Source organism: Vigna umbellata, chromosome 9 (genome assembly GCF_029865625.1).
Source record: "Vigna umbellata cultivar VRB3 chromosome 9, Vumbellata_1.0, whole genome shotgun sequence".
NCBI lineage: Eukaryota > Viridiplantae > Streptophyta > Magnoliopsida > Fabales > Fabaceae > Vigna > Vigna umbellata.
The window spans coordinates 46933523-47005418 of NC_142173.1; the positions used below are offsets into that span (position 1 = coordinate 46933523).

Below are 71896 nucleotides of genomic sequence, written 5' to 3' on the forward strand. Positions count from 1 at the left end.
TAATATATCTTATATTAAATATATTTATCACAATTTTAGAAAAATACTTAAATATCCGTTGACGTAACCAATATTATAGTAGGGAAAACATAATTATTCTATTATCCTCTAATTAATTATTTGGTGCGTATAATGTGCTGTTACTTCAGTGTAGAAAAGAGATCTAAATTAGAAAATAATATGATAAGATAACTAACCTTCCTCATAAAAGAAATATATAGTTTAATAAAAAAAATTGCATAGTGTGTAAAAAAATAAAAATCATTTTCAAAATAACAATATTAATTAAAAATTAAAACCATAACTTGATAAAAAAAAAACCACTTTCAATTAAAAAAAATACATTCGAAGTCCTGTAATTTCACATATTTTATATTAATAAGAATGTAAAGTACAAATCATTATATACAAAAACGAAATAAAAGTTTTAGATAAAGACATAAGTTTAAGTCTTATATAAATTTTGAAATGTTTAATTGAGTGTTGTTAATTTTTTTAAAATTTAATAATTAAAATTTTATATTTTTAAATTGAGTCTTGTGGTTCAACTTTTTCATTTAACTGAAAATTGAAATTAATCGATTTTTGAAACTTTGATCTAGTTTTCTAATTTTATAAATACATAAAATTTGTCATTTTAAATAAATTTTATTAAGTTTAATTAAAATTTTAAAATATCAAATAAATATAATAAATTTTGATTAAAATGGCTAAATCTACAAATTTATAAGATGAGAGAACTAAATTGATTCAAAATAATAAAAAAAAATACTAATTCTAATTTCAAATATTTTTTTAATAAAATAATGTGGTAATTATTTTGTAACTTTACTTGTGAGGTTTAATAATTAATATAAGATAATATTAAAGTAACAATCATTTGAATTTGATTTTAACTATAATTATTTTATAAAAAATTATATCACTTAATTTAGAAAACTAAAGTAATAAAATCTTAATTGAATAATATAAAAATTTTAAGTACTTAATAAAAATAATAATAATAAATATTCAATTAAAATGATTTAAATTTATGAAAATTTAAAAAGACTTAAAAAAAATAAAGAAAGATACGCATATAAATGCATCTTCTTTTTTTAATTGGGACTAAAGTTTAGTCACTCCTAAAGTAGAATATCGGAACACCACTTTTTTTTTGAATTTGTACTGAACACTACTTATATATATGAGTTATTTTAAAAAAAAAATTATCCATATTTTGTAAAAGATAATGAAAATTTATTTTTTAAGAAATTCCCAATTTGGATATACAAAAGCTTTTAATTGGCTACGGGAGCTCTTTTGCATTTCTAGTATGAAAAAAATTTCACATAGGATTGAGTAGCTTTCTATACATTAATTTCTAATTTAACAAACGTGTATTTTGATTGAGCAGCTTTCATGTCCATGAGGAATATTTAAATAAAATGAAAAGGAAAGAGTAAAATAGAAATAAATTTATATTTTTTTTACCATAATACAATGGTTATTTATAATCCAAGCAAAAAATAATCTTCATGTGTTTGATATTAGGAGTATTAAAAATTAGTCTATAAAAACTAAAAAGTCAATAAAAAAATTAAAAACTCATCAACATTATTTTTATATTTGGCTTAATAGCTTATTTTGTCTAAGTTTTGTATTGTATCAATTAGGTCCCTCTTTTAAACAAATAACTCTCCTTTACTTTTTGTTAACACAACAGTTTTTTTTGGTCAGTGTTCACAGCATGTTTAGTTTTCATTTTAAAATATTGTAAAAACAACACTACTCTTAATTCATTTATATAAAACTATATTATCTAATATATAAACTTCGTAATCCCCACCTTCTTTATAAATATATATATATATATATATATATATAATATATATATATATAAATATATATATATAAATATATATATATAAAATATTAGAGAGGTTCTCCGTGCGCCTCACCAACATCATCCTACACTTCTCTTCTTTTTTTATTTACAACTCTACCATTCTAAGAAAGAATATTTTACTTTAAAAAAACCGACCCATTTAATGATTAAATTGAAGCAACAGCCCTACACCCCTTCTTATCTGAGTTCAGCCTATTTCAGATTATTTTGTAAACCTTACACTCCTTCTTCCCTTCCTCCTCCTTGCCTCTCCTTGTCGCATTTCATTTCAAGCTCACATTTTTTTTTCTCCTGCACTTCTCCCCACCTCCCTCATCACCAACTTCATTTGCTTTTAAGTTCTTCTAGTGCAACAATGTAGATCTTTTTCTTCTTAGAGAGTTAACTTCAAGGGAAAATTTCCTTAAGGTCATTGTATGATGCATTGAAGGTGATAAAATATGTGCTTGTTTCATTTTTATCTTTCTGATTCGTTTTTTATTTTGATGGAAAGAAATTGGAGCCTTAACCGCCGCACTTGGAATTGCGGATCAGGCGCCGCCGCACATGGAACTGCGGTCGCTGCACATGCGGTTGGGAGGGATGAGAACCGCACTTGGAGTTGCGATTGACGGGTCATTGCAATTGGACCTGCGTTTGGCGTTCGACACTTTTGCATGCAGCTGCACTTGGAACATCGGATGAGGCTAGGCGCACTTCGACCTGCAGTTTACGGTGGCCGCACTTGCCGCACTTGGAGTCGTGCCACTTGCGTTTTTAGGATTTCTTTTATTACTTTATTTTCCTTTATTATATTTAATTAAATTTGTTTAAAATTTATAAATTGTATTTCCTTATATTATTTATTATTTAGTATTTTTGATATTTATTTATAGTATTAAATTTGTTTATAAAATATTATATTAGTATATTTAATTTATTTTGGTTAATATTTTATTTAGTTTTTTGTTAATATTTTATTTAGTTTTTTGTTAATATTTTATACTTATATATTCTGTAAATTTTATTTTTATGTTATATTTTATGGTTAAATAATATTTAATATGTTTTTGGAATATCTTTTCATTTTTTGATTTGTTTGTTAGTTTATTTTAAAGTCAAAAAACAAGAAGAGGGAAGGGGGTGCATGTAGGGCAACAAAATGAGATTTAGGGTTGTTGGTGGTTACGAAATCATTAATTCGTCATTAATTTTGATTTGATTTTAATAAATGATTTAATAAATGAAGGACAAATGTGTAAAATGGAAGATGTAGAGAAGTGAGGTGTAGGGAGCATTGCTCAATATATTAACTTAATACACTGACATTAAGATCTCTACTTTTATTCGCACCACAAATATACTACTACCCTCTTTTTAATAAAAATAATTCTCAATCCAAAAGACCCAAAAATTCCTCCCCGGCCAAGACAACCATGGACCAGGATCGCCTTTACCCTTCTTCACCTTCTCTTTCCACGCCAGGCAGCCATGGAGCATCACCAACCTTCGAGCATCCTCCACCGGGCAGAAGCCATTGCATTACGTTTACACCACCTTCTTCTTCACCTTCCAAAAATGTTTAAGGCTTCTTTCTCCTTTTTTCCATTTTCTCTACTTGGATCGACAAAGGTGACACTCTATTTTCAATCATGGCCATGACCAGGGTGGCACAACATCAGTGTTGGATTTAAGAGCTTTTTCGTTGTCGATAATGGGGCCGATCTGACTCTGGACCAGTCACATTGTTTCAAAATCTTAGGGAGAATGGTTGAATATAGGATTAAAAATGAAGGCCAACGTGGAGGTGGCTCTATGTTAAGGTGGAAGAAGATGTAAAATGAGTTCTTTGTTTTGTATTATGAGGTGTGAGATTAAAGAAGAAGAGGAAGAAGAAAAAGATGACTCTTGTGTGTATTACGCTCCTCCAAACATTTTTTTAACAAAAACTTTCTCAAAATTACTTTTTTTTCTTCCATCAATTAGGCTTTGTTCACATGATGTGATTTGTGGGAGATGATTTGGGGAAGAGTGATTGAATGGATTTTAGGATAAATTTTTTGTTGTTTATTTGAGTGGATTTGGAGGTAATTGAGAGTGAATTTGGAAGTAAAGTGTGTGAGAATTAGTGTAAGATTTGATTGATGTGACAAATTTAAAAAATTTGTTTAATTGGAAAAAATTGAAGATTACCAAAATACCCCTAGTTATTAAAGTAATATAAAATGTTATTTGTTAATGTTATATTTAATTGTAAAAATGTTTATAAAGAGTAAATAAATTAAAAATAATTATTAAAAATAATTTTTAAAAAGTAAAAAAATTATAATTTAGTAAAATGAATTTATTTTTAAATGTAGTATTTGTCTGTAATATAATTTACTACCAAGTCACTTGTCTAATGGCCTTGTTACAAGATTTGAAAGTAAGAAACAAATACAGTTCACACAAAAAAAAGAGGAAAGTATTACAAGATTTGAAAGTAAGAAACAAATACAATTTACACAAAAGAAAGAGGAAAGTGGGAATGCAGCTTTGACTTCTCTCAAAGAAGGATTTACTGATTTTTGGACAAGCAAACAAGTCTCACAGCTGTTGGGAATGAGGATTTTAAACTGTTGTCAATAGTAGCTACAGTAGCAGCGTTTTGTGCACATCGACAAGGAAAAACGTGAAACTGCTACACCAAAAATCAGTTCCAGTATTCATCTTTCCTTGCTCCAATCTACTTCCTAGGATGCTACCAGTGTTGTAGGACTTCCTAGGATACTTCTGCACCAAAATAGAACTTAAACGTACCACCATCAAGTAATCAAAACATAAGAAAATCAGCCCTGCTGCTGCCAGAAAATGCTAAACCAGAATGCATCATTGGACTTTCATCAAACAGTTTAGGTGCAGGATTTCAAACAACTCAAATCAATCAATTAATCAGTTTTCAACGAAAGGTGACACTCAAAATGAAGTTAGGATAGGCTCTAGAGTAGATTTAAAAAGAAAGAAGCACATAAATGTTGCATATATAGTGAATTCGAACTTAAATTCAAAATAGGTAAAATTGCTTGTTAAAATGCCTAAGAGAGTTCTATAACTGATGGACTAGGATTAAAAATTTTGCTTGGCACTGGTTCACACAGCCTTTTACTATGTAGTTTTTTGTTAATTTTGAATTGTGCACTTCTTTTTAAACAATTGAACCAAGCTTTTGCTAGCAATTTAAGATAGAATTCGGTGCAATAATCACATCAAACAGTCAATACTAAAAATTTGCAACTTATATTAGAAAAGTTGAAAAACTAGTGGTTTGGATAGCACTTTTGCACAAATGAATTGGAACATTTAATTTTATGGTTTGAGCAACTTTTTTTTTACCAAATAGAACTTGTGTAAGCTGCCAGTAGAGGCTAATTATTTGCATATCAAAATTTCACTGTATGAGTTGCTCTTAACATCATAAATTGGTCCAATTCACCAACCAAATTTCAACAGAAGATTCAAATGGGACTGGAAACAAGTCTTATGACTTTAGGACAACAAATTAAACTTGAAAAAGACTCTATGATTGAATTTAAAGATGTTCAACAATGAATTCTAAACTGAAACAAATTTAAAACCAAAAGAACTCAAGCAAAGATTGATGCAGTTTTGTCAAGCTGTTGTAATGTATTTTTCTAGACTTTGCAGGATGGTGCAACCAAGTTTTTTGTCTTAGACAATTTACTATTCATATGGTATGCACACATCACAATTGCAGAATTCAAACACATCCAGAAATGACACTTCCATACGGTGTAGTTTCAGAAAAATAAAATTCAAATTTGAATAAATTTGGCTACTGCATTGGTACTGCACTTGATGGCAATCATGCTGCACTTTGACTTCTTTGAATCATTGCTCTTATGATGTGCAACTATTGAATTACTTCTCATGTTAAGCAAATTTACCCATTCACAAATTCAACTCAGAAATTTGACAACAATAAACCAAATGAACATGACTTTGACATGACAGTATAAGATTGCAAAATTAAAAGACTCAACACAAAAATTGACCCGATTAAAATGATGAAACTAAATCAAATAAAAGCTAGAACAATTAAATGACTCGATGGATGTAACATCCCAAATTCTCATACTTGATATTACATAAATAATATGAAAACTGTAACATTTCTACAGTCATTCATTTGAAAATATAAAATATCTCACATTAATTACATAAATTTAAACTCAGATTTCAACTTAAAGATAACCCGAGTTTTTCTTTACTATCCTTCCTCCTCCGTCTTCACTTGTATTGGATTAGACGACGCTCCTTCATCTGCTCCCGTATAACAAATACGTTATACGATCATCGCAAAAATATGATTTTTCCGGTACATGCACAAATAAATAAGGGTGAGCTACCATGCAACCAATTATTAAAATGAGGCATGATACTACTACTACGCCTAACTCATATTTATGAAAATGATTTTTTTGCTAGACTCAATTATCCGGATCTAACGTTGATGGAAGTCTCGGATGGTCGTGCACTTGTGATGACCTCCACTCCTCATACTAAAAATCATGGCCAGATACAACTTGTCAACCACAAGGTTAGTCCGTTAACACTATGTCCAAAATTGGGACATAGACAAGGACCTCCTGCCCCTCTCACCACCTAACTCATCCTTCTCTACTTGAGATTGGAGAGTTATTAGAGTATCCAGGATGACCTTCCATACAGGACCCTCAACATCAACGTGTACACAATACCATGCTACTACAAAATCTCTCCGCGAGACTCATATCATGTTCATATTTATCAACTCATACCATACCATTACAAAATCTTCTCATACTACTCATATCATGTTCAGATGCATAATTTCATATCAACATCATAAAATACATTCATCACAGAAATCATACAAGATAAATATATTACAAACAAATTAACAATAATAAAATATTACTATAAATTGTCACCGGAGAAGAATCAAATGTTTGAAGATCATTAAAATAATCTTAATAAAATTTCTTGGGGAAACAAGAAGTTGAATCTGGCAGAGCCGGTTAGACAACTTCTCATCCTTTCAGGAAGATGCAATAAAAATTAAATAGAACAATAAAAGTTCTGGGGAAACAAGAAGTTGAATCTAGCAGAGCCGGTTAGACAACTTCTCATCCTTCCAGGAATACAATGTAATTAAATAATAAGAATAATAACAGGTCTGGGGAAATAAGAAGTTGAATCTGGCAGAGCCGGTTAGACAACTTCTAATCCTTCCAAAAATAAAAACGAATAAGGAAAACAATATAAAGTATGGGGAAACAAGAAGTTGAATCTGGCAGAGCCGGTTAGACAACTTCTAATCCATCCAAAAATAAAAACGAATAAGGAAAACAATATAAAGTATGGGGAAACAAGAAGTTGAATCTGGCAGAGCCGGTTAGACAACTTCTAATCCATCCAAAAATACAACAATAAACAATTAATAGCATACATATGGCATAACATAATCAACATCACATTTTACAACTATCACACTTGGATCTAAACAAAGAAGCATGTTCTCATCCAAAATTCAAAATCATACAGAAACAAAATACTTCACATTCAAGATTTAAGATAAACTAAAAGCAACATATACAAGACTCAAAATAATATCAAACAAAATGTAACTCCCCTTACCTCTATTCCAGACTTAGGTTCCTCTTCTCAAACCGTTCTCCAGAAACTTCCAGAATTTCCCCTCTTCAACTAGAATTTCCTCCAACTCTCTCCTCTCACAATTTCCCTAGAATTTTGGTGCAAATCTTCATCCTCCCCCCCTTGGCTATTTATAGCCAAAAATTTTTACTATTCATTTTTACTATTCATTTTTACTATTCACTTTTACTATTCATTTTTACTATTCAAAAATTATTTTTTATTCACCATTCTTATCTCTGAATAATTGATTCTACGTGGAGTGTCCTCTTCCACAATTTATTTTAATATTTTTTTTAACTATTCACTATTCACTATTCACTATTTACTATTTACTATTTACTATTCATTCATTTTTTTTTTAACTTTTAAAATAAATTCTCAAATTTTTAAACTCCTTCCTTTGAAATTATTATTATTGTTACCTATCATAAATTTTAATTTATTTTTTTCTTACCATACTTTTATTAACTTTATAAAAATAAAAATAAAACAACTATTTATTAAATTTAAATATTTTTCATGGGTCTTACATTCTCCCCAACAACAAAAATTTTCGACCTCGAAAATTCAACACTTCACAAAAAAAGATGGGGATAAGAATGTTTTACATCATCTTCTAATTCCCAGGTAGAGTCACCTGTTTTCCTGTCCCAAACTACCCTGACTAAGTTGATAGTTTTCCCTCTAAGCTCTTTGGTTTTAGTGTCTCCTATACAAACAGGTTGCACTTCTAGAGATAGATCCTCTCTGATTTCAATATCTTCTACTTCTAAAATGTGAGAAGGATCATGAACATATTTTCTTAGTTGAGAAACGTGAAAAACTGGATGGAGTTTGGCTAACTGAGGAGGTAACGCCATCTCGTAAGCGACAAGCCCAATTCTTCTCAAAATTTGATATGGACCAATGAACTTAGGAGAAAGTTTCTTCGAACGAAGAGCCCTTCCTACTCCTGTAGTTGAAGTCACCCGCAAAAAGACATGATCTCCGACTGCAAACTCCAATGGTCTCCTCCTTTGATCAGCATATGACTTTTGTCTGCTCTGCGAAGCCTTCATTCTTTCTCGTATCAACTTTACTTTGTCCGTGGTCTGTTGTAGTAATTCAGGTCCTATCAGAGCCTTTTCACCGTCCTGGTACCAGCATAAAGGAGTTCGACATCGTCTTCCATACAGAGCCTCGTAAGGTGCCATTCCAATACTAGCATGAAAGCTATTGTTGTAGGTGAACTCCACTAGAGGAAGTACTTCATCCCAGCTACCCAGATGATCCAATACACACGTTCTGAGTAGGTCTTCTAACGATTGGATGGTTCTTTCAGATTGTCCATCGGTTTGGGGATGATACGCAGAACTCATTCGTAACTTGCTGCCCATAGCTTCCTGTAGAGTTTGCCAGAATCTAGAAGTGAATCTTGGGTCTCGATCTGACACAATGCTTGAAGGGACGCCGTGCAATCTTACTATCTCTTTTATGTACAGTTGTGCCAACTTAGCCATCGACATTCTCAGATTTATTGCTAAAAAGTGAGCAGTTTTTGTCAATCGGTCAATGATAACCCAGATAGAATCATTACCTCTTATTGTCTGTGGTAAATGGGTGACGAAATCCATAGCAATGCTATCCCATTTCCATTCTGGTATGTCTAATTGTTTTAGCAATCCTCCAGGTCTCTGATGTTCCACTTTTGCCTTCTGGCAAATTAAACAAGCCGCTACAAATTGTGCTACTTCCTTCTTCATTCCTGGCCACCAAAAGGACTCCTTGAGATCTTGATACATTTTAGTCATACCGGGATGTATGCTAAAACGACTTTTGTGTCCTTCTTCAAAGATTAGTCTTTTTATATCGGCATTGTCTGGTACACATATTCTACTTCTGAATCTTAATACATCATCAGATCCTAGCCTAAATTCTTTCGCCTTTTCTGTACCGATCATTTTTGTTATCTTTTTCAAGCCAGGATCCGACAATTGCTTCTCTTTAATTAAAATAAGAAAATCACTAGATATAGTCAGACTACTACATCTAATGAAATCTTCTCCAAACTCCATCTGTAACTTCAGATCTCTGAACTTCTCCACCAACTCTTGTTCTTTGATCATCAAATGAGAAACATGAATTGCCTTTCTACTCAAAGCATCGGCTACCACGTTTGCTTTTCCTGGATGATATAGGAGTTCAAAATCATAATCCTTCAAGAATTCCATCCACCGTCTTTGCCTCATATTCAGCTCCTTTTGGTCGAATAAGTACTTCAAGCTTTTGTGATCGCTGAATACTTGAAATTGAGCTCCATAGAGATAGTGCCGCCAAATCTTCAAGGAAAATACCACTGCTGCCAATTCCAAATCATGAGTAGGGTAGTTCTTCTCATGAGTTTTTAATTGTCTTGAAGCGTATGCCACCACTTTTCTTTCTTGCATGAGCACACAACCTAATCCCTGATGAGAAGCATCACAATAAACTTCAAACTTTTTACTTGGTTCAGGGATTACCAAAACCGGTGCACTAGTCAGCTTCTGCTTCAGCTCAAAAAAACTCTTCTCACACTTATCCGTCCAGACAAAAGGTTGATCTTTACGAGTTAGTTGTGTTAAAGGCGCTACTATTCTAGAGAAATTCTCTATAAACCTTCTATAGTAGCCAGCTAATCCCACAAAACTCCTTATTTCTGTTATAGTCTTCGGTCTTTCCCATTGCAACACTGCTTCAACTTTTGTTGGATCCACCGCTATGCCTTGAGATGATATAACATGTCCTAAGAATTTCACTTCTTGCATCCAAAACTCGCATTTTGACATCTTTGCATACAATTTCTTCTCCCTCAAGATCCCAAGGATGGTCCTTAAGTGTTCAACATGTTCTGCTTGAGTCTTAGAATAGATAAGTATGTCATCTATAAAGACTACGACAAACTTATCTAGGAATGGTTGAAAGATTCTGTTCATGAAATCCATGAATAGAGCTGGAGCATTAGTTACACCGAATGGCATAACTACATACTCGCAGTGTCCGTATCTGGATCTAAAAGCGGTCTTCTGTACATCTTCTGGCTTCACCAAAATTTGATGATATCCAGACCTGAGATCTATCTTTGAAAACACCTGAGCTCCATGCAACTGGTCCAGCAGATCATCAATCCTAGGTAGAGGATATTTGTTCTTAGATGGTTAGCTTGTTCAACTGTCTGTAGTCGATACACAATCTAGAGCTTCCATCCTTCTTCTTTACCAAGAGTACAGGTGCTCCCCAAGGTGACACACTTGGTCGAATAAATTGCTTCTCCATTAGTTCTTCAATTTGCTTCTTCAATTCAATTAACTCCGCCGGAGCCATTCAATATGGGGCTACTGATACTGGTCCAGCTCCGGGTATTAAATCAATGGAGAATTCTATTTCTCTTTGAGGAGGCAGTCCTGGTACTTCTTCTGGGAACACATCACTAAACTCATTAACTATAGGAACATCGAGATTTTGTTCATTTTTCTCGACTTCCACATGAGTCAAGATAACGAAACACGAAGATCCTTCTTTGACTTCCTTTAATACTTGTTGTACTGACAGCAATTCCACTTCTTCAGGATTAGGAAAAATCAACTCCTTTTTGCTACAATCAATAAGGATACGATTGGCAGATAACCAATCCATTCCTAAGATTACATCTAAACCTTGTAAGGGTAAAGATATAAGATGTACTTTGAACCTACGTCCTTCTATAACTATCGGACATTGAGGACACATCCTCGATGTTTTTATCAGTTTAGAGGCTGGTGCAGATACCATGAGATCATATTGTAACTCTCTCACGGGTAGGTTCAACTCTTGAATAAGAGTTTCAGACAAAAAGGAGTGTGTCGCTCCAGAATCAAATAGCACATTTAACTCTCTACCGGCTATCATACAACATCCAATGATGAGATTACCTGATTTTGCAGCTTCTGCTCCAGTCAAAGCATAGACCCTTCCAGTTGCTTGGGGCCTATTGTCAGTCCTTCTCTGTTGAATCGGTTGTTGAGGTTGAGTTGCTTCTCTTTTAGAGGGACAGTTTCTAGCAAAATGTCCTTCTGCTCCGCAAAGGAAACATTTGTTGTGCATATTAACTTGTGGACAGACGCTCTTCAGATGAGGTCCTCCGCAGACGAAACATCGGATTATTTTATGTTGGGGTTGTTGTTGATGAGGATTCCTTTGAGGTTGCGGTCTTTCATAAGGACGGATCCTTATGTTCTGTCCAACTCGTGACCCAGATGGTCCTCCTACCCTTGGTGGCTTCTGAACTTCAATCTCACTTATTAACCTTTCCACAGCTTTGGCATGTTCCACTAAAGCAGCAAACTCCTTAATAACTAAAGGATTCACAGCTAGTTGAATGTTTGCTCTCAATCCATTTTTGAATTTTCTGCACCTCCATTCTTCATTTGACGGTTGGGTGTAGAAACGAACCAAGTGTTTGAACCTGTCTGCATATTCAGCTACAGATTTGTTGCCTTGCACCAGCTGCAAGAACTCCACCTCTTTCAAATGTCTCACACTGTCCGGAAAGTACTCAGCATAAAATTTACTCTTAAAAATTTCCCAAGTGATAATCTCACCGCTTTCCTCTAATACTAGCTTTGTGTTGTTCCACCAGTGTACTGCTTCCCCAGATAGCTGATACTCAGAATATGCCAACCTAGTTTCGGGTGGACACCTTTTCGCTTCAAAAATCTTTTCCATATTCCTTATCAAGAGATCAGCCTCATCCGGACTTGTTTTCCCATTAAAAATAGCTGGACGATGTTGCAGAAAATTTTCTAAGGTCCATTCTTGAACTCTCTGAGGTTGAGTTTCCACATGGGTGTCATTCTCGGCTAGTTGTCTTAAGGTTTCCACATGTTGTCTTTGGCTTGCTTCAGAATTTAGTCTGGCCGTTTCTAACTGTTGTAGGGCCGTTGTGTGTTGTTGCATTAAAGCAGCTCCTTGTTGTTGAAGAGCGGATGCGATAGATTCTAAAGCCCTTGCAAGGCTGGGTACCTCAGGGGTTTCACGGTTGGGTTGTCTACGAGCCATTTCTCTCTGTTCACACAGAGAATTTTTGTTATTATGAGTTATAATATGAGTTTGTAGGATTAATCCACAACTCTTAGGTCGTCTTTAGGACGAACCGCTCTGATACCACTAAATGTAACATCCCAAATTCTCATACTTGATATTACATAAATAATATGAAAACTGTAACATTTCTACAGTCATTCATTTGAAAATATAAAATATCTCACATTAATTACATAAATTTAAACTCAGATTTCAACTTAAAGATAACCCGAGTTTTTCTTTACTATCCTTCCTCCTCCGTCTTCACTTGTATTGGATTAGACGACGCTCCTTCATCTGCTCCCGTATAACAAATACGTTATACGATCATCGCAAAAATATGATTTTTCCGGTACATGCACAAATAAATAAGGGTGAGCTACCATGCAACCAATTATTAAAATGAGGCATGATACTACTACTACGCCTAACTCATATTTATGAAAATGATTTTTTTTGCTAGACTCAATTATCCGGATCTAACGTTGATGGAAGTCTCGGATGGTCGTGCACTTGTGATGACCTCCACTCCTCATACTAAAAATCATGGCCAGATACAACTTGTCAACCACAAGGTTAGTCCGTTAACACTATGTCCAAAATTGGGACATAGACAAGGACCTCCTGCCCCTCTCACCACCTAACTCATCCTTCTCTACTTGAGATTGGAGAGTTATTAGAGTATCCAGGATGACCTTCCATACAGGACCCTCAACATCAACGTGTACACAATACCATGCTACTACAAAATCTCTCCGCGAGACTCATATCATGTTCATATTTATCAACTCATACCATACCATTACAAAATCTTCTCATACTACTCATATCATGTTCAGATGCATAATTTCATATCAACATCATAAAATACATTCATCACAGAAATCATACAAGATAAATATATTACAAACAAATTAACAATAATAAAATATTACTATAAATTGTCACCGGAGAAGAATCAAATGTTTGAAGATCATTAAAATAATCTTAATAAAATTTCTTGGGGAAACAAGAAGTTGAATCTGGCAGAGCCGGTTAGACAACTTCTCATCCTTTCAGGAAGATGCAATAAAAATTAAATAGAACAATAAAAGTTCTGGGGAAACAAGAAGTTGAATCTGGCAGAGCCGGTTAGACAACTTCTCATCCTTCCAGGAATACAATGTAATTAAATAATAAGAATAATAACAGGTCTGGGGAAATAAGAAGTTGAATCTGGCAGAGCCGGTTAGACAACTTCTAATCCTTCCAAAAATAAAAACGAATAAGGAAAACAATATAAAGTATGGGGAAACAAGAAGTTGAATCTGGCAGAGCCGGTTAGACAACTTCTAATCCATCCAAAAATAAAAACGAATAAGGAAAACAATATAAAGTATGGGGAAACAAGAAGTTGAATCTGGCAGAGCCGGTTAGACAACTTCTAATCCATCCAAAAATACAACAATAAACAATTAATAGCATACATATGGCATAACATAATCAACATCACATTTTACAACTATCACACTTGGATCTAAACAAAGAAGCATGTTCTCATCCAAAATTCAAAATCATACAGAAACAAAATACTTCACATTCAAGATTTAAGATAAACTAAAAGCAACATATACAAGACTCAAAATAATATCAAACAAAATGTAACTCCCCTTACCTCTATTCCAGACTTAGGTTCCTCTTCTCAAACCGTTCTCCAGAAACTTCCAGAATTTCCCCTCTTCAACTAGAATTTCCTCCAACTCTCTCCTCTCACAATTTCCCTAGAATTTTGGTGCAAATCTTCATCCTCCCCCCCTTGGCTATTTATAGCCAAAAATTTTTACTATTCATTTTTACTATTCATTTTTACTATTCACTTTTACTATTCATTTTTACTATTCAAAAATTATTTTTTATTCACCATTCTTATCTCTGAATAATTGATTCTACGTGGAGTGTCCTCTTCCACAATTTATTTTAATATTTTTTTTAACTATTCACTATTCACTATTCACTATTCACTATTTACTATTTACTATTTACTATTCATTCATTTTTTTTTTTTTAACTTTTAAAATAAATTCTCAAATTTTTAAACTCCTTCCTTTGAAATTATTATTATTGTTACCTATCATAAATTTTAATTTATTTTTTTCTTACCATACTTTTATTAACTTTATAAAAATAAAAATAAAACAACTATTTATTAAATTTAAATATTTTTCATGGGTCTTACAATGGACAACTACTGAAACCCAGAAATCAATGTAACAGTGCACTATAGAAGCAAAAAAGGAACTGTGTTGACAAATTAGAATGAAAGAAAAATGACTTAGCTGGAACAACCAGACAGCACCGTGAGTAACCTAGGCTCTGAATACCACTTGATGAGGTTGCGCCAGAATGGGGAATGGGTGAAGGCAGCGGAAGATTGAAACCAGATTAGGCAGCGGATATGGGTAATTGGTGGCATATCGGTCGTCCACCACCAACGAATACGCTCCATGGAACCGAATACGGCGTTGTTGCGAGAATGGGGAACTGAATACGCCGTTGTTGCGAGAATGGGGAACCGAATAAGGGGTTGTGCGAGAATAGGGAACTGAATACTATTGCGCCTGGAATCGAATACAACTCCTTTATGAATGCTTCGCAGGCCTGGAACCGAATACGCTTCCTTCAATTTCGTGATGAAGCACTGTTCATCGTCTTCTTCACTTTCAAACACGCGCATTCCACTTAACGACTTTCTTCTTCATGTCATCAGTTCCTTCTTCGTCCTCATCTACAACCCTGCAACTCAAAAAGAACAAGACAATTGGACAAAGAAGATACTGCAATACTAACCTCAGGCGTTGCTCTTTATCGTCAATGGAAGAAACCGGCATTGCTCTTCGTCGTCAATGAAGAAACCGAACATATTACACTTTGAACACTAGCTGTGGAGAGACCTGAGGGCACCAATATGTTAACTCCTTCTTCGAATTGATTCAACTGTTCTTCACGTCTTTTTAATTTTAACTTCTTTGAATCGGTTCTGTAGTTTTGCGAATCGATTTTCTATATTAAGCTGGTATACACACAATGAATTGTATAATAGGTTGAGGGTACATGTGACATTTCAGTAACAATCCCTCCAAATCTCTTCACTTTTGTGGGTGATGAAAAACCTTTCCATCCTGCAAATTCGTCTTCAGCGTTCCTCGTTTTTCCTCTCATCCGAACACGAGTTCACTTTCATTTCATCCCTTGCATTCGCCTTTGAACAGTAAAATTTGTTCAAGTGAACACTACGTTACTCTTCCCGCTCTCTCTCATCTTCATTGGAAGAAAAAAAATGGGGTTGTTCCAGAATCCACCGCACAACAACTAAAAAGGAAGAAAAAGTGTGTTGGTGGGTTTAATGGTGGAGCATATTCTATTATGCAAAGTTCGGGTATGGAGGCGAGGAAGATGACTATGAATGGAAGTGAAAGCTATATGGAAGTTGTTAGAAAGGTTCTCCACGCACCTCACAAAAGTTTCTGGCTACAAGTCCAGCTTGCACCTCCAACTTTTCAGAAAATCATAATTTTAACCTTGAGATCCACGAAAATCGATACTTCTCCTCCAGCCTCACTTTTACTTATCTCCTTACAGTGTCATTTTAACATTAAATAAATGAATTAAGAGTGGTGTTGCTTCACAGAGGGACTTTGTAGTCATTTTAAAATGAAAACTAATTATTTTATAATGCAAACATCGACAAAAAGCTAGTATGTTAAAAAAAATAGAAGAGAGAATAAATTTTATCGAAAGGGATTTGATTGAGATAAATTTTACCAAGTAAAGATGCAATTAACACTTTTCTAAAACCTTGAACAATAACTCACCAAAATTGAGGACAAAATAAATTTTTATTTTTTATTATAATACAATGATTATTTATAATCCAGGCAAAAAATAATCGTCATGTGGTTGATATTAGGAGTATTAAAATTTAGTCTATAAAAACTAAAAAATCAATAAAAAAAATTGAAAATAATCAACATTATTTTTATATTTTTATGAAACTAATACAAACTGATGCCGTTTAGATTTTTTTATTGAAAATTGAGAACCAGACTAAATCAAACAAAATAGCTTATTTTATTTATATATATTAATATTGTTATGTATTTAGGTTTAATTAACAATAAACAAAATATTAATTTTGCATTGATTAAGTATAATATTTGTTTATAAATATGAAATATATTTAAAAATAAGAATATAATAACAACTATATACAAATTTTTTATATTATTTGACAATTTTCACTAAAATGTTTAATAAATTTTTGTAAAAAAAATAATAATTTACAATTTTATAGTGTCAAAAATCACAAAAACATATCTAAACCTAATCGTAATTCAATTTAAAATAAACTAAATTGAATCCTACTTTTCTTTTATGTTTTTTTATTGAAAACTTGAATTAAACTAAAATTTGATATGTATTGTGAAAAGAATAAGAATTCTTTAACCTTTGGTTAATATAAGAATAATTTTCCCTTTTCATAAATAATCATGTTTTGAAAAAAGTGATGGTTAAAACTAAGAATGGATTTCAGAGGAGAAAGTTTGAACATTTTTTTATTATTTAGCATCCTAATACAATCACAACAAAAATCTAAGGATGGTTAACCATTTAATTAACATATAAGAAATTTCACATCAAGCCTACCTCAAAGCATAACAATAATAGGATTACAATTACAAACAAAATCTAACTATCAACTAGTTGACATATGATTATAGAAAATAGATAAAAATAAATAAAAAATTAAGCCTCAAAAAGTTGCATGTGTCATCCGCACACTATATGTAATTAGAGACTATTTTTAAGATATTAGTGTTATGTTCGATTTTAGAAACATATACTTTTGAGAATACTTTATTTGTTCAATAATATAATTATTTTAATAAATATTTCATATAATAACCTCACATATTGCAAAGTGATGCCTTACGTATTTAGTTAATTAGGTTTCTTAGTCTATCTAACTAAATATACAATAAATAAATAAATATAAATATATATATATATATATATATATATATATATATATATATATAATTTCAGTTACTATTTTATAAAATCACTCATAACAAATTAATTTCATTAACTATTTTATAATTTCACTGTTTTATTATCAGTCAAATTTACCACAGTATGGTATAAGATATTATCAGCATTCATATTGAAACAATGTATCACGACATTTTAGCTTTTTATATGTTTATATAAGTAATGTCATTTGTGTTGTAACTATGTAGTTTGAACAAAAACATACATATTATGAGTGATAACACATCTTCCCATGAATAACTTATGACATATTATTTGAGTTTCATCTTAGAGAAATATCTTGGATGGAGAAGGAAAAATTGGTTTGACTTCTTCCTTACTTTAGTCATCTAAAAAGTTTAATGAAAACAGAATTAACATTTCTTAAGTGTTTTTAACTTGTTCAATGCATTCCAAAGTTATAGAATTTTCATTTCAAACATCACTTATCTAAAAAGGAGATAATTGAGTTACAACTCAAGTTACTCTAGTATCAAGACAAAACTTGAGTGTAGTTCCTTGATTTATAACTTAACACTCAAGTAGTATATGAAAAACATTAAAAAATAAGTGCATAATGAGATTATAATGTCTAACTAATTTTAACTATTACAACATGTCCTAAACATCAATCTCCATTTATTAACACAACTAAAACAACAATTTTACCATTTAAAAACATAATATATCAACTCTTAATTGCATAAAAAAAACAATACAATTTAGCAACTATAATCCAACTCAAAAATCAATCATTTTGCATTCAACTTAATAGTTTAAATCATCTTAATAAAACACAAACAACTTTTAAATATATTTTAGCTCACCTCTCCTAATAATATCTTCCTTCCAAAACCATCAACTACAACTAAAAAATACCGAAAACCTTCATAAACCCTAACTTACATCACCTCACTAAACAAAATGATGAAAAAATTAAATAAATTTAAGCAAAAGATTCTATAACATATTAACCTTATATATATATATATATATATATATATATATATATATATATATATATATATATATATATATATATATATAATGAAAATGTAGATTGAAAAAGAATTACCCTCACTTAAATTTTTATTGGAGGAAAATGGTTTAGATAAGACCACTTACTACCAAGAGGAAAGATATTAAAAAAGGTAAAAAATAATTTTGAAAAGTTAAAGAAAAGTCATAAATAATTTTTTTTTCAAAAAAAAATTAAAAAAAAGGTATATTATGAAATTAAAAATAAAAATATTTCACTACAAGGAAATATTTAAATAACAACCAATTTTAAAAACAAAATTTAATTAGTTTGAACAATTTATATTCAATTTTATAAACTAGAAATGATTAGTATCTAAAATAGTTTATGATATAAATATAAAATTTCAATAGGTTATGAATTAGGTTTTAAATTAGTTTCTATAACGCTCCGGCAACTACTGTCCCCACACATCAACACGAGGCTTAATCATGAAGTTCTTATGGATTAAACTACCGAAAAACAAATGCATTTTGGTGATATGAGTAGCCAAATTAATTTCTTTAAGCTATCCTTCAACTGTATAGTCTCATACCTATACAGTCTCTAGATCCCTCTCATTCCAGTGTATGTTCGATTCATCCATGTTCCCTTTCCACTGGAAGCCTGCCAGGAGCCGCTCCTTGTTTGTGTCCCATGCACTTCGTGCCTCTTGCACCGGCGATCACATGTAACATCCCAAATTATATAGAAGCATATAATATATAGCAAGTCCACATTTAAATAAAAGAGAACAGTTAGAGTAGACTGTAATAAAGTCGATAAGCTTACAATCATCCAAAATGAGTCAGAATTTAAAACTTAACATACTAGAGTGTTTTAAAAGAGAAGGAAACACTTAAATTCCTATTGAAACTAAGCAGCAACATTGTCTTCCTCCAAAGCCTGCTCCAGAGGCACCTCATCCGCCTCTGCTCACATCCAAATGGATGATCATTGCAAAAGAAAAGCATACCCAAACAAACACAAACACACAAGCAAGGATGAGCTAGATATAAAAATCATGTTATAGCAGTTACAGGCAACATGCAAATAAGGACAGATACGCTACACTATACACATGACTTGTTGCACTTAAACTTGACTCGTCCGGACTAGAATGATTGTCAAGCTATGGCGGGTTATGCACTCGTGGTGGCCTCTACTGCTTTGCAAAGCCATTGCCAATGGGTTCCACCCTACCACACTCACGAGGTTAGTCCGTTCCGCGCCCTGGAGCATACTGGAACCCTACAAGACTAGGACCTTCTACTACTACTCACCACATGATTCAATCCTCTCTACTTGAGAATGATTGATCATTGTAGTTTCAGGAAAATCCCCAAGACTGAGCTGTCATGCAATCATTCTACACACTATTAGGGCACCATAATGTATCCCCTCCTTGAGGATCATGGAATTACATCCATGAACCATACTTGTTACACTTACGCCAATCACAACTTTGTTTCATACATACTTCCAAACTATAATTCACACACAATACAACATACCCTCAATCATATTGCAAAATCAAGCCACCCAAATCAGTTATATAGACATACATACACCCTAGCAGTCAAACAACATCAAATAGCTCAAACAGATGAGGAAAAAGGTGAAACTCACTGAACCAGGTCGCACAACAAACCAGGATGCAAGGCAAGACAGCAAAAATTCGCACAGCGCACCACCCTTGGTGCGCTGAGCGAATTTTCGTGACGGGGGAGGAGTTTTTCAGCTAAAATTCGCATAGCGCACCACCCTTGGTGCACTGAGCGAATTTTCCTGACAGGGGGGAGCTTTTCAGCTAAAATTCGCATAGCACACCCACTTAATTCGCTATGCGAATTAACTCACTACATGCATCAGACTTTTCAACCTCTCGCATAGCGTCATTCTTCGCTATTCTATTTATTTGGCTAATTTCCCAGGCTAGCAACAGTCGCAAAGCGACTACATTTGCTACGCGACTTACCAAACAGAGAGCAACTCTCTGTTATAATTCACATCGCGCACAGAGTCGCTATGTGAATGCCCTGACAGAGAGCACCTCACAAGGGCGACTCGCTGAGCGAAAGGCTTCGCTCTATGAGTCTGCAAAATCTGCAGAATGAAATTCTGCAGATTTGCACAACTCAACCACTCCAAACTCATTCTAACCATTTTTGTGAACTTCTAACACACCCAACTCGAAGTATATATTGAATTAAACATGTCTAACTGATTCTAACCCTTCCTAACATCTTTTTAAAGTGTTTATGCATTGATTTATACTTGAAAACTGAAAATCTCTCAACCTAGGGGCCCAAATATAATTCTACCACCTTGAGTCTGATTTTGACCATTTTAGGGGTCCAATTAGGTCCCAATTGACTTGCCTAAGCCACCTAAACTGACCAGAATGATCTATAATACCCAATTCTCAATTTGACCACCTCAATTCCTCTAATAAGACCCTAAACACCCTAATTCACTTAAGTGTTGTTCTAATCACCTATTTAGCAGACTTCACTTCATTCAACCATTCAGTATCAGTCTCAAACCTTATCCATACCAATTCATACGTACAATTCCACATATTTACTATTAGACAGGCATTTGAGCAATCGAGTTCACATACAACATTTCCAATTCCAGTACAAACAACACCCATACATAACAATCCATACATACATTATTTCCCCACATCAAACAACAATTTATCTCATGCACACCCTAATCTACAGAACAGAAAGCAAGATCCAGCTCCCCTTACCTTGGAGTTGAACAGTAAAGCTCACTGGAACACTTCCACCGTACCTTGAGTTGTGAGAACTCAACAAACCCCACAGGACACCACATTGGTGACAGAAAGCAGCTCTTAGAGCTTGGACCGAGTGGAAAACCGAAGGAAAATAAAAGAACAAGTCACATGCAACTACAGAGATTGCATGTGCTAGTTCAAGGACAGAGAAGAGCTTGCATGAAGGGGCTTACCAGCTTAGAATCCGAAACTAATCAGATGGTTCCGAAGCTCTCTACGCTACGAACGTTTTGGCGCCACCTACACAGAAATCCAATGGCTCAAATGGGAGAAATGGAAGATAGAAGACAAGGTGTGATAGAGAAAAGGTGGAGGAAATCTAAAATTGAGTTTGTAAAGAGAGAGAGAGCAGTGTGTTGAGTTAATGGACCAAAATGTTTTAAAAGCCCAACTAAAGACCTGATCCTACTAACTTAAGGCATCATTTGCTTTACTTCCATGTTCTTACAGTTTCTAACATTTTAACTACAAATAATTAATGTATAATTAAATATATATTTTTATATAGTAAGTAAGAATTTAACTATAAAATTTAGTTAACTGTTCCAAATATTAATTAAATATTTTTTATAAAATAAAAATTACAACAAATAAACATAATATTATTAAATACTAAATGTCAAAATAATACATCTTTTTTAACATATAGAATAAAAAAATATAATATATATATATATATATATATATATATTACATAATAATTTAATAAAAGTCAAATAACTATTTAAATAATATCAAATATACTTTAGAAATAAATTACAAAATTACATAAAAGAATTATATAAAACTTTTAAATTATCTAATAATCTAAAATAATAATAAAAATATAAAAAATAATTAATACAATAATTTCTGGTCTTCAAATAACATTTATGAAAACAAATAGATTCATTTATCATCATATCTATAGGAAATTACAAATAATAATTACATTTCTTTGACGTATCAAAAGCTAAATCATAAAGGTGATAAAGATAATAGATGTACTCAAAGGAGAAAAAAAAAATAAAACTTTATTCAGAAGACGTAATGTTTATCCTATCTTATTAATTTTGTAATCAATCATTTAATTTTTACTTTTGCTTAAATAACTTAATTTAATATTTTTCACATGTCACTTTTTCTTTTATAATTGCTTAGCAATATTAAATATCAATAAAATATTAATGAAATGGATTATAAGAAAGAAAGGGGTAAGAAATTAAACGGTTGTGAATGCTGATCCAAAAATAAGACATAGGTGCACTCCACTAAATTGCCGACAAGGGGACAATGTTATAGCGGTAACTTCATTTTCATGGTCCCCAAAAGCTAGAGATAGCGTAGTAGCAACAATAGAGAGGTACCCATATTCCAGAAAAGAACCAAAACGCGCTTATCGATGGAATAGTACCATAAAGTTTTGAACTTGGGAGAGACAAGCAAAACCAGACTGGCCATTGGTAGTACTAGTTTTCCGAGGTTGTCACAAGTCCATGGGAAAAGTGGAAGAGCAACCCACTTCACCAATCAAACCATCTTCTTCTTACGTTATACTACTGCTGCAAATCATGAGCAAAAGGAGAACCTGGGTATGTGTTTTTGTGCTTGTTTATGGCTTGCTCTTCACATCTTCCTGGAACATTCTCAAGTCCATGATTTCGTGGTACAAGTTGCAAGCTGAGTCATCGTCATCATCTTGTTGGTGGCCTGCACTCTTTGTCTCGCTGCTTCTTGGTGTTGTTTTTGGGGTTCTTTCAATGGTGGCAGCTTTTGCTGTGGTGGTGCCTGCGGTTCTGGTAACGTGGATCGCCATAGTGGTGTTGTTGGCTTTCTTTGGTAAGCCTAAGAGGACTTTGGTTGTGGAGGGAAGGAAGATTACGAGGGAGATTTTCGGTTTTGTGGTTAAGGTTTTGCTGAAAGAAGGGAATATAGTGGCTGCTGTTTGTGCTGTTTTGGGGTACTTTGTTCTTGGGAGAACAAATGGAAAAGTTGTTGACTAATTGATTTTGATTGAGGTTAGTTTCTAGGATTTGGGTACGAGGGGTTTGCACAATGTCGTGTAAAGTGTACTCATCTCTCTATTTCGCATTGGTTTAGATTAATTTGAGGTTTAGATTAGGTAAACTGTCTTTTATGAAATTCTAAACTTTTGTTACATATAGCCTCTTAAACAATATTGAGTTAAATATTTTTTACTGGATTTGAAATTTGATTCTGTTCATAAATGCCTTTTAGTCTTTTAATTTTAAAGATAAATAAATGTTTTTTTTTAATTTAAAGGTGTTAATTTTTTTTTATGTATTAAATTAATATTTTGATTAAAATATGTCTAATTGTATAAATAATGTAAACACTAACTCAATATGTTTTTTTACGTTAAAAAAATTTAATACTACTAAATAAAATGATTATATATTTGTTTTTAAAATTTAAAAATTAAACTAAATTAAAATTTTTGAAAGAAACAAATTTTAATTTTATATTGATTAAAAACATATTTAATTCTATTATTTTCTATACCGAGTGTAATAATGTATTCGTATTAATTAATTTTTCAAGTCTGTCTTTTTCTTTGTCTCAAATCTTCTAAAGATTGGTTTTGTTTGTTGATCAACATATTGAATCCGACAAAATTGTTACTTTTTGAAAATTTGAAACTTTGATCATATCATGAAGAAAGGAAACTAACGAGTTATACAGTTTGATAATGGATAGTATAGTGTGACAATCTTCAAAAATCAATAAGTTAAAGTTTTTTTTTTTAATAAGATAAAGTACAAAGCATTTAGAAATAGTCAACTATTGGAGGTGAATTAGTGAAATTTAGTTGTAATGTACTTAAGAAAGTACAATTAAAAGGAAAATTGTTGAAAGTTTCACGTCGACTAGAGATAAGACCAATTCATACTTTATAAGTGGGTGCAAACCTTATCTTAAAAGCCGGTTTTGTGGGGTTGAATTAGACTCAGAGTCCACTTCTAACAAAAACTACTTCTAAATTACTCAGTTATTGAATACAATGTATTTCTATCTCTATTGCCTCGTTCCCCTAATTTCACCATTGATGCTATCAAATTACTCATTGCAAGGAAACTTATATGAATACTTAGACTAAAAATGCTATAAGAATGAAAGAGGAGGAATAAAAAAATTAAAAAACAGGGGTAACAATGTGCAATGTCTTGTTTGAAGAGATGAAAATTGAAGAAAAAAGTAAAGATCATTTTCTCATTTAGTTAGATGAATGAAAGAAAAGAATAGAAATAAATTGTATAAAAATGTATCCAAATTAAAAGTATCTATATATTTAACTTAGAAAATGTGATGTTCTCCTCACTTTTGATATAAAATTGTTTATATTATATTTTTTTGTGTTAAAAAAAAATACTATTTTAAAACAGTTTATAAGAAAAACAGTACTCCTTTTCCTCCAAAAATATAAAATTTAAATCTTCTAAATATTTTGCCCAAAAGGTTTCTTAAGATCTTACTAAAAATTTGATTTAGAAAAAATCTTCATGTACACCTTTCAATTTTCTACTTTTTCTAACATTTAATAAAAAAACATTCCTTTTACTTTTCTAATTAATTTATTTTAAATTATTTTATGTTTTAAAATAAAAATATTATTTTATTAGTATTAGATAAATGTTAAAAAAATAGAATATTTATGTATCACAAACGTTGGGTGACATGTGTCCACAACCTCCACATTCAATAGACATTGGCGTGCACTTCCACATTACCAAAAAAGAAGTGTGAATGAAATTTGTTTTTCTTTATGAGAGTTATTATGTTTTGAAATACGTCAGAAGAAGAAAGTTTTGATGGGAGAATGACTCTCTATAGTTTATCATGTTTATTAGATTTTTTTTGGACGCTTACAATAGGGTGATTTTGTAAGTGTATTGTGTAATTCTTATCATGATTTTGCATTTTTTTTATTAACTATTATCTTATGCTTTTTAAAAATATTAGAAAACTAAAGACAAATAAAAGGAGAGATCAACAGCTGAAAGTGCTATAATGCAACAGAAAGAAAGAGATAAGAATACATTTCAAATTGCAGTTCTTTTACTGTCTATAATGAGAATGGAGCAGAGATGAATTTAAGAAACATATAGACCAATATAACGCATGAAGAAAGAAGAAGAAGAGGGTCTAAAAAGATTTAGCCGAGGACTTTTTTGCAGTAACAATCTGGAAAATGCGAAGGCCCCTGCCAAATGCCTCGTTGAAGAGAATCCTAGTTTGCATGGGCTGAAACCCAGGCAACCATGAGAGCAGAGCCACAGGGACCATAACAATCATCCCAAATAATGTATCATATAGACGAGCCAAGGAAACAACAACATTCCAAACTATGGTGCGCTGCAAAAATCGCCTGAATACTTGAGCAATCGATATCATGCCCCACCCTGTGGGAATGAATGCCACCAAGCTAGTAAAAATGTCCATGAATTGGAATTTAGTGAATTTCACCAATGCAAGTATCACAAGTATGACAAGAACTATGACCAGGGACTGGACCAACCGAAAATACAGGTGCTGTTTTGCTTCATATTCATTCCGGGCATAAGCTAGCACCACATAAATCCCAAACACAAAAAATACATAAATCCAAGATAGAAAGTAAACACCAATACTGGTATTTCCAGCAGCTATGCCTAACCGGTAGACAATACCATATTGAAATATTAAGAACCGAAGATCTAAAATTATCTCCAAAAGCTTTCCCCAAATTCCAGTTAGCTTTAGATGATCATGTTCTTCGTACCACCACCTTTCCCAGCTCTGTTCAGCTTTAGCAAAGAAGCTTTGGCGTTGCCAAATCCAGTTCATAAACTCGTCAAAATCACGCACAGTTTTCAGCCAGTCAAAGCCAGAAGGATTGAACAGAAATGGAGTCATGATCCATGATGCAACTAAGAACCAACTAGAGAAGGTCATGGCTATGTAAACAAATGTGTCAGTTGCCACAGTACTGTGTGTTGCATAAACTATTAGTATTAGCCCCAGTTCAATAGCTTTCACAAAATGGCTGCGAGCATAGAGTCTATAGTTTTCGGCAAAGCTCTTGTGCTCTACAACAAAACCACGACCTGTGGCTCGGTATTTTGCCCCACCATGCAGGATGGTTCTTCCGAAGAAGTGGCTACGCGTGCCCATAGAGAACGTGTAGAAAACTGATGAAAGTTGGAGCTGCATGGTCAAGAAATCCCATACAGATTGAAGGAACCCTTGTTCGAGGGAATTCTCCACAATCATTGGAAGGGCAGTGAAAAGTCCAATTTGTACTATGAACTGTTGACTCAAAATTATGCCAAGTGCTTTGTTATTGTTTTTTACCATAGCAGCTTCAATGCCACTGAGAGCAAGCATTAGCCTGCCCCACAAAAATGCATATACTGTAAGAACCACCATCATTGTGTTGAAAAAGAACCCTACTGTAGTGTAGAAGAATGACAACATCCTAAAGAAATCTAGTTTATGACCCAACCTATACACATCTCTGCTTAGGACTTGTTCCCCATTTCCACTTGCAACCTTTGCTTCAAACATTGATACTTGGTTCAAACCAACATCCCTTCCCTTTCCTACCTGAATGTACTCATGATGTGTGACATTACCACCACGAAGTGTACAGTTAAAGCCTGCAAAAATGTCCTCGCTTATGTTGATCACTCTTGAGGCTTTGCTAATACCACCTCTAGTTATGAACCAAAATCTGTCAAATACATCAGGGTGGCCATAATGCATTCGAACTTTCAGAGGGTTTGCCAAAACCCTTTGTCCCAAGGTGACAAAACTCATTTCTTGAGCTGACATGAACCATGCAAGAGAGGAAACAGAAGCAGTAAAAATGTGTTCTCTCACTCCCAAGATAGTGGGTTTCCTCATACCATAATAGTACCTGTATTCTTCCAAGAGATTTCGTATTTTAAGTGCCTCCTCGAAGTAGTTATCCTGGTTCATATCAATGGTCTGAACTGCATCCCCGCGAGTGAAGATTATGGCGTGGTTTTGATTCTCTGGCTTTCCTTCTCCGAGTTTTATGGGACCTGGCAGCTTCACACGGTAAATTTCTACCTCCTTTTCCAATTGTCGGTCATACTTAGCAAGAACGGAATAATACTCCTTCTCACCACTCCCAAAGGGAACCTCATCAACATAAGCAACTCGAAGGGCTTCGTTGTTTTTCATCAGATACAAAATTTCTTCTGCACGGGGGTCCTTTCTTTCCTTCTGAGCTCCATATATCTGGCAAGAAATCACATATGTGAATTTCATTGACGCAGTCCCATAGTCATGGCCTTTGCATGACAATCTTGCTGAACTGTTTTCTCTACTTAAACTCATAGGGGAAGGTGGTGACTTATTGGAGCTAGATCCATCTGAGTTGTCTTGATTCAGTAAAACAAGTTCACGTGTTCCTTCTTGAATCTCTACTTCAGATGCAGAATCCAGAAACGCCAAAAGCTTGAGGCCCTTATAGTAGTACATCATTCCTCTAACAGTCCTTGATAGTGTCTGGCCTCTATAGGATGCCCAAGACCTCAAATCTCCAAGTTTATCAGTCCATATATCACTTTCATTCTTCATCCCCTCCCTCTTCATCCTCTCCATAAAATTCTTCCACTCATCATCGTATATAGTCTGCAAATAGTACAGGGTTGATATCCCATCTTCGTTCCCAACTCTTAGCTGTTCTTTACTGTAAACTACCTCTTCACTATAGTAAGGAGTTAGAACACTGAAAGCCATCATTTTCTCAACCTGGGGGGCATGGGGCATCTTCATAAAAAGGGAATTAGTAAAGAAAGTAATCCTTCGTCTTGCTTCAAGATTAACTGGAACGTTTTCCATTGAATCTCTAGATGTAAGAATAGTAAGCAAGCGTCGAATCTGTCTGTAGAAATTCTCATTGACAGTCTCAGGCAGCTGAATGGCATTCTCGAAAAGTAGAACTTTCGAAGAATCTGGATTTTGTGGAGCCAAACCGTCCTCCCTAAGTCGTTCAATATTCCTTCTCTCCTTGAAAAAATCTCTGACAGCAATCTCATAAAGGGCCTGAAAGGTCTTAACCATTTGGCTAGAATCTATTTGTTTCTTGTTCAATAACTCCAAAATTTTTATCAACTTAATATGGAGTTGGAGAAGTGCAGTGGTTTTGAAAACTTTAGTAAATTTCCCGATCTCGAGAGAGTGATCAATTTCTTGAAACAGAACCGTCAGAATAGAATGTTCTTCACTGTTAGGTTTGATAATCTGAAGAAGCAAGTGTTTGATGCAATCGTAGGTTTCAATGACAGCACACCGCCTAAACTCATGCTTGCATATCTTACTCCAAAGCCTCTTATCAGGAACATGAACTAACTCTTTAGCCTGGCTGAGCGCCAGTAGTAACTCATTGCAAAGAAGAAAACATGGCCAACGAATAACCCTTACGTTCCAAGAGTTTTTTGGCAGCTCGAGAAGCTCAACCTCTCTGTCAGATATGATATCCTCCTCCCTAAAACACATAATTACCTCATTCCATAACAATGCAAACTTATTAGCCTCACTTTGGTTGGACTCAAGCTTCTTATAAGACTGACCAAACCCGTACCTTAGCTTCATCCTGTGAATCATATCCTTAACTTTGCTACTCAATGTTTTACTTCCATTCAACGACTGCTCCTCTGGCATTAGATTAAACAAAACTGCACTAGCGAAAAACTGAAACCTCAACTTCAGTTGTTGCATGCTTCGAATCTCACCCAAGTGTGCAAACAACCCCACACTCGCCCCAACCAAAGATGAATATATTGAATACCATATTTGAATATCCATCAAATAAATCAAAATAACCGGAAGCCACAGTAACCCGAGAGCAAACCAAGTACCGTTTCGAAAAAGCTCATGCCACAGGTAATTGATATCCTTAAGGTCCAAAATCATCTTTGATGGACCAACCATTGGCCTAATCTGCAAAAAGTAGCTGAAACAAAACTTTGAGGCCAGAACCACAACCCAAAACAAGATGTAACTAACGTTGTCCGTAAGACCTTCACTCAATCCACGACCAACGAACGTCCTACTTTGAAACCACCACGACAACATGAAAAATACCCTCCAATTCTTCTTCTCAATAAAATTCCTGACCCAAGGAAGAATAAGAAGTACCAAAGCCAAAAGCTCCGGAACCATGAAAACAAAAACAACCTTTAGAAAATTCACCAGCCGCTTGTTCGCTTCAACAGACCAATTTCCATCACGGTTTCTCTGTTCCCATATTTTCTGATAAAAAACGAAAAACAAAATGAACCATGCTGCGGCGACCACGGCTTTTAGCACCATCTTCATTCCAAGTCCAATTGTCTCCACCGAAACCAACCTGTTATTACAACAAATACGTTATATTACAAGTTAGGTTCATGGGATAGATACACATGTGAATGCATGAAATGAAACAAAGGAAAGTATTGATGTTCCAGAACCAACCTCCATTGCATCACTATATCAAGCCAAGACTGCAGAAACCTGAGTGCACTCCACGTGAAGAAGATGGTTAAAACCCGAACCTGCAAGTCACGATCCTCCAATGCATGCCAAGGATAGGTTTTATCCTCCCATGCAACAATCAGAGCAGCCTGAAGGAACAAAAACAACATAACCCAAAGCCTATGGAAACTCCTAAACAAGTTCCAAAACGACCGTCGTTCCACAAACCCAATCTTCCTAACGCGCTTGTCGAAGAAACCACACCCAACATCAATAGGCCACTTGAGCTTCTCAAAGCAACGTTTGTCCCAGAAAAACTCGTTTATGTCATCGTAGTTTCTCCACTTACAGTGAGGCACGGTTCCGTTCCTACTACTCTCAACCTCAGATAGTAGGATTCGGTAAATTGGTTGCACCACGCGATCCAGGAAGCTTTCCTGGTGAAGTGAGGGCTGATGGAAGTTGTTATCGTCATCATGGTGTTGTAGTAATATGTTGAGGTCCATGGCCATGTGGTGAAAGATGTAGGAGAGGCATTCGGGGAGGAAGCGGAGGTTGGCCGCCTCACCCCAGATGAGGAGGTATAGGGAGACGTAAAGGAGTTCGCGGCGGTGATTGGAGGAGGAGTTATTGGCGGGGCGGTAGGAGTGGTTGATGGCGGGTTTTACAGCGAGGTAGGAGCACCAGGAGGTGTAGTTGCGGAGGAGTTTGGAACGGAAGGAGCGGAGGAGGGCGGCGTCGAGGGTTTCTTGAGGAGGGGAGAGGCGCATCTGGGCATTGGCGAGGTGGAGGAGGAGGTTCTCGCGCTGGTTGCGGACGTTGTCGTTTTGGAAGCCAAAAAAGAGGCCAAGCCAGTCCAGGAGGTCCATATCAGGGTGCCATTGTGGGGGGAGACGAAGGTCGCCGACAGAGCGAAGGGCGACGATGGCGGCCCGGACCTCCGGGAAGCGGAGAGAAGGGTGGTCGATGGTAGGGGTGTGGAGGGGGATGATGTTGAATGGGTGGTCGACATGGTGGTGTTGGTGGTGATGAGGAGTGTTAGGCATGTGATGGTGAAGAACGAGGATCTACAACAACATACCACACTGAGCTGGTTACGCTAGTGTCACGGTTAGCGCCAAAACGACAAAAGACGGGTTAGTTTGTTACAAGCTCTCATAAATTATTACTTTTAGGCTTAATACCTGTTTTTGTCCCTCTTTTTAAGGGAAATGTTCACTTTCGTCCTATCTTTTTCAAAAAGTTCAATTTGGTCCCACGTTGTGAAAAAAGTGTCCAAGTTAATCCTTTTTGGTCACGGCGTTAAATATTTAACGATTCTGCTGCCAGCTAGGAGTGTGGTGTGCAACGTGGCTTTTTACTTGCGTAACGTGGCATTGACAGTTTAGGGTTTAACTGAGAACGTGGCAGTGAGATTAAAATTGTGATTGTTAGGGTTTGATTTGGGTATTTCGAAATTGGTCTTTAAGGATAAGCATTTTGGAGAACCTGCAAATCAAATTTGGGTGATCTTGAAGGTGAAATCTGCAGAGGATATCGAATTCCGCAAATCAAATCAGGTTAGAGGTTTTTCGAAAATGTTTTCATTGTTGTCACGTTTGAGGGGGTTTAACTATGGGTGAAAGGTGAAATTGTTTTATGTGGAAAGTTGTCTTAGGTGCTATTGGTCCTGGCTGCATCATTGAATGTTTTATATGATACGGTGTCTTATTTTTTTCAGCTGTTTTGAATTTGTTTTACAGATTACCATCTGGGTTAGCAGCATATCTTTTTACTCATATGCTGATATTGCATTTCTAAGTTCATCTGATGTAAGTTCTGAAATTTTGACTAATGGGAAAAAGCATATGTATGTTCAAAATTTTAATTTGTTATGCATCAAGCATTATGACTGACTTTTTTTTTTAATTTGCTCAATTTTTTAAGCGAGGCAAAGGTATCACTGATCTAAAATCTGCTCTTCAGGTACGCATCAATATCACCTGGGGTGACCACTAACACCTTGTGCTCTGTCATGACATTGCCACTTGTTTATTGTTTGTGTAGACAATTTTTGCTGAGACTCTTGTTGATAGCAAGGATGAATTCCTTCAAAAATTTATGGTGGATAACGATTTTGTTAGGTATTTTGTCTTTATTATGCTGTACATTCAACACAAAAGCAACACACTTGCCATGCAAGTTTTCTTTCCTTAGTAATGTTTGGAAACTGATTTATAAAATTGGAGGGTTGTGGATGATTTTTTAATTGATTTGCAGAACAAACATCTCAGAGGGAGAAGTTTTGAAGCACAAAGCTTTCAAGGAGAAGATTTGTGATTCTAATCAGCATACAGATTCATCTGCTTCAAATGTTGAGGTTGTATTTACATTTAGGCTCAATGTATTGCTTTTTGGTCAAGAGTTAGGCCGTATGATTATCTTAAACAAATGTTTTCCAAATTTCTAGTGCAGTTTCTCCAGTGTTGGGAGGTTTTGATCTACATTGGCCTTAATCCTGTTGACAAGTACACGGAGAACTTTGTTAGTATTATTTCCAACCATGTTAAGTATGATATCTTAGGGAAAGATTATGGGACATCTGGGAAGCAACTTTTTGATGTACCAAGTGATGATCAGGAGATATCATTTGTCATGTTCAGGTCAGAGGCCAACGAAGCTAGTAATACTGTGCAAATGGATGACAATCTGGCTAATCAAGAAGAGCAACTCCAGAAGTTAGTTCAGGAAAAGGTGAACCAAATTAAGTTGATTGCTGAAAAGGTGACCGTGCTGCATCTTGGGAACAAAGGCGTGGCTGTTGATTAAATTTGTGCTTCTCAAGATAGCACGAGATAAACAGGTCTTTCTATAAGATTATGTAATTGGTTTTACTGGGGACCAATTATAGTTTGTATTTGTGGACAATCACTCGGTAATTATTTAGGTTCTTTGTTGTAGGCTTTATTTTAAGATTCTCCTGTTGTAGGTTGTGAAGGACCAGTGATCTATTGACCTGTAATTACTGAGATTAACCAAAGCAAAGTCGATTGATTGACATTCAGTGGAGATTGTCCACTTCCAATACGTCTTGCTCGTACTTTTACCTTTGCAATTTATTTTCATCACTGAAAATCATGACACCAATTTTAAGAGAGACAAGTAGAGGTCGCCAAAGTTGGTCTTGATTTTTTATAATGTCAGGGGTCTGACATAATTACTTTCTTTAAGTTACTTATTCTATTAAGAGTTATTTTAATGTCCTAAATTTTCCATTTAAAAAGAATTTAAAAGCTAGGCTTAACCGTAAGCAAGTTTAAATAGACGTATTGAGTCCAAAAGTAATCTAATTGCAATGACTGGAGAAACAACTAACCAATAATTTATTTCTATACACACTGAAAATACACAACTTTTGCACAGTCCAAACATACGCCCTTTACAAAGATTCTGACCTTCTTAATCAATGCAATGGCGTCACTCGCTCTAATCCAAAAACTGATTCGTAGAGAAAAAAAAGAGAGAAATGGGATGAAGTACAAAGGAAAACAAATTAAACGAACAAACATATTTCAGACTGATTAATTTGCTACCTCATCTCACAACATACTACCAATTTGAACATCATTGGCCTTACTCACATGACAATTTCTGGCTTCAGAATATTTGACTTGATCTCCTTGTGGGGCAAAACAACACCACCATTGCTGTAAATTTCATCGCATACATGGACATCTTCTCCGAGGATGGTCATGTTATCCACTCGAGCCCATTGACCAACAGTGGAATGCCACCCAATAATACTGCTGGATATACAGGCATGCTTCTTAACCCTCACTCCTCGCATTACTGTGCAGCTTTTGAGTCTAACACCTTGTTCAATGATGCAGCCAGGACCAATAGCACCTAAAACAATTTCACCTTTCACCCATAGTTAAACCCCCTCAAACGCGACAACAATGAAAACATTTTCGAAAAACCTCTAACCTGATTTTGATTTGCGGAATTCGATATCCTCTGCAGATTTCACCTTCAAGATCACCCAAATTTGATTTGCAGGTTTTCCAAAATGCTTATCCTCAAAGACCAATTTCGAAATACCCAAATCAAACCCTAACAATCACAATTTTAATCTTACTGCCACGTTCTCAGTTAAACCCTAAACTGTCACTGCCACGTTACGCAAGTAAAAAGCCACCTTGCACACCACACTCCTAGCTGGCAGCAGAATCGTTAAATATTTAACGCCGTGATCAAAAAGGATTAACTTGGACACTTTTTTCACAACGTGGGACCAAATTGAACTTTTTGAAAAAGGTAGGACGAAAGTGAACATTTCCCTTAAAAAGAGGGACAAAAACAGGTATTAAGCCTTACTTTTACGCTATAATTAACATATTAGTACACTTAATATATTTACAATCTAGCTTTTATATATCTTATTTCGTAGTTTTCTTTATTTTGAATTTAACATTCATAGTTAAACTTTTTTTGTTTGTTTTACACAAAGATAAAAGAACAAGAATGTGATGCAGAAATAAGAGAAAATGTTATAAAGAATGAGATGTGAATATTATATCTATTTAAAATATGGGTTAATTTGTAGTAGATGCTACGAAACCAGAGATGGAAAAAAGAGAAGAAATGTGCATGGTTGGTAAATACAATAGGGTCCACAATTCATACCTCAAACATACATACACACCATGCATGGTAATTAAATTCTAATATTGAATCTAATAATTTTTAATATAAACAATTTTGATTAATAGTCGCTGTAGACAATTTCGAACAATTTGACTTCTTTATGAACAAATGGATTCGTATAATTCCATTAACGGAATCAACATTAAATCTAGTATAATAATCCTGATTTCTAAAACACGTTATATATACCGTGCACATTACATCAAAGTTTAGTATTACATGCATAATAAAACACGCAATGTTTTGGGAGTCTGAACAGAGCATCCGGTCCTTGACCATATTGTTCGCACAGGACCTGGTGGATTACATTGTTCAAACCAAATTTGGTGCACACCATTGTTCAAACGGTATATGCAGCAGAGGTACTTCACCCTAACCATCCCCTCTGGATCGTGCTTATCACGTGATCATTGTTGGGATTGATTCCAAGAAATTGTGACTGGCTAGAGCTCTGAACCATAAAATTCTGTGGTGCAGCGTTGTGAAGGGAAGCACTAGTTGGAGGGTATCCACCTTGAGCAGTATGAGAAGGTTGTGACGGATAATGTGATCTTGCATTCTCACTATCATACACCGTGAAGGAACTAGCAGGAGGATGAGTGGTGTAGATCCCGCTAGTTCCATACACATCCCCTGGCTGTGCTGAAAAAGAGCCCTTCATGTGCTGGAGCATAGGTTGTTGGGGGGGAACTGTTCCACCAGCTCCACTGTATCCATGTGGTTTAACATCACCATGGCTGGGTACTTGAATTGGAATCCCTGAATAAGAGAGTTGCATCGGCATGCTGTTCCGTGGCGGAAGTTGATTTGTAGCTTGGCTGGTAGAATAAGGAGTATAAACATTGGTTACGGGGGTTCTTACTTGAGACTGGATTGAGGGTGGATGTGGAGTTAGCACATCCACCTGCTGTGGTAACTGTTGAGGCCATTGCAATTCTTGGTGCTGTAGCTGCTGATACTGAGATAATTGTTGCCTGGGTGGGGATTGGGTTACCAGAGACGATGATGTTGATGGTGGAATTCGATAGTGTAAATCAGACGGCAAATATTGATTCCAAGCATGTGGATTGGAAGGGGTAGGCGGCATCAGGTAATGATGAGGTTGTTGAGCGGCTTGGCCCACATTTGGAGCTGGCACTTGATGGGAAGATGACACGGGCTGTTGCCGGAGGGCAACTTGCTGAGGTAAGACAAGAGCTAACTCTAGGTTCTGTGTGTCAGATGCATTATCAATTCTTCTTGGATCAATGGAAGAAGGTGAAGATCTCTCCTCATTAGACTGTGTATGACTTGAGGAAGATGATTCTTTACGAATAAGCTGAAGCTTGGCTAATTCTTTCTGGGTCTCAGCCAGCTCTTGCTTGTCTCTCAAAATTTGCACATACCTGTGTACCTACATCAGCAACACAAGAAAATAAATACATGGCAGAATTAGGTCTACTCTAAAAGTATCAACAGCCAGCCAATAAGCGAACAGCTCCATGCAAGAAATTAGTGATTTAGTAAAGGACTATTACGTTTAAAACTTAGTATACTTCCAACTACCCGAACATCATAAATTTTATGATGGTAGGGAGAAAAAATGTTATTCTAGTAGTAAGTGATTTTTTTTGTCAGCAATAAATGGTTCTTAGTTTAGCAACAACAACATATTAGTTTTGTAATTAACAACCTTGAGGAACAAAGTATATTAATAATTTAATGTTGGAAAAAGAGCTTCTCCTACTGAAAACAAAATTATCCCCAGCAGGCTAGGACTTCATTTTGAAGTTTACCATACAGGATGAGGACAAATATTCCAGCTACTCATCCACCAGAGAGATATTTTCTCACTCTAAGACAAAGCTATGAATCAAGCAGATCAAAAAAAGGAGAAATCAAAGCTAACTTAAAGGACATTGCAGATTCTATCAATTAAAAATAAAACTTACTTCCTGAAGGTGTTTATCAAGAGATTTGAGTTTTGAATCTGCCTCTTCATGATCACTATTTAAATCAGATCGCATTGCTCCAATTGATTTGTCAAGATTGTAACAATATAATTCCAAGTTTGACAGCCTTGAACTGATTCCCTCAAGAAACCGCAGAAGGTTATCGGTACATGTTCTCATAGTCTTCTCAACAGTGGCAATCACATCCTGGCTCAAAGAATCTTCAGACGAACTATAGGCAGTAGCAGGAACTATGGATGTTTTTGCCATCCTTGATGCATGAAAGTCCTACAAAAAAGTTTGAATTTGCAGATTTGAGATCCAGAACCACTCGCCAGGAATAAAAAAGTATACGTGTTCCATTGTGATTGCAAGTACAAAAACCCGTCCAGCAAGTGTTCAGCTTGAGAATGGTAAGAATTATTTACAATAAAGCAAACAGAACAACTCTAAGCTAATAGAAATTCAAACTACCCACAGTAACAACCTAAACGCAATGAGCCTATGAGGACACTTTGTTATTCTCAAGGGAATAAAGTAATGCTTGTCAATCCTCGCTGAAGAAGTTCATCTGCCATAATCACACTAAAATAAGCATGTTCACATAAGTCTCCCTCCTAAACTTACTATGTCTTTCTTTTTAACCAGATCAATGATGAGTTAAAGTAAAAACATGAAAAAGATAAAAAAAAAACAACAGTCCAATGGGTACATTGAACATACAGCCAATCATTTTTCATCAGTTAGTGTACAAAGCTACCCTGGATAGGATCTTCATATTACTATTTGCACAAAGCTACTACCCTTTCTTCACTTGAACATAAATTCCTCTATCATTATTCTCACTGCCAACCAGTTACCCTCGTCATTCCCGCATCGATATCTAAATCTGTAGAACACCTTTCCCAACTCAAACCACATTAGAAACGCATTCTTAATTTTATTCTTGACGAACCAGTCGGTATATATTTATTTTTATCATGCAACTATTTAACAAAAACAAGTCTTTAATTTCATTGCATTAACATACTAAAATAAAAACAACCAAATTTACGATGCAGCAGCCAATGAAGGAAGCTTCTAAAAACCTAAAAGAAAAATAGATATAGCAACGAAAAAAAATCCCCCACCCGTGATCACAACATAGTGCCAAAAATGAAAACTTTCCCAAAACCTTAGCCATTTGTGCTTACCCATATTTGGAATTTTCCTTTAAAGGGAGAAAAACGAAAAGTCAACAAGGAAAACCGACATGGGTATGTTTGCGTTACCTTGGCGGGATCGATGTAAATGCCGTTAGAAGAGCAGTCGTCGGTATTGTTGTCCTCGTAGGAACAAAGGATGTCACCAGAAGTAAAATGAAAACCGTTGGAAGCACCGTTGGCGAGACCCGACGGTAAAGACGCCATGAACGGAGGTGAAGGCGGCGGGTGAGTTAGAGAGAGAGAGAGATAAGAGAGAGAGAAAGAAGCTTTGTGTGAAAGATATAGAAATCTGTGGAGCCGAGATGGAGAGAGTGTGTAACGTTACATGTCTCCTAAAAAAGGAAGTTTCGTTTGTATTTGAAAGATTAGGTGAGATGAGAATTAAAAAAACGTGGTACATTACTATTAAATTAATACACTAATGGAATTAATTATTGATACTTTAAGAAATGTCGAGTACCATCTTTTTGACTGCCTGGTATCCCCAAACTACGTATATTAAGAGAATAATTATCCAAAAAATCGATGGTTGAATTCAAAAAATATTTCATATAATCATTTAATCGTATTTGCCATGAAAAAAATACGAATTACCTAATTTGAATCATAAGGGTGTGTCTGAGAGAGAATTGTGTAAGTTATTAATAAATTGTCCTGAAAACAATTATTATTGCCACATCATGTTATGTTTCAAATCTAAGTTAATCAATAAATATTTATTGGTTATACAAAATATATGACTTCATTCGTAGTTTCTTATTATTAAGTGGTACTTCAATCAACTTTTATTCAACTTCATGACACAATCTCTAAACTATTAATTGATTAAAGCATTATTTACTTATGTCATTTTTCTAAAATAATAGTTTTTCCAAACATTATTATAAAAATTCATCTTTCATCTGTTTATTAATCATTAATTATTTAACCAAATATGTTAACAGGACATTGATACACATCAATGGATTCATTATTAGTTTATGTCACATTAAATGTTAAATACCATGGAGAGTTACCTATAAAAATATACATAAACACATATACTATCTTATATCGTGATTGGTTTATAATGTTTGTGACCTTTATTTTATCATGTGTAAGAATTATAACATACTAGTATTTTAAGCCGTATAACGCACGGGATTATTTTTTATAACAAATGTATTTTGTTTTAGATAACAATAATTAAAAGTAAATCAAGAACTTAAAAATTTTAAAATTATATTTTGTAGTGCAACTTTCGTATGAATATTATTTAAGCAATTCAATAGCTATAATCATAAATGTAGTAAAGTAAAATTGCTTGTCTAATTAATTCTAAAAATTAATTTGAAATTGGTTTATGAATTCTTACACCATGTATTGTGGTCAATAATTTGTCTAAAATAAATCATAAAAGCAAACATCCAAACAATGTACAGAAATCCTTCTAAATATCTATATAATAATAAAAATGGTAAAATATAGTTGAAAAATAATACACACAGAACATAACGCAATCTCGATAAAATATTTTCTTTAAAAGAAAAAGAAAATAAAGAGTCTTTTTAGTTAAATTTTGGGTTTTTAGGCATATTTTCTTCAAAATATTTTCTTCTTTCAGTTAAATTTTGAAGTTTTTAGGTTTTGTTTTTATTTTTTTTATGGTTTAAATTTTGGGTTTTGTGATGGTTTTAATTCCCAATTCAAAGATTTCTTAAATTAAAAAAGTAAAAGAGTGTTGTATACGTGTTGCATGTGTGTTGGTTGTGACTTGGGTCAAAGTATTGTGAGAAGAATTGATTAAGCATGCCACGTGGTGCCGTCTTCACACGCCACCTCTCTTCTACTCTAAAGGCATTGATTAAATATTATGAGAGATTTTTTATTAAAAATATGTTTTGTAAGAGAAATATTTCTAAAGACTACAGACGCAGATGAAAACAGAACCTTCTCGAAGATGGCAGAACGTTATAATCTCTTCTTGAATCTTGACCATGTCCACACACAAAAATGTCAACATATGTGAAGATAGTATACGTGTTAAAATTTGAGTTACGAAATTTTAGGTCAATTAATATCAACATGTCTGATATTCAAGAAAAAGTCATTTATTACTTTAAAAAATAGTGAAAAATTATATATAAGATTAATTTATTTTGTATTGGATATACACCCAATTCCTCTATTTATAATAAAAAAAATATAGATTAAGCTAATTAAAATCTAAACATTTCCTGAATCAAACTGTTATTGTGTCTGAATAAAAGTATTATGTAATGACATTGTTTCTTCACATTTCAAAAATTAATTGTGTTCAAAAGAATAATAATTAAAGATATTTCATTAATTTTTAATTTCTTTGATGGAATATCTTCCTGCCTAATTAAGTATTAACATTTTTTAATTTTCATTATATTCTATTAATGAAAACATATATGTTACGGGCGAGGCATTGTATCTTTTTTCATTTTAATAATGTGTTTTTCTCTTTTTTTTTTCACCATATTCTTTTCTTATTTACATATACTCAATTTTTTTTAACATTTCTTTTCTCAAATTTATTTCTTTTTTTCTTCAACTATTTCTCATATATTTTTTTTCACAAATGTTATCAACGTTAAATGTAGAACATTGTTAGTCCTATCCTTTCAAAAATTTATTGTGATATTGCAATATACACGTAGAAGATTAGTATTTTTCAATTTTGTTTACATAGTATTCGGTACACGATTATTGTCAAATAAAAGAAACTATGTTTTTTTATTATTATACTCAATACATAAATAAATGACCTTGAAGATTAAGAAAATAATTATGGTAGATCTTGCTTTTGGTTGACTAAGTTGACAACTCACGACTAGCAAGTTAAAAATAAAAACCTTACTCGCTTTATTATTTTTACTTATAAATTATTGGATAAATATTGAGATAAAACAAGCATCAATAAAAAAAAATGTATAATAATAGTACAACAATTTTAATTTGTTTAATTTTGTTTAAATTATATTAATGATTAATATATAAACAGATGTTTAGTAATTATCATGTGTGTTTAATAAACACATGTTAAAATTATTAAGGACTAAATATATACTCAATGATTAACAAAATTCTAACAAAGTTAACATGCTTAAAGTTGTTTACTGTTGTTGTAATTTTTTTATTATATTAAAAATGCGATATGGTGATATCTGTTGTATTAAATGAAATATTTATCTTAAAACATATTGTAATTAATAATTAAGAATGAACATATGATGTTACTATATAAGAACCTATGACTTCACCAATACTAGACTAACCAAACAATACTTGATTTTCTAGGTTTGGATTTAGCTTTTGTTAGCGTTGCTTTGTTTTACTTTTTCTTTCCGTCATTTTATCCCATTCATAACCTCAACAGATCCATTTATCTTAAATTTCAAGGACTAAAAATAGTTTTATTTTAATTTTACGAGCTAAAAATATATTACTACGTTCTTCTGAAAATATAACACTTACTCTTATAAAAATAAATAAAATTAACCACTTACAAATTGATAAAAGTTTCTCTACTCTTCCTTCAACTTATTCTATTTCGACTTTTTTTTTTCTTGCATCCCATTTTATTGATTGCACCCCTACTCTACAAGTAAAAAGATGAAAATATTTATTCAAAAAAATATATAATATGTTCTGAAATTTTTATTCCGAAACAGATTTCATCATGTTGAAAAGCTTGTTTCACAAATCGTGTTCCAGAAATTCTATTATGGAAATTTCGTTCCATAAATTTCAGAATTTTTTTGAATAAGTGATGCGAAAGTTACTTTTATGAAAGATAAACTGGTCATTTTAGAAATTATGAGGTACAGAAAGAAAAAGCCTTCTATTTCCATCCAATACACTTTACTTGCAGCCTCTAAAGTTTGGGCTTCAAGTTGGCTTCATTTTTAGCCTATAAGCAAACCGAATTCACTGTTTTCATTCGTGATAATTTCTTCAGTAACCTATCTATATATATTATTTGGAAATCTTTATATTTGGTCATATCAATTTTCAGTCTCTAAATTATTATTATCTATTTTAAAACTTTTTAAAAATTAGAATGTCTTAAACTTCAAAAAGTTCTCCAATTTTGTTGCTCTTTGTACAGTGAAGTTGACATTCTTCACCTCTATTTGTTTTTTAAGTTTTTGGTTAATCACACTGAAACTTTTGTTTTAATGAAATACTCACATAAAAACCTCTTCATATTCAGTCTAATAGATATATTAAAAATCATAATCCAATAAGTCAATCTCTCCCTTATGAAACCGTTCATTTAAAACAATATCTACCTATTATAACTAATCTCGATAATTTATTATTATAATTATTATTTATAATGATATATTATTATGTTACTATTAACTATTATTAATTACATGTTATTATATGTTTATATTATATTAATGGGAACATAAACCTATAGTTTATATTCTTATATAATTTGTATTATGAGAATATATGCAGATCCTGTTCCTTTTTATCCTACATATATTTTCAGTTCGTGATTTCTCTGAGAATTTTTTCTGTCTTTTCTGCTTCGTATGGTCCTCTTTCAAATGACAAACTTGCACATTATTTTTACTTTACTTCTCTTAGCTCATATCCATTCTCACAGTCTTTGTTGGTTTATGACGAGATCTTACGTATTCCTAATATATGTAAAATTGTGATCTAATAAAAGAATTAAATATATTTTTAGTCTATAAGTTTTATTTAAAATTAAAATTTTCCTCAATTTAAAATTTTAATATATTTTGGTTCTTAAATATTTCCATAACTCCTATCTATTCTCACAGAGTCTTTATTGGTTTATGAAGAGATCTTACGTGTCCCTAAGATACGTAAGATTGTGATCTAATAAATGGAACATAGACACTACTTACATTCGGACATAAAAGTAGAAACTAAAATTAAGAATTTGCATAAGCAATATAAAACAGGATGGTGATAGTTCAAGCCATTCACAAGAACAATATTAGCAATATAGCAATGTAAGAATTTTCTTAGCTACTTTTATTGAAACGAACATTACAAGAAATTTTGTAATTAAAAATAAAAATTTATCAATGAATTTTATCAGTGGATATTAAAGTTTTTATTAACAAGGGAGATTTTCATCGATAAAATTCTTTAATAATTTAGAATTTTTATTATTAATGGATGAATTCGTTGATAAAATTTAAAATGGTTAAATATATTTTTAATTTATGAATTTTAATAAAAAAATTGGAATTCTTTTTTGTTCAAAATTTTAATACATTTTGGTTTTCAAATTTTAAAAATAAATTAATACAATCATTTTAACTTAATTATGTTAAATTTTTTTACGTGTTATATGTATTTTATGCTAGTATTTGAATTGTTTACACCGTTTAATATATTATCGCTTCAATATCAATTAGGAAACATGTTTGATATGTCAAAAAAATTCAATCGTAATTGGATTAAAAGGACTATATTAATTCATTTTTAAAGTTTTTGGACTAAAGTGTATTAAAGTTTTAGACAATAACAAATTATAATTTTACGTTAAAATTTAAAGACTAAAAATATATTTAATTCGATCTAAAAAAGAAGAAAAATATCACAATAATTACAATCACATAATTAACTATGGATTTTTTCTATCATACTAACAATTTTTTTTGTCACTTTTCTATTGAAATTTTTTGTTTTATAAACGAAATTTTACTATTTTTAATGAATTTGGACTGTCGATAATTCTGTTTTTTCAAGGTCTTTATTGTTTGATTTTTTTTAACGTGGCTCTTATGTTGCATAGTTAACATTGTACATATTTTTGTCAATGATTGTTTAATATTAATTTAGAAAAGGGATTTTTGTTGTTTAAGATTGTTGGCATTGTATGTTGTTATTTTATGCTAAGTTTGGATTTTCATATTCTTTACTTCTTTCATGATGAAAACAAGTGTTTTTTTTTGTTGAATGATGATGATAAATGTTTGTTTATTGGTATTGACTTAATTGACTCTAAAATGAAGTAAAATATTAATTTTTTAAAAAGTAAAAAAAAGTAAAATTATTTTTAATTTTGTATTAAATAAATATTTGAGTTTGTACTAGTTTAACAAGTACTAATTAAAATAAATATTAAAAATAAATAAGTTTAGCATCAATTTAGCAAATGTAATGTTCACGTTAAAATTAAAGTTTACTGAATATATGCTAAGTATAAAAAAACTAAAATAAATAAAACTAATATTGACTCAGTGAATACTTGTAACATCCCAAAATACAGTAATAACCATAATCAGAATTTAATTACATTTAATAGTAAGACAGTGCAGTCCTTACACTAATAAAACTTAATAAAGCAGCCGAACGGCTTAAGTACAGAGTTAAATACAACACAGCGGTATCTCAATATTCAGAGACGAACGGTTTTACAAACATTAACCGAACGTTCAAAAAGCTAAACAGAATATACTACGGACTAGCACTTAACGAGCGCTCTATGGCTCGGCTTTAACCTCTACATCAACCAGATTGGCGTCGTCCAAATTTTCTTCTTCCAGCGTTTCCTCAAGCAACGCCTCTCCGTCTGCTCACATCCACACGAATGATCATTGCATTGACAAGACGGACGTACATAACCAGTAGACAACACAAGGAATTGCAAGGGTAAGCTTAGGTAATTTAATTCATACAACCAATATAAAATTTAACATACAAGACATATAACAATATATCAAAGCATATAATAAATCATCCAAATTCTCACAAGACCGACCGTCCGGACTGTATGAATCCATGTATCTACAGGAGTTCGTGCACTCGGGTGATGTGATAACTGTAAACACTCAAACAGCTGCCACCCGAGGTTAGCCCTATCAGTCCAAAGTACTCAGTAGGACTAGGACCTCCTGTCATTCCCACACATGACCTACTCCCCTCTACATGAGGACGAGCACTCACGGAATATCAGGATGAACAGCCATCAGCAGCTTTACCATGGTCATACTACATAACTTCTCATATTCAAATCATAGAGACGTTCCTCCTTGGAACGCTCGTTCAAATTCCATAATCATAGTTTCATCTATTACACTGTTCGCACGTTATAATACTTCCTCTTATTCACATTTCTGTTATTTGTTCCACTTCCATAAAATGACGAGCGTTCATCCTTTTCATAATAAGGACGAACGTTATTATAATACGGAGAAATCCTCGTTTCTGAACAAAAGAAACGAACTCCTGTCCACTGACGGACGTTACTAATACTTAAACTCAGTCAAAGGAACTGACTCTAGAAACTCTGAATAATACTTAGAAAAAATTTAAGTACAATGACTCTAGATCGAATCAAATGGATAGATACATCACAAATTATTTAGATAAATGAGCCGAGCGTGATTTAATTCAGGATACACCACCGCCAGTCAATGACCGAACGTCAACTAATAACTTTGGACGAACGCTATTTACGTTCGTTCGGAATCAAATATAAGGACGAGTGTTCAGTATAAAACCGAACACTACTTAGGATGAACGCTAGGTAGATGACCGAGCACTAATTAGAACGAACACTCGATATAAGATCGAGAGCTCATTTGGACGAACGCTTAATATAAGACTAAGCGCTACCTATAACGAACGCCGGATTATAGAACCGAGTGTTATTAATATAACTTCAATTAATTTCGCTCGTTGGATACCACTAGGCTGAGCCGAACGCTCAAACCTAGCCTTTCACAAGAGGACGCTCGTTCTTAAGCAGAATCCTTTCCAAATGAAAGAACTCCTATTCTAAGTCATTTTCAGGGGAAAACCGAACGGTAGAAGATCGTTCGATGACGAGCGTGCATTATCAAAGTAAGGACTATTATATTTTCCAGATTTTTCATCTACAATAACTTCACATTTTTCATACGATTCACATCTTATAACTTATCTCCACCATAAATCTCATACATTACAGAATTCATATTATCATCTCATACCTTACAGAAATTATCCATTTTCCAATTCATACGTTTCATCCTCAACATACAGTTCATACAATATCACTCATACACAACCAGTACAACAGGGCTCGTTCATGCATACTTAAACATCATACATTTCATACATCCAGTACACTTCATGCTTTCACACACATCATACAAGTATCAATTAAATTACTAAAGCTTCCCTTACCTGGTTCAGCAGTGAACGCCCTAAGCGAATGCTTTTTAACTTGTCCAAATACAGTTTCCTACCCTCAACGTGCTTCTCAAGTGTTTCACTAAATCTAACCACAAGAAACGTAGAAGAACTTAGCTTATACTCTAACATGCAGCTGTACCAGGGTTCGCATGCAACTCAGAAGAGGGTGTTTAGAGTTTGAGAACTTACCGGTCACAGAACTCTAAAGCGTTCGGTTCCAGTGAAAGCTCACGACGCCGTGAATGGTCCTACGGTTTCTGAAATGGGATCGGAGGAGATGGTGGTGAATTACGGTGGAGAGAAGTTGAAGTGGTTTTAGAGAGAAGGCAGAGAATTTGAAATCAGTATTTCGGGGAAGAAGATGAAACATGCAAGAGAGTGGAGAAGAGTTTTTTTTCAGAGAAATTATTTTCCCTTCCCACGCAGGACGAACGCCCATTCTCCGCATGCCACTTGTCTTCCACTAACGTTTTTAGAATGTTCCAGCCGTGACACTTGGCAATCGCATGCAGAGTGGGTGTGAGTGTGTTTTGACGTGGCACGGTGCATTTAATGGTGATCAGAGTGTGGGATTAGGTGCGTTAATTATTTAGGGTCTCACAATACTAATCTTATTTAGTTTTAATATTTTATTTATTAAGTTAGTATAAGCTAAAAAATTTAAAAATGACAAATTTTTTTATTTATAATTTTCTTCATTTTTTATATATATCTCATCATACTCATCTTTTCGGTTGATATTCATAAATTTTTATCACAAAGATCACTTTCATCCACACTTATCTTCTTAATTCATATTCATCTCTTTCGTCCATACATTTTTGTCTATATTCTTTTCTCATCTCCTTCATCCACATTCTTCTCATTTTCTTCTTTATTCATACTGTGACCTATCCATTATCTTCATTTACTAATTATGCATTTAATCTATTATAATTATTTATTAATTTTTTGTTTATATTATTTAAACACGAAGGTACATTATGATTTTTTTAAGTTATTATTATTAGCATAGATTAAGTTAATGCAAAAAATTTAAAATAAAAACGTCTTATAATCTATCAAATTGATGCTAAATTGTTTTAATTAAATAATTAATAATGACATGTATCTATTAAGCCAATGCTAACTAGAATTAGTTTTAAAAAAATAACACTAATAAATGAACGTTCATTATTTTAGTGTTTTGTATACATGCGATACAAAACTAAAGTATTTAGTATAGGCTTTTGACCCATGTTAAATACACTTTTCTTTTTCACCAACCACTCTTATCTTTCATTTCCTTCCACCCAAAATGATTTTCATTTACACCTATGACCCTAAATAACGTTGTCGTTTTATCTCAACATCAAAAAGTTGTGAATTTAAACTAAAAATATTTGTAACAAATATAATGTTGACTATTCAATATCACGGTCATGTCAACACGTTAGCAAAAAGATCAAATCAAACGGTAAGAATCTTTAAAAAAAGTACTAAAAAACTAAAAGTATTTTTTCGGTATTAATTTTTAAGAAAATCAAATATCTCAACAAACACTTTAAAATAAAAAAAAAATGTTTAATTTGACATTTACAACGAAAATTGAATTCATGTGAGTCTTTTTCTTTTCTGCTGGACCAATTTTTATCAGAAACAATTTTACCTTTATTTTCACTAAGTAACAATGAATAATGTATTTTACATTGTCTAACTCATCTAAACTAGTCACCTCCGACGTTATCTCTTCGCGTCTCATCAATAATTAAATTCTAATGTTAATCACATGCTTACGAGCTAAATGGTATAGAAAATTAAGCTATAGTTGTAACATCAACAAATTAATAATTAGAGAATGAATAATGTCTTTTATTATTTATTTTTGAAGTCGGTCTATAATGATATTATTAGGTCAGTTACTCTTTATTTAAGGTATTATTTACTTTGTGGTATATATTCTGTTATAATTTTGTTTTCAAAAAGTGTTTCGAAAAATTAAAAAAAAAATAAATGTTTTAAATTTTAATTTCTAAATAATACAAAAGTATTAAACGTAATAAAAAAAAATCTCTATTCATGAATTTTATCCGTTTATAAATAATTTCACTATATGATATTCTCTAGCATATTGGACTTCCGTATGTAATGTAATGTGTTAAAAAAAGTACATTCTAGTTCATTAACTTGATTATCATAATACCAAATTAATATGTTGGTTATCCAATTAGTTTAGCTGACGTGAACCACTTCACCATCTCATCATAATCATAAATAACACTACATTCCTTTCCAACTTCACCACTGCAATGATCCTTCTTTTATATAGTTCCAGTATAATAAATAAAATATTTTTTAACACAAATATATTTTGTTTATGTGGTGAGAAATTCATCTCGAACCATCGCAAGCAATGCACCGACCATCAAAAGCATATCCAGATCGCTATAATGTAGAACCCATAATGCAGTTGTTAAGAGGTTACTGTCACATGATTGTATAAGCACAACAACAGCCTTTATACAAATGGAAGATGGTGAAAGACGAAAAAGGAAAAAATATATAAATATTGATCGGGTTTTGTTAAATTCTGAGTCTACCTTGCCTTCAATTATCAGTAAAGAATGTGAAGGCAACTTGGGTGAGAATGTTGTCTGCATAATGTTGTCGTGGTTAACAGAATCTACCAATATGCAATGGCAGTAACATTTGGTACAAGCAATTGGAGTTGTTATTTATTTGCATTTTGGAACAAAATACACTTTACATGAGTTGGTGTGAAGTGTACAATTGAACCACTTTTAAGGTTTTAAGGAACATAAATGTGGCATGTTTGATTTCAGTATTTCCAAAATAAAAAACCAGCTTATTCTATGAGAATGCGGGTGTTACCAAAACAGGATCCACATTAAATATAATTCAGTAATATAGTGTTTTTGCTGAAATTCAGTGATATAACAGCAGCTAAACAGCAGGTCTAGTTATTATAAATGAATGAAAACCGTTCTAAGCATTAAGCTGATTTTGCACAATGACTATGGTTGGTATCCTAGTACTAGCACTATGTCTGGTTTCTGCATCAGACATGGGTGAGGCAGAAGAAGTTATGGCCTCTCCAATCTCTGTTTGTACACCAGTATTTGAATACTTCCCCTATTGCTTGGAATTCCTTGTGGGGGATCCAAATTTCAGCACGCCCTCAAGAAAATGCTGCCAACATGTGATGGAGCTTAACACATTAGCCCATCATGGGATTGGTCCCAAGACCATTTGTTGGTGCATTGAGATCATGGTTAAGGGAATGACACCACCATTGCTGCCCTCCAAGATCCAAGATCTTCCCCATATGTGTAACACCACTCTCAGCTTTCCCATCTCTGACAGCATGAATTGTTCCAAGTGAGCAACTTCAAACCAAAACCATTCAATTTTTCTTTCCTCTATTAAATCTTACTATGTTGTCTCAATTAAAAAGGAAACTGTCTTGTTATGTTCTTCGGTTGACTGATTATTGGATATTCCCTTTTTGGCAGGGTGAGTTAGGATATACCATGATCTGCAATAGAATAATCATCCAGGAGGCTCTTGACAAATGAATACGAGACACATGTTGGAGTTAATAAATATTAATCAATGGTGTTGGAAGATATTATTAGAAGCCTTAGAATACAAAGTGGAATTATAATGATGTTACATATATTTGTCTTGTCACCCAAGTAGTTCCAGAAAGATAAAGATGTTCCTTGCAACTGTAGTTAAAGATAATAAAGCAAACTAAATCTCAAAAGCAAAAAGAAAGGGATTCATTTTCTCCTCTCAAAATATATAAATAAAAAAAGTTTATCCATATTTTGGAAACAAATATAGAATTTTGTACTTATCCATTCAATTATTGGCTTCTGTAAAAATATTTTTTTATAACCATTGACTTGCACTTAGTGATAAATGGCACCATAAGGTGCAGGTGATCAATTTTGACTAATTAAAGTTGAACTAATTTTTATGCAAAGTCAAAGTAGAGTCTTGTAAAAGAATTTGAAAATATGATATCATCAAGAAAATTATTTACTATGAAAAGTTTATGAAACTCTCATATCCATTCTGAAATAATTACCATTTTCATAGTTTTTATTTCAAAATATTTTTCATTCATAATGTCAAAAGTGCTTTTTTTTTCACTTTATTATTTTTATTTTACGTTAATGTTTTAATAAATGTATGAATCCAAAATATTCTAATTTTAAAAATATTTTTATAATTTAACTTTTATTAAATGCTCGTGCAAATGCATAATTATAGGAGATTACCTTTTTGGTGGAAATAATATATTACTCTCTAACATAACAGGTTAAAAAAAACTCGTGAGAGAATAAAAGAAAAATAATATCAATAATCACATTAATTTGGGTTGCCAAAAGGAGATTAGTTGAGAATTAAAAGAAAATAAAATATTCTGAGTAATTTTTAATTATAAAAGCACGCCTAGAGAGGGATTCATGTTATAGGTATGAGGTTGATTTCTGAATTTTTATTTATAATTGTTAAATTATATTAAATAATTTTAAATTACTATATTTACAATACTTGAATGCTATATTAATAAATTTTATTTTATGATTTTTTATAAAATAATAATTTTAAAATTTATTTATCTTTTATTTTTTATATGTTTTATTTTCATTTTTAAACTTTTTATTTAAATATATTGAAAGTATTTTATCTGTTTTTTATTATCTTCGTTGAAAAGAAAATATACTTTTGAGAAAATAATCGAATAATATTTTTATATATCTGATATTTACTTTAAAAAATAGTTATTTATGTTGTAGGACGTACAAATAACCATTGAATATTTTTATCACTCAGTTTTATGACCATCTTTACAAGATGTATTGATTGCTTTTATATCATCTAACCACATAGTAACTTCATTAGCTAGTTAATCATTCATTCATATTATTGTAATATATTATTAAATAATTGTTAAAATATTAATTTTCTCTTTTAGTATAAATACGAAAATTATTTATTGTGATGTGAAACTAAAGCTATAAGAATGAAACAAAGCCTACTCATTAACTTCATTTGTCATGTATCTAAGTTAGGTCTGATTTAAAATAATCATTTTAATAATAGTTCAAAAAATTAGAGACAGCATAGTCCTTGTGATGAGTAGGATTAACCCACCAACTTACTTAGAAAAAAATAAAACTACAAAATTGATAAACTAAAAACTTAATTATATAATTTATTATGAATGATGTATTATGTAAAAGCTGAAGAATAGGTTAGTATAATTTTTTAATTTATTATACATTACGTATGATATTTAATTCTTAATTTTTATGAACTGTATTTTGTTGAATATATAAAAGTAATAGTTTTTATTTCACTAATAACTATATTAAAATTTAATTAATTAATCCGTTTAACTTACTTATATGTTTAAGCTACTCATATTTTTAAAATTAATATATATATATATATATATATATATATATATATTTTTTTTTTTGATTTAAAATATTGAATCTCTCACATATTAATTTAGACATTTTAATAATTATACTTGAAACTGATAGTTAATTTGTTAATATTAAAAAAAACGTTTATAACGAATTCTATTTTCTCTGAATATATCTTTTATCAAAAGATACCTAAATATATACCACATCTATACCTAAATATACAAAATATTATCTTTTGGTACATACTTTTTATATTTTTAGTTTCTTCTTAATTATGTTTAAAATTTAAAAATTTATAATAATATATAAAACATGGACATTTAATATTTATATTTTACTCTTAGTTGTATTCTAAAATTAAAAAATAAAATAAACTATCAAAACATTACACATAATGAATATATAAATATTTATTTATATAAGCATTATTATTGATATTATTTTGTTAAAATTCATAAATGCAGTCTCATTTTTTACTATTGTGATAAAATAAAATAAAATAAAAAATGTTAATAATTTTATTCATGAATATTAAGAAAATATCTACCAGTGAACAATCCTAAGCCACACACAGAAACAAAGCATCACTAAACTGAGACAACTGTGACGATCTGTTAGTTTCAACCGTGCCAACAACGTGTCCACTGTTGATTCATTCATTCCTAAAAATCCTCAACCAACATTCATTTCAACTAACATCATAAAAAAAATATCAAATTCTCTTAGTGCTACAAGACCACTAAATATTTTCATTTCTTTTACTAAATTACCCTTCCCTTTCCATAGGGAATTTTGAAAAGAAGTATGTGCAATACCTACGAAAAGGTTTTAGATTTTGAAATTTTTTAAAATTTTAGTGTCATTTGATCAAATCTCAAAAAATATCAAAGTGGTTGTTTTCATTTAAATGTATTTTCAAAAACTTATCAACTAACTTAATAACAAAACTTTGGTTGGGTCTAACTTTTGTATTCTTTTATTATATTCAATTCATCTTGATTCTCGATTATAAGTTTTAAAATCTACTTTTTTATTAATTTTTGTTAAATATTTTAAAATATAAAGAAATAGATTATATAAACTAAATATCAAAACTAAAATAAATTATAAATGATAAATGATTAATCATCCAATCGTAAAGAAAAATCACTTTAATTTATTTTGAATTAACTAATTATTTTAAAATCATACATTATATATTTGGATATAATATTGAGGGTTTATCGTCAATTCCTTAAATCCTTTCAATAATACTGCAAAATACATAAGAAAGACCCTTAATAAAGGTTATGGGTATACAAAATTCATAATTCATGGCTTCCAAACATGTGTTCTCATGTGTTGAAGTTTCTTCTTTCTATTGGGTCTGTCTCGTGTTGGAAAAGGAATGAGTTTCGAGTGTGTTGCCTAGAATGCTTCAGCTAGCTAAGTTGTTTGTGTTGATTCCTGGTATGAATGTTGAATTGCCTGGGTTGTCGGTGTTGGTGCTTGGTATGATTGTTCATGTGACTGCATTGTTTGTAGTGATTGTTGGTATGATGCTTCGAAAAGCTGACTTGTCTGTGGTGTTGTCTGGTTAATTGTTTTAGCTAGGTAATTCTTCTTGGTCTTCCATATAACTCAATTATAGGTGTTAGTTCTAATTGAGGGAGTTAGGGGCAAGTCTTTTTGTTATGGCCAAGTTCTTTGCATATTCCACATTTTGTTTGGCAAACCACATTTTCTTAATTGTTTTTCATTCTTCTTCAACTCCTAAGCTTCAAGTATTCTTTTCTTTTTTGGTCTTCTAGGAAGAATTGAGGCAAAACATCGGAAAATTTTGTAACATCCCACAGTTGGTCACCATTGGTGGGGTATATGACATATTAGAATTTCTCTTTATATGTTGAGATTCTAAACTAGTGAGGGATGAAGTCTTCTTCATTGAGATTGAGAAATTACATTCAGTCAATCAATGATAGCAAGGGATCCCATTGATCTTCCATTTCTTGCAACTACATTATTTATTATTTATGTTCACAACAAACTTATCCCCATTGAATGTGTGCCTAATCTCAAATACTGTATCTGCTGACCACCCATCATAATAAACATAAAGTTAATTAGAACAAAACCTTTGTAGCACACTTACAAAGAATCAGAAATATTGACAATGAAAATTACAATACCTTGGTTTCCAATTTTAAATTTCTTGTGATTCCCTTTGTAATCTTGTTTTAATTTTGGGTCATATTGACCCTTCGTATGAGCTAGCCTTTAATCTATTTGTAGCTTATCTTTCCATCTTGTAAAGTCGTATTTCTTCCATCATGCTTATAGTAGGCTTAGTCGTTGCACAAACAATTATATTATTGAAAGTCTCACCGATGTTATTTACCAATAGACATAGGTATTCGGTTGAACCTTGATCTTGACCAATACCTATTTAAGGATCAATCACAAATATAAAATGTTCAGCCAGATGATGATAATGTTATTTACTTAAGTAAGAAGTATAATTTAATGTAGTTACCTTAGGAGTATTACTATTAGATGTTTGAATGCGTCAACACTAACTTCTTTAATCATCCTCATGTCTCTCTCCCATTATTGTGGATAAGTTCATATAGTTTCCTTCCACATTAAATATTTAAAAAAAAAATTATGAGAATTTCTTCCTAAAGTTTGCATATAAATGACACATACAAAATCTCTTATCAATTTCAAGAAAAAGTAATTGTATAGTACGCAACAAACCTTGTCACAAAGACAATTATAAGTGCACACCCACTAAGGTTAAACCAAAAACATAAATTGAAATATATACCTTTTGTTGGTTTGACTTGAAAGTGACTACGACACAAACATTGGGACCACCAAGATCCTTAATTAGCAAGTCCATGTATCTTTATTTTCTACTTCTACAACAGCCCATGCTATTGGAAACATCTGATCATTATCATCCTTTTGAATAGTTGTCAACAATTCACCATTCATTCTCCTTTCAAAAAATATCCATCCAAATTAATTATAGGGCGACAAGAGATTAAACCATCTTTGCATGCTTTTAAACCCATAAAATCTCATGAAATATGTTTTCCCTCATTGTTTTCACTTTAATCTTTGTAGTAGATCCCAAATTTGATATAATGATGTCATGGGAATAATCATATATTTTTTTAAATTGATCTTTAAAGAACCTTCAACATGTTCAGTGTCAATCCCTTTGCTCTTCATACCATTGACTTGGTGATAACAATATTCTATTTCTTGGTTATTTTGTTGCGAATATTGGTTATCCTTATACTTGGATTATCTCTTATTGTGTTCCTTAACTGTCCACTTAACATTCAATACATTAACATTGAATTATCTAGTACTTGTATGATTGTCATCTATTATCCTTAATTGTCATATCTTTGTTGTAGGCACTTACCCATAATATGCAAACCAGTTACACATTCCTTTTTCCCCAAACATATCACTTTAACTCTGCATTTATCACTCTTTTGTAATTTTATTTTTCTTCCAGAATGCACTTCATACATTCTTGTGGCTTCTACAAACTCTGTCTTATTTGTGAAATATGTACCAACTTTTCACTTGTATTCAACCAAGTTTTTTAGCATTAAAAATGTCACAAACCTTAACTTACTATTGCTTTCTAACCCCAATGATTGGTCACTAACTTCACCAATGTCCAAGTGGCATGATTCTCACTCATTATTAAATAATCCCCTGTCATGCATTTTCATATTACCGCTTTCATGACATCTCAAACCTTCAACCTCATCATTCCCCTATTTCATATTTCTGCTTATATTTGCCTCACTAAATGAAACCTCTACTTCAACATTGCTCTCCCACAAATTATGGTCAACTATATTATTTTGATTGATCATAATCAACACTGACATGAACTAGTTCTTCTACATTGTTAACACCTTAATGTAAAAACTTATCCCCTGCTGAATCATCATTATCACCCATGTCATCACCTTCAGACTCAATCTAACTCTCAACCTCAATCTCATCATGTCCCTTGTCATTAGCCTCAACCTCACACTCACCTTTCACCCCAAAATTAGCCTCAACCTCACACTTAGCTTCCATCCCATCCTTACATTGATCATCAACATCATTCTCCCGGTTAGAGTCAACCTCATTATCACCCTTAACCCCTTGCTTACATTAAAGATTAGCCTCATCCTATATGTCAGTCTCATCATCTTGGTTCACAGCCTTAACAACCACATGATCTTCATCCCCACAACCACTATGACCATCCACCTCACCCTTTACTTCAACATTCCCACCGTGATACTCACAGGGTAATATTCCAATAAATTTTCTACTATTTCAACTGCAGACACTATGTACTACAAATAAGTGCACATCCCTATTTCTTCTTGCAATATCATGTGCATTGCCCTGTTATCATCACACAAGAGCTATAACTTTTTTTCTAACATAAAACCAATACCAAATTATAGCATAACTCATTCACAACATTATAACCCATCTCTTTAAGTTTTCCCAATGCCTCAAAATAACTCCACCAATCTGGGTCGCAAGCTCATTAACTTGTTTCTTCATTGCTATATTTGAGGATTCAATTGTCTAGAAAGTCCACAACTTCAAAAACCTCATCAGACATCCCAACCTATATAATATAATCATTTACCATGTGAAATAATATACTCGTAGGGTAATATTCCAATAAATTATCTACTATTTCAACTTCAAACACTATGTACTACAAACAAGTGCACATCCTCATTTCTTCTTGCAATATCATGTGCATTGCCCAGTTATCATCACACAAGAGCTATAACTTTTTTTCCAACATAAAACCAATACCAAATTATACCATAACTCATTCACAATATTATAACCCATCTCTTTAAGTTTTCCCAACGCCTCAAAATAACTCCACCAATCTGGGTCGCAAACTCATCAACTTGTTTCTTCATTACTATATTTCAGGATTCAATTGTCTAGAAAGTCCACAGCTTCAAAAACCTCATCAGGCATCCCAACCTATATAATATAATCATTTACCATGTGAAATAACAATGTTCGCAAAAAGAACACAAATTACACCCATAGCCAAAACAAACAAAAAAATTTAGTCTCCTTTAAAGGAAACCATAACCCACCCACACACAACCGACACAATACCTTTGTAATGTTGACCATTACACAATAAAATTTATCTTGAAAAATGAAATAAAATACTTTCACAACAAATACGAAAACAACAACCTTAATTTTTTTATCATGCAATTAAACACTATTAAAACTCAAATCAATACCCAGATACGTCATGATTAAAAACTAACAACCAAATTAACCGTTAAACTCACCTCCGACAAAGAAAGAAAAAAATACGATAGTTCTTCTTCTCCGTCAATAAACAAAAGAATTCCTCCTTATTAATCCAAATTTAAGTTTTCAATTTCAACTTAACTCAATTTTTTTATACATGCTAAACCTAAATAAATAAATAAAAAGTTACTCCCAACATATCACCTAACATGGCCACCTTTTACATGTTACCATAATTATTTAACTCACTTAGACAATAATAATTTTAATGTCGTAAATATTGAAAATTAAATAAATATTTAAAAAAATAAAAGAGTCAAATTGAAAAAAAATTATAATAAAAAAAAAAATTAAAATAGTTTATAAAATTAGAAAACTAAATTAATAATTAAATAAAATAAAATTTAATTATTGATTTGTTTTTTTAGTTGATAAGTGGACAAGTTCTCCAAGATAAAAAAAAATTGTGAAACACGGGTTTCCAAGTTGAAAACTAGTAACTAAACGAAAAGAGATAGAAAGTCGAGATGCAGAATGAAGGAAGGGCAAATACGTAAGTTTAGAGGGAAAAAACAAAACAAGGTATATTTGCCGCATAATAATTATAAATAATAAATAAAAATAGAAATAATAATAATTTAGTGTGATTGATTACCACCACAAGCATCTAGGAGACTTTTCCTATATATATGCCGTCAAATCCTTTCCAAAATTACCATAAATCAATTTGTTTCTCTATTTTTCTGCATTCCGCATTTTCTCTAAATTCCCATCTAGATTCTTCCCCTTCCACCATCAATACTCCCCATGAAGAAGTCCGGCATCCTCGCCGCCTCTGTCGCCGCGGCGTCCGCCACCGCTGCCTCCCTGTCCTCCTCCACCCATCAGGTTCCCAAAAAGTTTCGCCGTTTTCAATGTCCAACATAAGATTAAGATATTATTATTTTGTGAAAAGAAACACTTTTCTGCGTTTGGTGTCTGAAGCTAATTTTCTTTTTGCAGGATGATAGAAGAACTGGTGAGAGCGCTTCCTCGCAGAATTCATCTTCTTCTTCGACGGAGAAATTTGCACCCAGATTTGATGGCTTGCGTTTCATTGAAACCCTCGTAACTGCCCACAGATGAGAATATAGGTTTTCGATTTCTCCTTCAATCGGGCCTCGATGTTTCTTCCTCGTTCCTCATATTTGAGAACAAATTTAATTTTTTTTCCTCTTTTAGGAGCATTAGAGAGAAAAATTTTGTAATGTTACGGGAACTATTTTATGTTTTTCCAGGAACTAAAAAGTTAAAGCTTTTAGGTTTTTGTTTATTCCCAATTTTTAACATTAATTATGTGATGGCCCTGGTAAGCCACAATAGAAAGTCAATTTGTCAATGACCCGTGATTGTACTGAATAATATATGATATTTGTATTATGGGTTTCCTCCATTATTATCAGAAGAAGAAATACGATTGGGTGTGCATTTTTTCCTTTGCTTTTGTTCAGCTTCATTTCTTTTGTTGAAGGAAATCAATAATGGAATATGAGTGGTGAAGTGGGTGTGTTGTTTCAATTTGCAAAGCAAAGAATGGTATATACTGGTGTGTGGTTAATTGGATTTGTACCAATTATCGTTTTATCATGTTAAACACATTGAAATTTTATAATATGGGTGGGTGGTGTTATCTCGGTGCGGGTGAATGAAATATTCTTTGAGAAATAAATAAATAAATATAATATGTTGCAACTTGTGAGGAAGAAAACGAAACAATTTATGGTATTTTACTATTTCATCACCGCTGGTGTAGGGCAAGCCGCTAATGTTGTCTGTCAAACAAAATGTGTGACTGTGACAGTCATAATGAAAGCAGTGCTCAGTTTCTTCTGAATCTCTGAGATAATTGGTGTGATAGCTTAACATCAAGGGGGCATCTAATAATAAATAAATAATTGGGAGTGTTTTGAAATATGTAATTATTATTGGAGGGCATTGTTGCAAGGGTTGATTGATTCCAACGCAACTTTCAAAAGGCTCATTCTCCACTAGCAAAAAGCATGGTTTGAATTTTTGAAGGAAGAGTCTGACTTCCTAGGACTTAGACCAAGTGCACAACTTGACCTTATCGTATGCAGTGTTTGTGTCTGTGTGTGGATTCAGATCATATCTCCACAAACATGGGTACAAGATGCTTGAAGTTGCCACAACTTTTAAGAGGATTTGTCATCTCAACCTTACACCTTTAATAATCATTCATTCATTGCAACATATTCTAAATTCCATGATTTTTAAATACATATAATATCTTTAAGATTAATTACTTTGTGTTAGCAATAATAGAAGGGAAGGAAATGATTGTCACACTTCCTAATTATAGCTTTCTTAAACAACCAACGAGTCTATATACTGACTAGATTTTTAATGTTATTTTTTAGTCAATTATATATTTATTTCATCTTTTCATCTTTTATATTTTCTTCATGAAAAATATCTTTTTTTAATAATTGATATTGTAGATTTTGTAAAATTCCAAAAAATGGTGTTTTAGAAGCGGTGATAGTCTAAAAATACGAGATTCATTATTTTAAAATGTACCATTTCTCTATAAACCACTTTCCTAGAGTTCTCTGCCTTCTTTTTAGATTTTCTCTCTATTGAGTTATCTGTTCGATGATTAAGAAGTGCCTAGACGATCCTGGCGTCAATGGCAACAATCTTGACCGATCAATTTCTTGTTCTGAGTCAGTAAGTTTTTTCTCTTCTTTTCTCGTACGTCTTTAACCGTAATCATTGAAAGAGTTCTGGTTGCATGTGTTGAGTTGCTGTCTTCTTCAATTTCTAACTCAAATTAGGTTCTAAGGTTGTTTTCTTATCACCAATCGGTGAGTTGTAGGTTTCTGTTGAGTTTTCTTGTAGTGCAAGTTTCAGTCGGGGTTTTGTAATCGGTGTAGAACTTGAGTTGAGGTAAGGCAAGCTAGTTACTATTTTAATTTATGGTACAAATTGTATATATGCTGAGTGTGGTGTTATTCTGCTGTTGAAGCACAAATTTGGGTTTTTAAAGTAAAGTGAATTGTATGTATTGAAAGCTTTAGTCTGTGAAACTGCAATATGATGATGATGAACTGTTTTGGATGAATTAACTATTGTGAATGAATATGTTGGAGGTACTTTATGGGAGTAATTTGTTATGATAGTGCTTAGATAGAATGTGAAGTGAATTATACTTGTAGAAGGTCATTTTTTAGGAAGTGGAGTAGTGAATTTGTGAATTAGTAGTTGGAAGTGGTATTGGTTAGTTGGGATACCTTAGACAAGTCATTTGGGACTTATTTGAGTCCCTAAGTGGTTCAAGAAACTGTGTAAAGTGGTAGAATTGGATTTGAGTTTCTAGGTTGAGAGATTTGTAGTTTTTGAATAGAATTTGATTCATAATCACTTTAGATTGATGTTGTGAAGGTTTAGAATCACTTAGTCAGGTCTAATTAGGTATATACAACAATCCAGGGGTGTTAGAAGTTGAGAAAAATTGTTACAATTGGTGGTTGAGTTGCATAATTCTGCAGAATTTCATTCTGCAGATTATGCAGACTCGCTGTGCGAATGGATTTGCACAGCGAGTCGCCCTGGCGAGATGCTCTCTGCCAAGGTATTCGCACAGCGAATGGGCTCACTGTGCGAATGATTTGAGAGGGTTGCTCTTTGTTTGATGATCCGCATAGCGAATCGTGGCGCTATGCGACTGGTTGGGGTGTGGTGTTATTTCTAATTTTTATATGAATAGCGAAAGGGACACATAGTTATATCATTGAGTGCCTTATTTTATCTAATTTTTAAATGAACCATTGAGTGCCTTATGAAGTATGTTGGAGTTGTATTATGTTATATCATTGGTTATTGTTGTGAGTTATGCTTTAAAGGGAAAGTTGGTTATTTCAAAGTATGTGGTTTAAAAGTATGGTTGACGGACGTAATTCCATGGATCTCAAAGGGAGGTTACAGGGTGGTGCCCTATGTTATGGACGTAATTTCATGGATCTCAAAGGGAGGTTACATGGTGGTGCCCTATGTTATGGACGTAATTCCATGGACCTCACATGGAGGTTACATGGTGGTGCCTTATGTTGTGATCCAAAGTGAATTCTTTTGTTGAGATTCAAGTATGTTTAGAATGAATGCAGGAGCTTAGTCTTGGGGGTTATCCTGAAACTCCAATGGTCTTTCATTATCAAGTAGAGAGGATTGATCCATGTCGTGAGGAGTAGCAAGAGGTCCTAGTCTTGGGTGCTTCCAATATGACCCAAGGTGAGTGATAACGGACTAACCTCGTGAGTGTAGTAGGGTGAAACCCATTGACAATGGCTTTGCAAAGCAGTAGAAGCCACCACGAGTGCACGACCCACCATAGCTCAACAATCATTCTAAGTCCGGACGGTCAAAGTCAGTGTGGTGTTTTGTATGAAGAGTTATGTGGTCTGAATGAATAAGTATGCTTGTATGAAACTTAGTAAATGAGTATATGATTAATCTTTGTTTAAACTAGCTTACCCTTGCTTTTCTGTTGTCTGTCCTTGTATGTTTTCTCTTTTGCGACGATCACCTGATTGGTGTGAGTTTAGGGAGACATTTGTTTCAGTTACTTCAGCGATAGGTGTTCGAGGAGATTCAGTAAAGAAGTTGGAATAATCTATAAGTGTAGATATTGTCTTTTGTAAGTTTGTTTCTTATATTAGTTAATTTATCATATATGTAATATTTATTTTAGTAGTATTTTAGTAGTATTTTAGTATTAAAGATGGGATGTTACATATTTTATATTAAAATTTATCGTAAAATCTAGTTTGTTGCATTTTATATTATAATTCTTTTATTTATTTATTGGGGGAATATTTTACAAAATATATATTTAATTTAAAATAACTTTTAAAACTAATTTGAAATAACAAATTATTCATTGTATAACGAAAGGATCTCGCTCCTAATTTCTTTTATATATACTAGTGAAGTATGTAGTGATTTTCGTAAAGAAAATATGTATTTGAAAAACACGTGTTATATACACATTTATGATAACAAAACATAAAATAAAAGTTGTTATTATTGTGTTGTTATAATTATGAAATTAAATATAGATAATTGCTATAATTTTTATTGATTTTATGGATAGTTTTATAATTAAAAAAATTATTAAATTATAAAAATATCAAATTAAAAGTAATTAAATTTAAAGAAATAGTAAAATTAATAAAATAATTATTTTATTTAAAAAAGTTATATAAAGAATAGATTTGAAAAATAAACATAAAAATAAAAAGGAAATCTTTTATATATTGATATAATAAAAAATTATATCTAAATAAAAATATTATTTTGATGTGGTTCCTCAAATGTTTATATAGTTATAAATAAAATTTCACGTTTCAAACCATTTATTAAAAATCCCCCACTAGAAACATGTCTTGGTGATGATGGGTCCGCCAATATTTGTTAAACCTAAGGTAGTTGTGCCAAATTATTCAGCTTCACCAAAATTCATGGTACTTTTTATCTTTTAGGTGAAAAATCAATTTCATACATTTCCATAAGAAAAAATACAGCATCCAATATAAATATGTGGTTCAAATTAAATTAGGCACCACATTAAATGCTCCAAAATTAATTTATCAAAGCCAAACCCATTAATTTTCTGAAAAAACAAACAATACTGTCCACTTTGACTTTCCCAATTTTGAATATTTACCACTTTGAAAATGAAAGTTCCTTTAGTTCCATTGATATCATCTTATCAACATTCTTAATTTTAGTGCAATAAAAATGTATTTTAATTACTATTTTTCTCATTTTCTTATTTCTCATATTTTTTACTAACTATACACACTAAAACAAGACTAAGATTGAAAATTAACGTTTTCGTTGACTTTTATAACAAAATAGTCTTTGCAATCAAAAATAATTATGAATAATAAATCACTTGTCTAGCTGCCATTGTACAATTATGTTGTGCAATAAAGACCCTTTTCTTTCGTACTGTTCTAAGTTTTTTCTTTTTTGAAAAAAGATTTATTTGTTTTAATGTTAAAATGTCAAACCTAAAGATTACAACTTTTTTTTTTAAAGACATAAATCATATATCGAATTACAAAACTATATTAGAAACAGTAAGTGACCCTTCAAGGATCAAATCATTAGTTTAGGAAATTTAGAAATCAATTATCAATATTAATATCTTAATGTCGGCAGGATAATCATTTCAGTGATATGTTGATACAATTTGGATGGTTCAACCTATGGACAACATCTCTCGGCCTTAAATTAGGTTTAAACGTACAAGTAAGTTTAAATTTTATTTAGTAAACTTCGTTTACAGTACACAATCTCTGACCGTCAGAACCGAAAAGTTTGAAAGTGGAAACCCCAATTTAACAGTGATAAACACGAAGCACTAACCATATCTGTACATCTCAATAATATGTTTTTCATTTGTTATTTTTTACAATTATTTCATCTTCTTTGGTCAATCGTTTGTTTATTTATTTATTTTCTAAGCTTAGTCGATGATCGAATGATTTGTACCTGCGACTTTTTGGTCCATCCCTATCGAATGGGAGGAAGTTTAATATTGTGTTTTGACAGTCAAGTTAATTGAAAGATGATAAACATCAAACCAAGATGAATATTTTACACAACAATGATTTTAGTGCAAACCCACATTTGGAATGTTGTGTGTGCATCAGCATCTTTTGGATCACAACTTCACATCATCAGCATCATCATTACCTTAAAAAGGTTCGTGTTAATCTGATACTGTTGTATATTTGTTAATTCAATAATCGTCTCTAGATTCCTGGTGCATTATTAGTGCTTTTAGCGTGGTACTAATATTTACCATTGCATAAAATATGTTTGAGTACACTTTTAGGTTTGTCAAACATTTAAAAAGTTGAGTTAAAACTTAAAATAAAAAACAAAAGTTTCATTTGTGTGTTCTAATGAGTGGCGTGAGAACAAGCAAATTGGTTAAGAGTCTCACAGCAAACAGAAAGTTTGAGTGGGTATACAGTACAGATTATATTATACTCATTCACCCATTCAACACTTCTTCTTGGACTCCCCTTTAATAATATAGGCATGCGTTGCTCCTAAGCTGTTCAAGATTCAAACCAAAGTATATTCTGATTCCTGTTTCATTACTTTGACTCCTTTCTTTCTTAAGAATAAGTTCGATTCTATGAATGTTTTACATTAGGTTTGATCAATGAAAGAAAACCAAATGAAGTAGCGAAGAGAATGATTAAGCTTTTTTTTTCTTTAAAATACAAAGAAAAATAAAAGTTGGGTGAAAGATAACACGTTATGATCTATTCCCCTACATCCTATCCAACAATAGTCTTACGGCAAATATAGATTCAAACCATGGACAACTAAATTTCTATCTTGTCACCCAAAAAAGGTACACTTCCATCCAAATGTTTTAAATGGAATCACTTCAGTGAGAAATTTAAGACTTGAAACCTTTCTCAGACGTTAATGTGAAGAAGTTGGAAATTCTTGACTACATAACTAAAAGCCAAAATTTCCCATTGAGCCTACATGTACAGGGTTTAGAGTTTTCTCATTTCCAAAAATTGCAACAGGCTTACTGTGTACGTTGTCAGAACAATCTTGGATGTCTCTATCGGATGTTGGTTTGCCTCATTTTTCTTGTTATGGACCTTCCCATGCGAACCCGTCTCTTTGTGAGGGCATCTAATAAGACTGATAAAGCATGCTCTATTGCTTCTGCCTGTTCGTCCAATTCAATGGACCTAAACTGTGGAAGAAGTTGGAGCTCTGAGAGCAAGCCAGCTGCAGCTGCCGCTGTGCATGTACGATCCCAAGATGGCTGTGGTCTGCCCTTCAAACGTAAGGGACGAACATATGTTACATTAAACACACCAAAGTTGTCTGATCTTAATTTCATTTTCTTACTCACCTAAGTTTATGCATAGCAGAAGCACCAGGATTTAGGGATATACATGGAAGATCCTCATCCCCCCAAACTAACTTTGCTTTATCCTGTTGGAAACAAAATTTCAAGCAAAGTTACAAACTAGCATAGAAAAATTGTAGATGTTGCTTCACCACAAATTTAATTCATTCCATGGACTTTTAAAACTTGTTTTTTATAATCCAATTGGGTCATCATAAAATACGAAAGCCTATTCTTCTTGATTGTTCCCATTGCTGTGCTGTTTGCCACATGTGCATTCTCATCCTAAGGGAAAAAGGAAAAATAAAACAAAGTATTACATAATCTATATCTCTGTCCTAATCAAATATAAAAAAGAAAAGGGCACCATAATATTGTTTCTCTAGAGGTGTTCTTTTCCTGACATGAGAAATTCTAATGCCACAATTGCTGTATTTTGCTCAGCAAAAGCGACAAGTATCTGATCACAAACGTGGTAGCTTGGGTCAGACTGTTTGATTAAGTTGAAATTTTCTGTTTCCTTCCACCTTCTGATACTTAATGTGGTATGGCTTGTAATGTTAAATACTTAATTTAATAACTTTACTTTCTTGGCACACGTCAAATGCGCCTAGTGTCATTAGGACATAGAGGATACCAGGCGCACTAACATGTATAAGGCTTACAAGTCTAAAAAGTTTGATTGTTCCATATAATGAGATTTTGTCCTGCCTTGGCACCCAACAATCATGGAGCAGATTAATTTTGGGCACTTCTACTAGAATCAAATTATGAAAATATACAACTTAAGAAAAGGAAGAAAGCCATCCAGAAGTACCTGAAGGCGCCTAAACATTGCTGCTGAATTGCTCCACGTCCCATCAATCAAAATAAAATGATGGATTGTTTCTACTTTCAACTGTTTCACACTCAAAAGAAAACTATTACATGATTGCACTGAACAGAAAACAGGGAAATCTATAATAAATGCTACAAGCAACATTGTGATATTTATTTTACATGTGGCATTGATTAGCATAAAATAAAAAAGATATTCTATTTAGAGTGAAAGGTCACTTGTAATTTATAAGTTGTCATTTCAGTGCCGATTATCCATTTAAATTGTGTAACTTAACCCACACCCTAGAGACATAATTCAGAGATCAAAACATCAAATCATGAATTGGTCAGGCTCTCAAATTCCAGAAAACTTAAATTTTAAGCCATTCTTGCAATGCATTTGGGCTCTACTAATCCAAAGTAGGAGGATATTCAACAAAAATACCTTTTTATTTCCATTAAAATTGGTTAACTGAACCAGTATCAAGAAATTTAAGATTACATACTCAAAAGAAGGAAAGCAATGAACCAGAATAAAAAAAGTGCATATTGCTCTATATTTGAATGCCTAACTCTTCAGTATAGACAAAGTCACTAGCATTATCTGGAATCAACAAGATATAACAATCATTATAATGCTTAAAATAAAACCTCTGAAGGTGCAATTCCATCACTTGTAACTGGTTCCTGATCAAACGCATTTTGAACTGACTTTAGAACTGCACTCTTGTTGGGATAAAGGCACCACACCTTACTTTTTCCTGAAATAAAGACAATCCACAGCCAAAGCAACTGAGTACAAAATGTGCAGCAGGTTCAAGTATTAAAAGACTTGGAGCATACACACCATTATAACAATGGTATTAACTTAAATCATGAACAAGTATCTAAATTGGTATCAGGCAAACCAGTTAAAAATTACTGCCATAAGAAGATGCTATTTGAAATTAAGAAATACAATCATTTGTCCTTGACCAAATCTGGTAGAATATTATATTTCCTTGATTACTTTTTAAGCAGTCATAGTCAGTGATATTAAACACTAAGAAAAAGATATACAGCAGAAATTGTAGAAACATAGATCATAGAGAATGAAGCAAGATATGACTATATCAATAAACAACTACATTCAGTGTCAATTTATATAAACTGAAAGACCTGCCACTTTTAAGGAATTCCACATGATTTCCTCGTGTTCAGGAATGCCAAAAAGGCACAAAGATGCTGCATCAACCCCAAACACCTGCCACAAAATCTTTCCAGTGTTGTTCTGTCTCAAGAAATCCTACATTTGATGGCCAAAATGTATATGCATCAAGAGAAACAGATAAAACCCCAAAATGAAGAACTTCCAAGTAATCACAAGTTACACCTAAACCTTGGGATGCATATACAGCCAAAATCTTATTCCCGGGTGGAGCGAGCAGGATGTGACTTCTGAACACATACAATCCTCCATGGGAAGCCAGCACTACAAAGTTTGAAAACCGAAGATTAAAAGCAAAAACATGTTCTCCATCACCCAACAAATGCATCTTCCTGAAACTTTAGTCATTTTAAGAAGAATAAATATCCACTTTAGTCACTAATTTTGTGGCACTATAATGGTAGTTCTTGATAAATTCCTTAAGTTAAGATCATGGTCATTTTCATCTCTGATATGTATAGCTCAGTATCATTTTTAGCCCTTCAATTATATTACTTACTATCGTTATAGTCCTCCGTATCGAGCTAATGACAGGGACTAATGTGAAAACAGATTTCAATTTCAAAACTGTGTTTGATATTTTTCTATATTCCATTTAAGAAAGAACAAACCTTCTGACAAAGGTAACCCCTGCTACCGAGAATGCGACAAGCTATCTGCCTGGCCGAATAAAATTGAAGCTTCTTCTCCGAATCAGCCAAAGCCTGATACGTGGCACGGTGTTTCTTATCTTCTTGTATTCTAAAATTCCCCTAAGCATCCGAAAATTCAATTAATAAAAACCGAAACTTGAGAGCACGTAAGCACGATGATGGAGGCCCTTACCTTTAACTTTCCGCCATTGCCGCCAAAACTCATGTGGGCATCCAAGTCATGTTCAAGCCCCTTCAAATCGTGGACAATTTGTGCCACCATGGTGGGGAGTGGGGAGGTGGTGCCCCAACCCTGCCATTCCTGCAAAGACACCACCACCCCTTCTTCTTGGGCCATATTTGTGTAAGAGAGTGATGAATGACGACGAAGGTGACTGTAATGGCGTGTGAGTAGGAAGCGAGTTTTGTTCCAGAACCACAAGGGGAATGGAACAGAACAATTGCATAGGAAGAGGGGCTTTGACGGAAGAAGCGTTGACACCAACTTCATGTGTAGGAATTGTTTCATCTGCACTATCCCAGGTAGCCCAAGAGTGTGGCCCATATGAAATCAGTAAAGTTTAATGCTTTCAATTCTTTCTTTCAAATAAATTAAAAAAATAACAAAATCCACATAGTGTTTTTTATAAATTAACTTATGTAAAAAAACTAATTTTAATTTGTAATGAAATTTTATCACAAACATATATATTTTTTAAATTATGAGTGTTTGACTTTGTAAGGACCTAGAAAATAGAGTATTATAGAGCATATAAGTGTATTAAAATAGTGAGACAAATTATTTTACTTTAAAATAATCTTATAATATAAATAGAATTTTATAAACACTTCTCATTATTCTAAGAACATTTCATCTCTCTAGAACTCTATTTCTCATAATTCTCTGACTTCTCTCTAAAATCTCTCACTGTTGAGTTATCTGTTTGACGATCAGGAAGTGCCTAGACGATCCTGGCGTTGAAAGCTTCGTTTGGACCGATCAATTTCTTGTTCTTCAGCTGGTAAGTTGTTTCCATTATTATCCGTACCTTTTTGGACTGTGAACATGCATCGTTTCTGCTTTGCATGTGGTTAATAGTTTCCTCCTTCATTTTCTAGTTAAATTCAAGCTCTAAGAGTTGTTTTCTATCATCAATTGGTGAGTAGTAGGTTTCTGTTAAGTTTTCTTGCATTGTATGGCATTGTCAGAGTATCTATGTGAGTTGGGCTGTTACTCTCTGAGGTAAGGGGAGCTAGAAACTTTATCTCAATTGGTTGTATGATATGTATGTATGATAAATTTTGAATTAATATGTTGTTTTGGGACACTGTTTGTATGCTGAGTAGATTGAATAATATGTACTGGAATGTTTAATGTATGAAACTATATTGTGATGTTTATGAATTGAGTTGGATGAATTTATCAGTGGTGATTTAACTGGTTGGAGGTATTTTATGTGAGAAACTTGTTATGGTAGGGTTTAGATAAAAAGTGAAGTGAATTGAGCTTGTTTAGTGTAATTTAGAAGAAGTGAGGTAGTGAATTTAAGCATTAGAGGTCAAGTGATGTTATGGTCCGTTGGGGCAGTTTAGATAAGTCATATGTGACTTGTTTGAGTTATCAAATTGGTCAAAATCAGGTTCAAAGTGGTAAATTGGAATTTGAGTCTCTAAGTTGAGGAAATTGAGGTTTTAGAGTAGGATTTGATGCATAAACACTTTAGATTGATGTTAGGAAGGTTTAGAATCACTTAGTCAAGTTTAATTAAGTTTGTACAACAATCTATGACTGTTAGAAGTTGAAAAAATTGAATAGAATTGGTAAGTTGTGGTTGAGTTGCATAATTCTACAGAATTTCGTTCTGCAGATTATGCAGACTCGCTGTGCGAATGGATTCGCATAGCGAGTCACCTTAGCGAGGTGCTCTCTGCCAAGGCATTCGCACAGCGAATAGGTGCGTTGTGCGAATGGATTGAGAGGGTTGCTCTCTGTTTGTTGATCCGCATAGCGAATCAAGTCGCTATGCTACTGGTTGGGGTCTGGAACTATTATTCTTTTTATTCGAACATCAAATGAGTTTCGCTCTACGAGTGCTTAAGGAGCATGAGCCACTGTCTGAGGTTCTCGCATAGCGAGCTGGGACGTTATGCGAGGGGGTCTAGGGTCTGATTCAAGTCATGGTTTATTCGCATAGCGAGTATAACCACTATGCGAATGGTTTAGAGGGTGTGGTCTCTATTTGAGGATTCGCACAACGAGCTAGGTCGTTGTGCGAGAAGCCTCTAGTTTCGCTATGCGAATGTGTGCGCTGTGCGAGGGTTTCAGTTTTAGTTCACTCTTCTTTTAATCTTAGATTGTTTTAAATGAAACATTGAGTGTTGTATGAAGTAAGTTGAAGTTGTATCATGTAATATCATTGGTTATTGATGTATGTTGTATTTCAAAGTGTAAGTTGGTGGTTTCAAAGTGTAAAGTTCAAAGTATGGTTAATGGACGTAATTCCATGATCCTCAAGGAGAGGAGACATGGTGGTGCCCTATGTTGTGATTCAAAGTGAAATCTCTAGTTGAGATTCAAGTAAGTTTAGAATGAATGCAGGAGCTTAGTCTTGGGGGTTATCCTGAAATTTCAATGGTCTTTCATTCTCAAGTAGAGAGGATTGATCCATGTCGTGAGGAGTAGCAGGAGGTCCTAGTCTTGGATGCTTCCAGTATGGCCCAAGGTGAGTGCTAACGGACTAACCTCGTGAGTGTGGTAGGGTGAAACCCATTGGCAATGACTTTGCAAAGCAGTAGAAGCCACCACGAGTGCACAACCCGCCATAGCTCGGCAATCATTCTAAGTTCGGACAGTCAAAGTCAGTGTGGTGTTATGTGTGAAGAGTTTATGTGAGGTGAATGAATAGTATGATTGTATGAAGTTAAATAAGTTGATGTATGATTAATCTTTGTTTAAACTAGTTTACCCTATTGTGTGCTTGTATTTTGTATGTTCTAATGTTCTTCTTCTGCAATGATCATCCTTTGGATGTGAGCAGCAGAAGAAGAGGTTTCTCTGAAGCAAGCTTTGGATGGAGGTGATACTGCTGAGTAGTTGACTTAGTTTAGTAGACGTTTTTGTATAGTTTTGGAGTATCTTTTAGTATGTATATATAAAGTTTAAATTTATAGTTGTTTTTGGATGATTGTAAAGGTAACACTTTATATCCTAGATGGATAACTGTATACTTTATCATACTTATAGCTTCTCTTTAATATAATTTATACTATATATTTTGGGATGTTACCGTCTTTCTTGACGTTGTATTTTTTTTTTTTGAGATAGCATGATTTTTTTTTTTAGATTTATGCGTGCATCATATTTAGACAAAAAGCATGGTTTTATTTATAGGCGAGAATTCGGTTATTAGAAAATTGAATTATGAACTTATGTGTAACAAGGTTGGCTAGAAAATCAATCCAAATTCGGGTTCTTGAAAAGCGAATTCGTTATTTAATTTATTTTGCGTTTTGAATTTGAAAAAAAGAAAAGAGGAATTATACCTAAATATTTTTTTTCTTAAAGTAAAAATTATTTTCTTTTTTTATCTTTTATAATTCTTTTTAGTTACACCTAAATGTTTCTTTTATAACTACACCTAAATGTATTTTTTGTTTTTAAATTATTAAACAATAGAATATGAGTAAAATATTATACTCGTATTTTTTAATTGTTGTAATAATTTTAGATAATAAAAGTAAAAAATGTGAAACTATATGTTCAAATATTAAATTGTTAATGATTTAATTGTATTATTTTCTATGAATTATATGAAACATTACTAGGTATAGAAAGACGAATTATTTAATTTTTGAACGAAATATTTAAATATTAAAGTGTTTTTATGAAATTTTGTTATTAAATTATTTAAAAAAGTCTAATTAAATTGAGAAGATCAAACCGGTATAGACCTAAAATAACTTTATAAGCAAAGAAAGTCATATAATTCTTATGAGTCATATAGATGTGATTAGGATACATCTTTAGGATTGATTAACGAGTATGCATCAGAACATACAACGTACTCGTATAAAAAAAAATAAGACTGATTAATAAAACAAAAAATTGAACTATTATCCGTGTAAATTAAAGAGTTCGCTGATAGAATTAAGGGTTAAATATGTTTTTAGTCCCTAAACTATTGATCGTTTCTGGTTTTCGTCCCTCTTCCAAACTAAGGTACAATTTGGTCCTCAATCTTTAAAAAATGTTCGTTTTAGTCGAAAAAACGAACATTTTGAGGACTAAAAACAAAATTTTGAGGACTAAAACGAACGTTTTTCTAAAGAATGAGGACCAAATTGTACCTTAGTTTGGAAGAGGGACGAAAACCAGAAACGGCCAATAGTTTAGGGACTAAAAACATATTTAACCCTAGAATTAATTATACCTTTCAATCAAATAAACAAAAATTGAAAACAAAAAATGAAAACAACTTACTGTTAGAAAACTTAAAATAAAAAAATAGTTTAGAGATAAATATATATTTTAAA

The 71896-nt window shown here is 32.7% G+C and overlaps 8 protein-coding genes and 1 non-coding gene across 13 annotated transcripts; 4 read left to right on the plus strand and 5 right to left on the minus strand.

The window, feature by feature from the left end:
• Nucleotides 1-10903: 10903 nt before the first annotated feature.
• LOC148193709 (uncharacterized) lies at nucleotides 10904-12616 on the minus strand. Its single transcript, XM_088099492.1, has one exon. The coding sequence runs from the start codon at nucleotides 12614-12616 to the stop codon at nucleotides 10904-10906; it is 1713 nt and encodes a 570-aa protein (XP_087955618.1).
• A 10133-nt stretch (nucleotides 12617-22749) lies between these two features.
• LOC124844870 (uncharacterized) lies at nucleotides 22750-23670 on the plus strand. Its single transcript, XM_047321884.2, has one exon. It carries the CDS (start codon nucleotides 23007-23009, stop codon nucleotides 23511-23513), a length of 507 nt encoding a protein of 168 aa, XP_047177840.1. The 5' UTR covers nucleotides 22750-23006; the 3' UTR covers nucleotides 23514-23670.
• Nucleotides 23671-25674: 2004 nt separating this feature from the next.
• Nucleotides 25675-31017, minus strand: LOC124844862 (callose synthase 12-like). Its single transcript, XM_047321876.2, has 2 exons — nucleotides 29998-31017; nucleotides 25675-29890 (listed from the first exon to the last, which is right to left on the minus strand). The coding sequence occupies exons 1-2, from the start codon at nucleotides 30864-30866 to the stop codon at nucleotides 25675-25677; spliced, it is 5085 nt and encodes a 1694-aa protein (XP_047177832.2). The 5' UTR covers nucleotides 30867-31017.
• Nucleotides 27951-28031, minus strand: LOC124844876 (small nucleolar RNA J33). The gene has a single exon (XR_007029406.1). It is a non-coding gene; the product is annotated as a small nucleolar RNA J33 (small nucleolar RNA).
• Nucleotides 30922-32805, plus strand: LOC124844868 (histone acetyltransferase type B catalytic subunit-like). The gene is made up of 7 exons (XM_088099493.1): nucleotides 30922-30966; nucleotides 31467-31576; nucleotides 31718-31808; nucleotides 31924-31962; nucleotides 32044-32120; nucleotides 32257-32356; nucleotides 32452-32805. Exons 1-7 carry the CDS (start codon nucleotides 30922-30924, stop codon nucleotides 32803-32805), a joined length of 816 nt encoding a protein of 271 aa, XP_087955619.1.
• Nucleotides 32806-34716: 1911 nt separating this feature from the next.
• Nucleotides 34717-38131, minus strand: LOC124844872 (uncharacterized). Of its 3 annotated transcripts, none has more exons than XM_088098057.1 (3): nucleotides 37886-38131; nucleotides 36615-36902; nucleotides 34717-36076 (listed from the first exon to the last, which is right to left on the minus strand). In XM_088098057.1, exons 1-3 carry the CDS (start codon nucleotides 38021-38023, stop codon nucleotides 35051-35053), a joined length of 1452 nt encoding a protein of 483 aa, XP_087954183.1. In that variant the 5' UTR covers nucleotides 38024-38131; the 3' UTR covers nucleotides 34717-35050. The 3 variants fall into 3 exon arrangements, with proteins under 3 accessions (XP_087954183.1, XP_087954185.1, XP_087954184.1); XM_088098059.1 differs by lacking the exon at nucleotides 37886-38131 and adding an exon at nucleotides 37338-37844; XM_088098058.1 differs by lacking the exon at nucleotides 37886-38131 and adding an exon at nucleotides 37102-37318.
• A 10748-nt stretch (nucleotides 38132-48879) lies between these two features.
• On the plus strand, nucleotides 48880-49806 carry LOC124844875 (non-specific lipid-transfer protein 13-like). Its single transcript, XM_047321891.2, has 2 exons — nucleotides 48880-49378; nucleotides 49513-49806. Exons 1-2 carry the CDS (start codon nucleotides 49011-49013, stop codon nucleotides 49520-49522), a joined length of 378 nt encoding a protein of 125 aa, XP_047177847.1. The 5' UTR covers nucleotides 48880-49010; the 3' UTR covers nucleotides 49523-49806.
• Nucleotides 49807-57450: 7644 nt separating this feature from the next.
• Nucleotides 57451-58229, plus strand: LOC124844869 (uncharacterized). Its single transcript, XM_088098344.1, has 2 exons — nucleotides 57451-57642; nucleotides 57757-58229. The coding sequence occupies exons 1-2, from the start codon at nucleotides 57562-57564 to the stop codon at nucleotides 57877-57879; spliced, it is 204 nt and encodes a 67-aa protein (XP_087954470.1). The 5' UTR covers nucleotides 57451-57561; the 3' UTR covers nucleotides 57880-58229.
• Nucleotides 58230-64007: 5778 nt separating this feature from the next.
• On the minus strand, nucleotides 64008-67920 carry LOC124844873 (DTW domain-containing protein). Of its 3 annotated transcripts, none has more exons than XM_047321888.2 (8): nucleotides 67557-67920; nucleotides 67343-67483; nucleotides 66903-66995; nucleotides 66683-66809; nucleotides 66176-66285; nucleotides 65523-65603; nucleotides 64709-64791; nucleotides 64008-64625 (listed from the first exon to the last, which is right to left on the minus strand). In XM_047321888.2, the coding sequence occupies exons 1-8, from the start codon at nucleotides 67890-67892 to the stop codon at nucleotides 64409-64411; spliced, it is 1188 nt and encodes a 395-aa protein (XP_047177844.1). In that variant the 5' UTR covers nucleotides 67893-67920; the 3' UTR covers nucleotides 64008-64408. The 3 variants fall into 3 exon arrangements, with proteins under 3 accessions (XP_047177844.1, XP_047177845.1, XP_087954171.1); XM_047321889.2 differs by having other exon boundaries at nucleotides 64008-64630; XM_088098045.1 differs by lacking the exons at nucleotides 64008-64625; nucleotides 64709-64791 and adding an exon at nucleotides 64798-64990.
• Nucleotides 67921-71896: the final 3976 nt, after the last annotated feature.

Excerpts from the sequence above, each read along its gene's own strand:
- LOC148193709 (XM_088099492.1), bottom strand. The coding sequence starts at position 12,616 with ATGGCTCGTAGACAACCCAACCGTGAAACCCCTGAGGTACCCAGCCTT.
- LOC124844870 (XM_047321884.2), top strand. The coding sequence starts at position 23,007 with ATGGGAAAAGTGGAAGAGCAACCCACTTCACCAATCAAACCATCTTCT.
- LOC124844862 (XM_047321876.2), bottom strand. The coding sequence starts at position 30,866 with ATGGACCTCCTGGACTGGCTTGGCCTCTTTTTTGGCTTCCAAAACGAC. Across the intron at positions 29,891-29,997 it reads GATATAGTGATGCAATGGAG|GTTGGTTTCGGTGGAGACAA; the intron begins GTTGGTTCTGGA and ends TTGTAATAACAG.
- LOC124844868 (XM_088099493.1), top strand. The coding sequence starts at position 30,922 with ATGGCGGCCCGGACCTCCGGGAAGCGGAGAGAAGGGTGGTCGATG. Across the intron at positions 32,121-32,256 it reads GTGGATAACGATTTTGTTAG|AACAAACATCTCAGAGGGAG; the intron begins GTATTTTGTCTT and ends ATTGATTTGCAG. Across the intron at positions 32,357-32,451 it reads CATCTGCTTCAAATGTTGAG|TTTCTCCAGTGTTGGGAGGT; the intron begins GTTGTATTTACA and ends TTTCTAGTGCAG.
- LOC124844872 (XM_088098057.1), bottom strand. The coding sequence starts at position 38,023 with ATGGCGTCTTTACCGTCGGGTCTCGCCAACGGTGCTTCCAACGGTTTT. Across the intron at positions 36,903-37,885 it reads TTTACATCGATCCCGCCAAG|GACTTTCATGCATCAAGGAT; the intron begins GTAACGCAAACA and ends ACTTTTTTGTAG. Across the intron at positions 36,077-36,614 it reads TTGATAAACACCTTCAGGAA|GTACACAGGTATGTGCAAAT; the intron begins GTAAGTTTTATT and ends TTGCTGATGTAG.
- LOC124844875 (XM_047321891.2), top strand. The coding sequence starts at position 49,011 with ATGACTATGGTTGGTATCCTAGTACTAGCACTATGTCTGGTTTCTGCA.
- LOC124844869 (XM_088098344.1), top strand. The coding sequence starts at position 57,562 with ATGAAGAAGTCCGGCATCCTCGCCGCCTCTGTCGCCGCGGCGTCCGCC. Across the intron at positions 57,643-57,756 it reads TGTCCTCCTCCACCCATCAG|GATGATAGAAGAACTGGTGA; the intron begins GTTCCCAAAAAG and ends TTCTTTTTGCAG.
- LOC124844873 (XM_047321888.2), bottom strand. The coding sequence starts at position 67,892 with ATGAAACAATTCCTACACATGAAGTTGGTGTCAACGCTTCTTCCGTCA. Across the intron at positions 66,810-66,902 it reads GGCTGTATATGCATCCCAAG|GATTTCTTGAGACAGAACAA; the intron begins GTTTAGGTGTAA and ends CATCAAATGTAG. Across the intron at positions 66,286-66,682 it reads GAATTCCTTAAAAGTGGCAG|GAAAAAGTAAGGTGTGGTGC; the intron begins GTCTTTCAGTTT and ends TCTTTATTTCAG.